At 35.3% G+C, this 61,810-nt stretch overlaps 3 protein-coding genes across 12 annotated transcripts in view; all 3 read right to left on the bottom strand.

Moving 5' to 3' along the window:
* Positions 1-19,554, bottom strand: part of LOC140764015 (kinesin-like protein KIN-6) — a 54,316-nt gene extending 34,762 nt beyond the window's left edge. For all 10 annotated transcript variants that reach the window (XR_012104941.1, XR_012104942.1, XR_012104939.1 and 7 more), the window contains exons 1-8: positions 19,079-19,554; positions 16,875-17,077; positions 12,172-12,295; positions 11,986-12,080; positions 11,504-11,636; positions 5,225-5,290; positions 5,024-5,086; positions 4,686-4,736 (exon numbers count right to left, since the gene is read on the bottom strand). Coding sequence is in view for 6 of the 10 variants with exons in the window: in XM_073102429.1 (XP_072958530.1) it covers positions 4,686-4,736; positions 5,024-5,086; positions 5,225-5,290; positions 11,504-11,636; positions 11,986-12,080; positions 12,172-12,295; positions 16,875-17,077; positions 19,079-19,510 (1,167 nt within the window). In the remaining 4 variants the exon portion in view is untranslated. The remainder of the gene's footprint in view (positions 1-4,685; positions 4,737-5,023; positions 5,087-5,224; positions 5,291-11,503; positions 11,637-11,985; positions 12,081-12,171; positions 12,296-16,874; positions 17,078-19,078) is intronic.
* A 14,421-nt stretch (positions 19,555-33,975) lies between these two features.
* LOC140763146 (amino acid permease 4-like) lies at positions 33,976-39,096 on the bottom strand. The gene is made up of 8 exons (XM_073101211.1): positions 38,963-39,096; positions 38,721-38,856; positions 38,010-38,243; positions 37,820-37,913; positions 37,333-37,547; positions 36,492-36,649; positions 35,193-35,420; positions 33,976-34,627 (listed from the first exon to the last, which is right to left on the bottom strand). Exons 1-8 carry the CDS (start codon positions 39,008-39,010, stop codon positions 34,202-34,204), a joined length of 1,539 nt encoding a protein of 512 aa, XP_072957312.1. The 5' UTR covers positions 39,011-39,096; the 3' UTR covers positions 33,976-34,201.
* Positions 39,097-60,357: 21,261 nt separating this feature from the next.
* LOC140762878 (MYB31 transcription factor31-like) lies at positions 60,358-61,328 on the bottom strand. The gene is made up of 2 exons (XM_073100855.1): positions 60,970-61,328; positions 60,358-60,856 (listed from the first exon to the last, which is right to left on the bottom strand). The coding sequence occupies exons 1-2, from the start codon at positions 61,230-61,232 to the stop codon at positions 60,391-60,393; spliced, it is 729 nt and encodes a 242-aa protein (XP_072956956.1). The 5' UTR covers positions 61,233-61,328; the 3' UTR covers positions 60,358-60,390.
* Between the last annotated feature and the right edge of the window lie 482 nt (positions 61,329-61,810).

Below are 61,810 nucleotides of genomic sequence, written 5' to 3'. Positions count from 1 at the left end.
CAGCGAAGTGTTATATATACTTGTATGATCAACAGACTAGATACCCAAGTTACCAAGCATGATACAGATGAGGAATACGAATACGACACGATATGGTATAGCAATATATCAAGTCTTCAAAAAGTACGGCAAGGATACTTAGTGTTAAATATATATACACATCCAATTGGCATGGCAAACGTGAAGCTTGCACTACTACATAGTTGTATTTGACTTGATGTCAATTCTACCAATGTCAAAATATATTTGTATGATTAAGTCATTAGATAAAGAATAGACTTAAGTAGAGTCCCCAATAACAAGAGTTATATGTAAGAAGGTCCTTTCCATTTGGGCCACTCTACTACTAGCAGACCATGTAATAAAAAAAATTACCACGTGCGATGCACGTGACTCGTCTCCCCCTTCTCTCTCCTATTAAGCGACGAGGAAAAGGTGGCCATGGAATTTCCAGTCTATTCCTAAATTCAATTCAAACTCTTCTTCTAAAATTGAAACTGTGGAAATCCCAAAATTTTAGGGATATTATTTCTAATGTCATGCAGGAATAAATAGGAATAAAATAAATCAGGGAATGATGTAAATTATTTGTTTCCTTTTTTTCATTCATTCAGACTTGTATATATTCATGTAATGTATTGTTTCACAATGAATAAGATTGATCTAAAACCTATCTCCTCCCTCTTTCTACATGGTATCAGAGCAAGGTTAATCTACCCTTATTCATCAATGACAGAAGACATGATCTCCAATCCGCTCTCTCAGCAATGAAACATAAAAGACAAGATGCACTCTCGATCCCTCCGGCAGCTCCAAACGATATGCAACCGAACCAATACGTTCTAACACCCAAAATAGACCGAAATACGATGAGCTAACTTCTGGTTTTACATCAGACACAAGGTCACTTGTCGATACTGTTGCACCCTCACAAACACCCAACTGCCAATGTCGAAATCCTGCTCCCTATGGTTGCGATCATAAACTTGCTTCATGTGATTTTGAGCAAGTTTAATATGGGCACGCAACCTTCTCAATGTGCTGTCTCTATCCATCAAAGCTAAGTCCACCTCTGTCCGATCTGCAGATGCCACTAAATCATAAGGGCATAATGTCGGAGCCGTGCGCCCATACACCGCCTCGAATGGAGTCATATCAATGCTGCTTTGGTAGGCGGTGTTATAAGACCATCCTGCCTACAGTAATAACTCGAACCATCGTCTTGGCATCTCTCCAACAAAGCACCTCAAGTACTACTTAATGCCTCGATTAACCAACTAGATTTGGCCGTCAAAGTCTATGGATGGTAGGCCGAACTGAAGTTTAATCGAATCCCCTGCAATCTAAAAAACTCCGTCCAAAAGTCGCTCACAAATACACGATCACGATCCGAGACAATCGTGCGTGGCATGCCATATAACCGATCAACATCCCTCACAAAAATTTCAGCCACTGACTTGGCTAAAAATAAATGTGAAAATGCTAAAAAGTGTGCATAATTACTCAATATGTAAACCACCACAAAGATAATGGAATAACCACGTACTAGCAGAAGACCCTCTATAAAATCTATAGAAATGCCTTCCCAAACACGATCCAATATAGGTAAAAACTGTAGGGTAATCTCCTATGAGGAGCAATCTGTGGAAATTCTAGAGATAGCAAAGAACTCTTCGCAATAGGGTAATCTCCTTCGTGAAGATTTTATGACAAAACCATAAGCCAGAAGAAGCAACTTGGGAACGTGAAGATGAGATGAAGGAAAAGTATCCGGAGCTATTTCCTCAATCTTCATAGCGACTATTACGGTATTACCTTATCCTTTTATTATACTAATCTTAATTTCGAGAACGAAATTTTTTTGTTGGGAATAGTTGTTAGAACCAAAAAACAAAAATAAATAAAATAAAATAAAATAAAAATAAAAATAGGTGTTGAGAGAGGAGGGTGCACGTGCTCTGCACGTGCAGCCCCTCCCTTCTCCCTCTCCGGTACGCGACTAGGCACAGAGAGAAATCGCGCCTAATTCGGATTGGATTAGGTTTTAATTTCTCTTCAAATCTATAAATTAAACCATAATTCTCTCTCTCTCCTTAACCCCCCCCCCCCCAGCCTCCTTCCCCTCCTTCGTTTTCTTATTTGCTCTCATCGTCGAAGTTGTCGCTGTGGAATCGGATCGCCGGAGCATCATCGGAGGATTTTAGGACCACCACACTCCTCCCCGATGAGCCCTCTCTCATCCCTCTAGTTTAATTTAAATTTAAAAAGGTAAATCGAAAATACCTAAATTGGGGATTTTGGCTTCGCCGGCAAATCTCGCTGACTGACGGCTTCGGGCTACTGCTGCTCGTGATCGAGAGCTACAAATCGTTAGCCTTGCGCCATGGATGCCTTCTGGAAGAGCCCTCGTGGCTCTAGTCGACGCCGACCGTCGGTGGTGAGTCCACCTCGTGAGGACAACAGAGAGAGAAAGAGAGAAAGAAACGGAGAGAGTCGGTCGTGAACCACCGCCGGCAAAGTCACCGGCGGCCACTCTCTCTCTCGATCCTTCCCTCTCTCGCGTCGGACGCGAGAAGGGAGAAAAGAAGAAAAAGGGGGATTGGTTGGCTTGGGTTTAACCCAAGCCACCCCTTTTTCTTTAGAATGTGGGTTCGGGTTTGGATTTCGGATCCACAAACCCGATCCAAACCAATTAACTTTGATGGGCTGCGGGCTAAACCGCAGCCCAATCCATTTCCTATCTGGCTGGGCTATGGCCCAGCCCGATTAGTTTCTTTTGGCTAGGCCTTTGGCCCAACCCGATTAGTTCTTTTTTTTATTTGGGTCGGGCCAGCGTTAGCCAGCCCAATCCAATGGGTAAATTTAAGCCCATTTTAGTTCTTTTTGGTTTTTAAATTTTAAAAATATTGTTATTATTCAAATTAAAATTTTGATTATTATTTATTATTTAAGGTAGTGATTTTTAGTACGTGAGCTAAAGATTTAAGATTTCGGTTGTCTTGCCTAGACTCAGGTGAGTGAGTTCACTCACATATTTATTTTATTATATTTCGTATCTTTGTCAGACCATGTAAATTTTCTGTGTGCAATTTATTTATTTCACCCTTACGTGTAAAAACTAAATTGTTACAATTTCTATGTTCAAATCTATTTATTTCATCCGTACGTGCGAAAATTTAATTGTTATATTTTATGTGTGCATTTAATTATTATACTCAATGCATCACCATACTTCGGGCAAATATTGAAATTTGTGAAAAGAAAAATGAGACTAGTATTGGTACGACTTAGAGAACAGTCCCGGTAAAAATTGTTTGCGATTTTCCGTGGTAACTCAAGTCTATCTGGAAATCCAGGGGAAAGTCTTAAATTAGATCACTGCGGTGACTTTCTTAGGTGACTCTGGCGAGATTACGGAACAGTCCCAGGATGAATGAGAAAATTTCCTAGGTGACTCTGTTGATGTGGATCCACAGGGTTTAGACCCATTGAGACATATGACAGTATAAATATCAAAAGATGTTAATATGTTGAAAACGTGCAAGGTTACAAGTTATGACATCTCTCTATTGTTATCATTGTTATTATTTAGAGAGCATGCCTATTGCATATTGTTATGGATATTGTTGCTTTTAGTTTAATTTATTCAGCATTAATATGGTTTAAAATTTATTTGGTTTTCGAGTGAATTCCACTCACTAAACTATAGTTGTTGGCTCATGGGTTCTTTTGTTTTTTGTATTTGTTTATTTATTTCAGGTAATAGTCAGCGGGACGACTGAGCGAGATATACTCAGACTCCACCTCCACTTAGGATTCACCTATTTACTTTTCCGCTCCTTTAGATTTATGCTTTACATTAGAAATTATATTTATTTAGTTTAGAGACTCAAAAACATTAACATTGTTTTATCTTTATTGCAATTAGTTTTAAAATTTAATAAAGCACATTTTCATTTTATTTATTTATTTTGCCATCGTACACGTAGAGAGTACTAATAAGGCTTCGTGTATCTCAAGCATATTGAGATGCATGGCCGGTCATGATTCCTATTTTGGGTCGTAACACCTCCTCTCTCAACCCCTAATTAATTTTTTTTTCTGGTTCTTACATAGAAGACAATACAGTAACATGTCTTAGTATATCTGTAACATTGATTTCAAACTTAGCAAAGAAATTAACCATATTTGTAGTCCTAAGCTCATTTATTTAGTACCTCTAAGAAAGCAACTTGTGACCTACCAAATGATCAAGCTCTACCTAAGCTTTTGTATGGATAACAATAGCTAAAGTTAGTATAGCTCACTCGAGCTCAACTTACTTGCACATCTAGAGCTGAAAAGTATACCATGATCATGAAAATGGCAAATTAACAAACAGAAACATATCTTATTCTTTTAAATTTTAAATTTTATCAAAAAAAAATAGAGTTCACATCCAAGTAGAAAATTAGGTGCAAGGGTTTACACCTAGAAATTAGTAGTTTATGACATAAGAAAATAGAATACTTCGGTAAGCAATTTATTGCATTAACATGATAGAAATGCAAATTCCAACACATGAGAGATTTAAACATGCCTCAACAAGTCATATTAAGACCTATAAAACTTCAAATAATCAACAAAACAAAAAGAACAAAATTGAGAAAATGTTGATAAGAATGCTTTGGTGCATAATATCATACCAGTGTCATTCGCTTCCTGCCTTCCAAGTAATCTCTCAAGTACCTAGTCAACTACCAGACAAGATATGAGGACTATAAAGAACTAGAAGAAAATTCAGAAAGTGTACTACTACTAAAACACTAAAAGAATACTAATAAGCCCCGACAATAGGACCTACGGAACCATTATCTACAGTAACCTTGAACTACAAAAGAAGGCAAACCACATGCTACAAGCATTTACTAAAAGAATCACTAGTGACATATGATATTGAGGAGAAAATTATGAAACATTATTAAGTATCGAAACATATAGTGCAGTGCAATAAATACAGATAATTCAGAAATGAGAAATATACCAGTGAGTTCTTGAAGTGCTTTTCTAAAGGTTTCTTTGGGTTTTTCTGATGCTCTAGCAAGGACTACAAGATATTAGAGAAATGAGTAGAATGGTTCTGAATATGTAACTTATTATTCCAAAGAAAAAGAATTACTAAATAATGTCAATTCTGCAAAACTATTAGTTTTACCAACAGAAGAAACAATCAATAGCCACTTACTCGCAAACACAGACCAAGAACCATGGATGTATTGTTGATAAAGTTGCTCTCCATAATCCTTGCTCCCTAAAATTATGTAAAATAATATGCATATAATCATTACTTAGAGACAACGAAAACAAGAATCCAACTAAATAATTTGTTCTGCAAGAATAAATAATTCTATCTAATTTTATGGAAAAAAGAAGACATATATTCTATCTAATTTTCCTTTTTTTTCAACAGATCATGAGTCTGTAGACTAATTATAAAGTAGACAAAGGAGCGACTGCTCTCCAACTTATAGGTTGAACAACTAAGCCAATACTACCGAAAAATAAACCACAATGAGTCTAAATCATACACATATATTGCTCCAACGAAAAATTCATCAATTATCAACTCCTACATCCATGGGGAGATTCAAATCTATGAGATATATCATGAGGTGGCAAAGACCCGGCCAATGGGCTATAGTGCATTTTATGCGATTTTGATCGTTAGTTGATTTAATACTTAAATTTGTATTAGGCTTTATTCATTTTACATGTTGGCTAAGTTTTTGGTCCAACATGAAAAGTAATAGGCAATGATAGACTAGTTAAGCATTATTTGAAATACTATAACTAACCAAGATAATAATGGACAAGTGGAGTCTATTGTTAGAGTACAAAAAAAACAAAATGCAATTCTACATCAGCTTAAGCTTCTAGAGAAACTAGTAAGTTAACACCTGTCAATAGCACTAATACACCAATACTCTTAACATCCTGAAATTAAAATAGGACAAGTTTATTGGTAGGCAATAGTTATCTAACTTAACATTTACTTGAGATGTTAATTATATCCTAAATATATGATATATGATGTATTTGGATATTCTATGTGGATTGGTATTTGTGCCTTGAAGTTTTGGATCCGAATTCTTCTTATTACCCTAATATGGTTTCTATTGCATATTTGGTTTTCAAATGGTTCAACTCATTAAGCTAGGGATGTGAGCTAATTATGGAGCGCCATCCATTTCAAATTCTCTTAAGATTTATGAGTATGCAGCGAGACTCTTGACAATGTCATTTTGAGTAACAAAGTATAGTTATCTATATTTATAGTTTCTTTTATTTTGTATCCCACCCTATCAAGAATAGCTATTAGACCCATATGACTTATATTTATATGTTAAAATCACTAGATACGGCTTTGAATAGAACTTTTGACTTTTTGGTTGCAAATGGCATATCAAAGTTTTATTTGATATATAAATGTTACTATTAGCTTTATGTTATTACCTATAAATATCATGGTAACTGTTTTGTAGGTCTTGCAATATTAGAGCATAGTTTCATTAAGGTTGTGACTGGTCACACCTATTTAATATCATTGTTTTGAAAAGCGGCCGTATAGGCTGTAGCGATGGTCAACTGCCCCGCATATGTATTTTGCGGTCTTCATATGTGATTTAACCCAAAGTTCCCAGTTTCGGCCGATCTCGATCCCAGCTCGTTTCGGCTGGGTTTTGGTCCAAACCCGCTCCCGACCAAAACGGGTGGGAACGGGTCGGATCCGACCCAAGGGACATCAATAATTGATGTCCCCTCACCCACCTGCCTCTCTTTTTTTCCTTTTCTCACTCTCTCTTTTCTTTCTTTCTCTCTTTCTCACGGGTCTCTTTCTCACTGCGACCGAGTAGATTTCCGGTGACCTCGACTTTCGACGATGTTTTCCGAAGAAGATCCGACGACCTCAACCTCCGGCAACCTCGGGTAAGTTTTTTTTTCAGTTTCAAATTCCTTTCTTTCTTTCTTTCTTTTTTTTTCATTGTGCACAGGTAGGTGCTACTGTGGTGAAGCAGCAGCTTCACCACAGCTGCAGCAGCTGCACCTATAGCAACTGCTGCTGCGCACCTACTATTGTTGCTTAGCTGCTGTTGAGAACTTAAGAGTTGAGAGACTGAGAGGGGTGAAAACTAAAAATTAGAAAGAAATAAAAAAATAGAAAAAAATTAAGAGGGTTTTATTTTCATAAATTTTATTTTGATTTTTGTTTATGTTTTTTAATAGCAGAGTTAAAATATCAATAGCTCCAAAAAAGAAGTCATATAATATCGACATTAAGTGGCAACATTGCAGCACTATTAGACAAGATAAACGACGTGTTAATTGCAACTAGTGTGGAAAAGAAAAGAGTGATAGTGTCAGCCATTTGAAAGAACATTTAGCTGGAATACAAGAAAATATAGCAGCTTACACTCAAGTGTCTTTGAAAGTTAGAAAGTAAATGTTAACTCATTTAATTGGCAACAAGAAGAATAAACAATCTACACAACAAAGAGAGTCAATGATTCGTGAAAAATTGATGCATAATCCTATACACATTGATGATGATAGCAGTGAGCAGAGTGAAAAAGATAAAGAGAAGAGACAGATGAGGAGGGCGCAAAAATATGTATAGAGAAGAGAAAGAGATGAGAAGAAGCACTGGTAGTAAATTTCAGAAATCTAAATCAGTTAATATATAAGGAGAGAGTGAATATTGGGACAGCAGTTCTACCCATAGGATTCCTGGTGTTACAGCAGAGTTTGGAAATATTGGACCAATGGATACATATCTTCAGAAAAAAAAGGAGTCATACAAAGCTCCCAGTATCGGGATCGAGATCGGTATCGACCGTCCAGAAAAATGATACGTATCGGACTATCGTATCGGATCGGACTATATTCAGAAAGGAGAAATATACCAATATAAATGAGGTCTTTTAATCATCAGTAAATTTCCAGCAGCTTTATAATTTGCCCCATTATCAGTAGCCACTTGGACTATTCTTTTTTCACCGATTTCTTGTACCACCTCATCCATCAACTGACAAATATAATCTGTATTTTTTAAATGAGTAGTAGCATCCACAGACTTCAAAAATATTATCCCCATGCCAGAGTACACTAAGAAATTAATTATATTTCTTCTGTTTTGTGTACTCCACCCATCACACATCAGTGTACAACCAAATTCATCCCAATACCGTTTAAATGTCTCAATATAAGTATGAAGTTCAACTACCTCTGAGTCAAGATATTTAGTAGCAATATCATTTGAACTAGGAGGGGGAACACTAGACTCTACTAATTATATAGCATGCACCATAGTGTGATAATAAGGGCTATCAACTACATCGAAAAGAATATGATTGTAGAAGAAAAATTTAGAAATAGCTCTACCAATGTGTTTCTTTGCATTTTTAATTCCTTTGAGAGCTGTCTTGATTGAAGTCTATGTACGACCCCTTTTTTCTGAATATATGTATCCATTGGTCCAATATTTTCACTCTGCTGTAACACCAGGAGTCCTATGGGTAGAACTGCTGCCCCCATATTCTCTCTCTCCTCGTATATTAACTGATCTAAATCTCTGAAAGTTACCACCAGTGCTTCTTCCCATCTCTTCCTTTTCTCTATGCATATTTCTGCTCTCTTTTATTGCGCTCCTCATCTTCCTCAATTTGCTCACTACTATCATCATCAATGTGTACAGAATTATATCAATTCTTCACGAATTATTGACTCTCTTTGTTGTACAGATTGTTTATCCTTCTGTTTGCCAATTAAATGAGCCAACATCTGCTTTCTAACTTCCAAAGACACTTGATTGCAAGCTGCTACATTTCCTTGTCTTCCAGCTAAATGTTCTTTCAAACGGCTGACACCACCACTCATTTCCTTTCCACACCAGTTGTATTTAACACGCCTTATATCTTGCCCAATAGTGCTACAATATTGCCACCCAATGTCGGTATCATATGATTTCTCTTTTGGAGCCATTGATATCTTAACTCTGCAACTAAAAAACATAAACAAAAATCAAAATAAAATATAAAATAATTTAAAATTTATGAGGCATTACTGCATAAGCAGCACCAGATGCTCCTGCAGCAGAGAAGCTGCTACTGCAACAAACTGTTGTTGCTCTGCTGGCAGAGAAGTCTTTGCTGTAGCAGCAGAAGAGCAACAGTGCTGCTCTACTGCTGTAGCAGCATTGCTGCAGCTCACAGCAGCACTGCTGCTGCAGCAGGTGCGCAGCAGCATAGTGTGCAGCAGCAGCTGCACAATGGAAAAAAAAAAGTGAAAAAAAACTTACCCAAGGTCGCCGGAGATCGAGATTGTCGGAGAACGTCGCCGGAGGTCGAGGTCACCGGAGAGACGGAGATCTACTCACTACTCAGTCGCTGGTGAGAAAGAGAGTAAGAGATCCGTGAGAAAGAGAGAAAGAAAGAAAGAAAGAAAAGAGAGAAAGAGAGAGAGAGAGAAGGGAGAGAGGCAAGTGGGGAGTGGGGACATCAATTGTTGATGTCCCCCGGTCGGATCCGACCCATTCCCATCCGTTTTGATCGGGATCGACCGATTGTTGATGTCCCCCAGGTCGGATCCGAGATCCGACCCATTCCCACCCATTTCGGGTTTCGGCCGAAACCCTGCCGATTGGTTTCGGATGGGATCGGGATCGACTAGGGCCGATCCCAATCCGTTTCGGCCGATCCCAATCGAGATCGGCCAAAACTGGGAACCCTGTATACATATCAGCAACGTCGTCGTGAGAATGTTGCTTCCTATGATTATCGTATATTGAGTATTTATTATTTAGAACCATCACAAGATCTATATGCTAATTATTATCCTCAGTATCCTCAGTATTCTCAAAGACAAGATCCAAATGCTGGTTATTATTCTCCTCAGACGCAAGTCACACAATACGATCCATACAATATAACTAGTATGATATAATTACTTTTCAGAGCATCACGTCTCAGACATTAATATTTAGAAACTTATGATGATTATGATGATGAAGACTATAGAAACTTACGAAAACCAGCTCGGTATTCATCAAAATTTTAAATTTTGAATAAGTTAATACATTTTTTAAGTTTTTAGACTTCATATGTCAGTGATTTTTGTTTTGTTATTTTTCTATCATTTTTTCTAAATGTTTCTGTATTTTTCTGTATTTTTAAATAATATTTAGAATTTTACATAATTAAAAAATAGTCCGATCCGATACGAACGATCGATACGGCCGATACATATCGTTTTCTGGACGGCCGATACCAATCACGATCCAGATACTGGGAACCTCGGTTTGACCGCATATAGGCCTCATATGTGGACAGCATATGCATATAGGCCACATAAGTAGACCGCATACACATATACACTGCATACTAACCACATATATGGATCAAATATACATATGTGGTCGCATATTGACCGTCAAGAACCTTAAATTTGCCGGATATACATATCCACTATCATGTGCATATGAAAATGATATGTTGTAATATTGAGATATCTATTTTTTATTGATTAATTTGTTGGTGCAATTTATCATACTTGAAAAAATTTATTGAGTAATCATATGATTAAGAAGTAGCATACTTAGTGTGTAGGATATTATGAAGATGATTCTCCATATATTAAATTGCAATTTTTGCCTATTTGTTGGCTTATTATGCTAAAATATTCAACACACAAGATAGAAAAATTACATACAAGTTATTTTTAACATTTTTCTTATTAGACTGCAAATGCTCCCGCATTCACAACATTGTTTAATATAGTGTAAGTACATGTGACAATCACCTAGTCCCGTTCAATAGATGAGGCATTTCAAAATCAGGACATCAATGAGAAGATTAAGAAAAAAGTCAAAAGTACTACTAGTCCTGACCAAACAATAAACAAAATCTTGTCAGAATTTAGAACCAACAATTTACAACAAATCTAGTGCCTCCAGAAAGGCAATTTATTGTTAAAACAGTTTCATATGAAAATCTGAATTGGAGACATTAAAGCAAGATAAAACATTAAATGGTCAGGTATATTTGGTAAACATTTCAGTACAAACTATTACAGCATTTCGGATTCCTTTTACAAATTCCTGATTTGAAATCATCTTGCTTCTTTAATATACTAGCTGCTGACTTTTTGTAAGCCACTAAGTATAGTTCATTTCCTTCCCTAAAATCTCCAGTTGGTTCTCCTGTTTCATGTGGAAGAAGCTAAAAGAAAATCACTGTGGAAAATATGTGAACAAACAAAAACATGCAGCAAAGAATAGAATATCTAAAATGTTTTTTTTTATTTATAAGACCTGAATGCATCATATTTCATGTAATATAGTTATCATCTATCAAGTATCAACCTAATAGGTATAATATGTAGCACAGCTTCTTGACAATAATAAAGATAATACACATATGTAACTCATGTGATGAGAATAAGACGTTCTTAGCAAAGAAAGAAAACAAACTTGAATTCCTGTTCTCTTTTCCCTCTCTGCTCCAGCAAGGTCTGCTATAGTAAGAACACTACCAGAACAAATATCATTTCCATCATCAATGTCTTTTTGAGCACTTCGTATATTTATGATGCATTGAGATCGACTGGGAAAACAGTAAAATAAAATTTATGTCAAACAATATATTATAATTTATGCATAGTTCTAAGAAACAGATAGCAAGAAATAAACAAGAAGACTTAGAACAGTTTCCAAAATGTTCTATTTTAACATGGGTGAAGGGCAAGAGAAAGATATGGCAAAAGAGAAGGTCAACATAAATTCAGTTCATGTTGAGGAAAGAAGCACAAAATAAATGTCAGAGTAGAAACCGTAACATAAAACAGCTAAATTATCAAAATAATCAAGCTAAAAATAATGAAAAGCCTAGCCCATTACAGTAGTTTCAACTGTATGTAATGACATTTCATTAAACATAGTACTTTAAGACATGCCTTGACTGACTATTTGCATTTGTTGCAGCAGTAGTACGTTTTAGCATTCCACACGCAACTAGACTCTCCGCTTCAGCAATATTGAGAATCATCGTCTATAGAACAAAATAATGTAACACTATCAGATAAGTGCTTTATATTATACAAAATAACAAATTCACATAACACAACATATCTGGAAACCACCTCTTGAAGACCTTTAATTGTCGTCTGTTGGAGAGACAGATCCGCTGCATCTGACAATAGATCAATGATTCGCTCTCCTTTTCCCCGTTCAGAGTATATCTCAAACATTGACATGTAATATAATCTGCATATCACCAAAAAAAGACGTATATTAGGAATTCTGCAATAAGAAATTTATGAAATATATACTGTCCAAAGGATAGAACATTTATTTATCTCCTAATTTCAAAATGTGTCCCCATAGTTCACAAAATTGTTCTTTAATTTTTCAAGTTGTAGACTATTACAACTCTCAAACACCATTAATTGCCAACCCAACTCCTAAAATTAGTTTATTTGAAGCATTGATTTGACAAGAGATCCCACATGTTTTAATTTCAGTACATATCCTTTTCCTTGCTATGTTTTCTTTGAATCTTCACTGCTGAAACCAGGAGAAATTTTTTAATTTCAGTACTGTAGAAATCCATATTGCTGGGTATTGTATCAATTGTATCATCAAGTACTGTATCAACCATTTGTCGGGTGGGGTGCACTAGCAATGTGGTGTAGTTTCTTCCATGTTCTTAAATTTACTTCTATTACAAATGTATAATCTTAATTCAGACTAGTTTTAGCTTCAAAATTATCAAAATCATTTCCTTGCAATAATTTAATTTGCTTCAGATTTCAGTAACCATTTGGAAGAAAACGAAAACAACATAAATAAATTAGAGAGAGCTTCTTTGAGCTTCAGAGTGAATTCAGCAGCTAGCCCAGATCCTAATAACTTGGTCTTGTACGAAGTCATTAAAATTACAGGGTCAGAAATTCTAACTGAATGCCCTAGTCTAAAATAGGCTTATCCTAAATAACCACTCACTCAATAGCTCCAGAATAGCATCCTCCTACATTAACTAATAAGCTAATCGACGAAACAAATGTTAAAAGATGCATAATAGGAACATAAGGGATTAAAATGACCATGGAATATGAATGTGTGATTTATAAGAATTGATGTTCTAAAAAGCATGTGACGGAAACATAGAGGCCAAGAGAATGCATGGCAGGCGCTATGTTGAGTGCTACAAACCGAAGGTGCGGCTCAAAACTTTTAGATTTTCTTGATAGCTTATTATAGTATAAAAAAATAACATAATCACAATTCACAATTCACAACTAACAATGATAGTCAAAGAAATTGACGTTTAAATTACTAATTACAGTAATTAGTTTCTAATTACTAATTAAAATTTAGAAAACTAATCTCTGTAGATAATATTTATTATTTAATAATTACAGTGAAGCAGTTAATTGGTGAAACTGTGAAAAAAATTAAAAACTAAAGAAAACTAAAGCAGTTAAGCAGTAATTAAGTGCTAATTAATCAAACCCTGCTCTTTTAGTTAATTAATCAAACCCTTTCCCTGCTTCTATAGTTAATTAATCAAACCCTTTCGCTGCTACAGTAAATTAGTAATTAAGCATTTAAGTGTTAATTACTGATTTACTGTAATAGTGAAGAAAATAGAAAGCAAAGCCAACGGTGAAAGGGAGAAAGAGAAGGAGAAAGAGGAGAAGAAAAAAAAAATCTTGGCAAGAAAGGATCATCTAAAGGGATACCTCAGTTGCCGCCTTGTCGGTTGCCACTCTAAGCTGTGAAGGGTAAGGTTGTTCTTGCCGTTCAGTGAAGGGGATGGATGTGCTCGGCTGCTCGCTTGCCAGCGCCGCTCGAAGCCTTGACGAGACCGAGAGAGGGAGACCAAGAATGAGGAGAGAACGATGGGACTTTTAGAGCTCAAAGAGGTCGAGAGAAAGGAAGCTCGAGGAAATCGAGAGTGAGGAGAGAATGATGGGTTAGTTATTTAAACTGTTAACGGGTTAGCCTTAAGATCCGACCCAATATCAATTTAAACCTAATACCATTGGGCTGTCCCACAAATCGATTTAGCGGGCCGCCCGGCCCGCTACGTGCCTTGGCGGACTGCCACACAATTTGGCGGCCCGCCAAAAAGGCCTAGGTGGCCTGGCCACCAAGTCAAGGCTGCCTGGGCTATTTGTGGGGCGACCGACATGCCGCCCCGCCATGGCAACCATCTTGACAGCTATTTAAAACACTGCTCTATACCCCTGCTCAGAATAGAGTTGCCGAACGAAAGCATCATCATCTTCTTGAGACAACACATGCTTTTTTGTTTGAGGCTTATGTTCCTCACTCTTATTGAGTTGAGGCCCTTCTTACTGCTCTCTTTCTCATTAATCAAACTTCATCATCAGACTTTGATGGTGTGAACCCATACAAGCATCTCTTTGGTACCTCACAATTTTATGGTCATCTTTGTGTTTCTGAGTGCACTTGCTTCGTTCTTCTTCCTTCTAGTGAACATAACAAATTGTCCCCTCGAGTTGTTAAGTGTGTCTTTCTAGAATATAATCCTAAACATAAAAACTATCGTTGTTATGACATGTCTGCTCGTTGTCTTAGAATATCACGCATTTTCACTTTTTTAGAAGAGATATCTTTCTTCACTTTTGATGCTTGCTCCCTCGAACTTATCCTTTCCGGATCTCCTTACACCTATTCTATTTTCAGTCCCCTCAGATGTCCCTGCCTCAGCCCCACCATCTACCCCTTCCCCTCACTGGCATGATACTCCTCTATCCATGGACAATGTTTTATTATCAGCTCCCTCTACCCCTCCGACCGCTCTCTCGTTGAGTTTTCATCTCTTTTATAGTAATACCCCCCTCTCATAACGACCTTGTCCTACTTCTACACTCATAGGTCATGGCCCCCTTCCTATAGCTAAGTCTTTCTAAATTGGTAGCATCCCTTCAACCGTCTCATCCTCTACTGTGACAACTCTACCCACTCGTTGTTATTCAGAGTGTGAACATCGCCCTCCCAACTAGTATGATTTTCTTATGTCTTTCGCTACATGCTCTTCCCAATTTCACATCTTCCTTATAGGCATCCACTCCAACCCCTCACCCCAGGTCATATCATGAGACTGTCCAAATTCCAAAGTGGCAACAGGCTATGGAAAATAAGCTTCAAGCCCTTCAGCAAATGCATAATTGAGATATTGTCTCTCACACCGCCCCCCCCCTGATATCGTACTTGTCAACTGCAAATGGATCTTCAAGGCCAAGTACCAGCCTGATGAACCCATTGTTAGTTACAAAGCTCGTCTGATTGCTCGAGACTTTACTCAAAATTACAGGATAAACTACGAGGAGACCTTTGCTCCCGTTGCCCAGATGACCTCTTTCCGTACTATTTTTGCTGTTGCTTCTAATCGCTAGTGGCCCCTTCAATATCTTCGCGGCACCATCACCTGCTCTCTCTTCATGCCATTGACTTCAATCTTAGCTATACAAGCTTATTCCAAGACAAACTATGCTAGTAATAAGTCCGATCGAAAGTCTACTACTGACTTCTACATTTTTCTAAGAAATTTTCTAATTTCTTGGCATAGCAAAAAGCAAAATATGGTCTCTCTCCAGTATTGAGTCAAAATATCATGCTATGTATGCAGTGACTAAGGAGATTATTTGGCTTCGTTGCCTCCTTAATAATATAAGTATTTTATTGCCTTTCCCAACTCTTCATATTAACAATGATAGTGCTAAAAAGCTCACTGAAAATCCTATTTTTCATATAAAACGAAGCGCACTGAGATCGATATACACTACATTCGCTATGAGTACCAAGCTAGCATCATTTATCTCCATTGCCTTAGCACTGAGAAGCAAATTGTCAACTTTTTCAAGAAGTCTCTTCCTCTACTATATTTTAAGTATCTAGTTAGCAAACTGAGATGATCCACCTTGAGTTTGAAAGGGAAAGGAGGGGGGGCTATTAGAGTTATTATGTTTTATTTTATTTATTTATTTAGATATATGATAACTTGTATAATTAGGGTCAAGCCCTCTCCATCATTTTACTGAAAAATCATTTCCCCAAATCTCTCCTCTCTTCCCCCAAAACCCACTCTAGGGTTAGGATTTGCCCTATTACAACGAGGAAGGAAAAGGAAGAAAGTAGAGCAGAGAATTAGTAAAGAAAAAGTAGAAGAACAAAGAATTAGTAATGAAAAAGTAGAAGAAAAGAAATAAGAATGTACAAGTAAATTAATTGATAATGGACTTCCTATTGCTATACTTTGTATTTTGCTAAGCATGGGTGAATACCAATTCATACAAATGATTATCAATTTATTAGTAACTACTTTACTACTGCCCCGGCCCACACCACATCGGCTATTGCAACCACCATGTACTCCAAAAGCCAAGGTAGTCAAATTATGGAAGCCTTTGAAACGATGATCAGATTCATATTTTCCAACTCCATGTATAAGAAATTACTTTACAATCTTCATTGTAGGACGAGTGTGAGAAAATGGATCTTAACATCCTCAATCCAAATTCCCAATGAAAAGTTGTAACTTGGTACAAAGACAATTGAGTGAATCTATCCAATAAGAATCTCTATAACATCAACCAAGTGACCAACTAATTTGAAAAAAAAAAATTAGCAACCAAAATTTGCTTAGCAATACTCCAGATTTTATATGTTGATTTCCTTTTGATGCAAACAATCATCAGAGAGACAATGTATCCCTACAAAATCATAAGGGAAAAATTTCCACATGACTCAACAAGCTATAAGTGAAATATAACAACCAGTTTACATTGCAGTTTATAAAATTGCTCGCAAGTACCTTTGCAAATCAGAATCGCTGCTTAAACTTGCATTCCCAAAAATCATTTGTAATGCAAGAGGAACCAAACCTGGCTCCCTTGGGCACCCAAACATTGTGTGTGTCTTTCCAGAGCCTGTTGGACCCATTGCTACCAAGAGAGCACTCTTTCCTCCCATAAAATCAATCAATAAAGGATTCATCACCCTTTCAAAAATTTCTTGCTGCAAAAATGGAGAAGGTAAAATGTGCATTTGTAAGGATATACAAATGGGAGAAATGCATGTGCCCAGATAAAGGGATGCATGAACTTCTCTTCTCAAATATCCAAAGGTAACTAAAACATGCCTAAAAGGCTTAAACTATAATAGGGAGACCACAGAATTCATCCATCTTGTCAAGAGACAGGATACCTGAAACGGATAATTTATAGAGAGAAAGGATAAGGAAACAAGTTGATATTTAATACTAATTGGTTTCACATCATTCAAGGAGGAAATTTGTGGCTATGTTCTCCCTTTGCATTCAAGACATCACTAGTTCAAATTTTGAAATGGAGATGCTCTTCCTTTTTATGATTTCTTTATCCATGTTCTTAAAAATTGAAACACTCTCTACAATAAAAATAAATTTGAGAAGTATTTTCAAGAAACAGTTCATGGATGAGTAGTTCTCCAAAAAAAATTTGTAGATTTCTCAAGTTGTGCGCACCATAAGTTGTTGTTAAGCATGAAACATTCTTTTCATCCTTCAACGCATATTAGGATGATTTATATCCTTTGGCCTTGCTTTCTTTTGCTCTTTTGCTTATTTATGCCTCAAAGATAATGAGAAAATCCCTTATAAATGGTTATCATCTTTCTCTGACTAGACTTGTTCAATTAGTGGAGGATCTTTCAGAGAATCATTACTTGATACATGACCCAAAACTGCAACCACAAAATTAGATTCATCTACACGCCAACAAGCATGATAGATATCATGATAAGACCCTTTCTCATTAGTCTCATTTGAACAAAACTTTGATGCTCTTCTACACAGTTGACAGTAGGCCAGCAACTTGTGATGGAAGTTTCTTCATTCTTTTCCAGCATTACTCAAATTTAAAGTTGTATCATAGTTCCAAAACGTTGATTAAAGGCTTGGATGATGGTCGATAGTGATGATCCTGAAATTATTTAATTTACATCCAGATTTTCGTTGGATTATTTGAAATCCTGAAACTTGGAATCAGTCAATCTTAATATCTGCCAATAAACACTTGAAAATCGCAACTATGCTATCTTATGCTCAACAACAAAGAATCAAGTCATTAACTACACAACCTTAAAACTATCACCTACCACTTAAGCAATGTGTAGGATTTTGAGTCATGCACTCATCCAAGAATCTTTCACACTCTGTGCCCCTAGACTACATGCCCTAATGGTAAAATGGCAATTGACAAGCTAAAGTGTCCTACCATTGTTAACCTTGTTTGTTGATAATCTGCTTACATTTGAACAAAAAAGACAAGGTCTTGAAACACAATAGTTAACAAGTTTACAGACGGGGCCAACAGTGCCTAGTTGAAAACCTAGAGGACAATGTGGCTCAAAAATAAAAAAATAATGGAAAGAGTATGTACAATCAAAGTTTACCATGTTTTAAAGTTTATGATTTCACTAAGATGAAATATTTCAGGCAGAAGGGCACAATTTCGGCCAAGAGAGATCTAAAGCCAAGGTCAAAACAAGCAGTCTTGCAAATTTCAGACTCGAATAGTCAGTTTTAGCCTTGGTTTAGGAGCAGTCTCGGCAAAATGGATTGGTTTTGATTTTTTGGCCAAAATTTGACCCCATGACCTAAAAAGAATGTATAAATCCAAGAAAGAAAAAAAGAACTTAGCAAGCCATTAGACTCTAGTGATTTTAAGTTTGAAACTGAACTTATATGCATATTTTGAAGTCTTAAACATTAGAAAGAAGGCGAATGCGTAGACAATCCTAGACAAGCTTTTTTCTTAAATTGGTACTTTCTACATAATAAATTGAAAATATGTAAGAACAGAAAATATTGGTCAGAGTAGAATTTTGAGTACCACATCAGGAGAATTTACAAAGTTCACAGTTTAGTTAACCGGAAAACATAGTCCATCTCTCTCACAACAGAAATAAGCTAATTTTAACCTTTCTGAATACTTAAAATGCATATATACCACTTTAAACGAAAGAAAAGAAGCACACCTGAGGAGACTCCGGCGAGAAGACGTAAGAGAAGCCATCGTAAGTTTCACTCTTGCTGCGCTTCCCGTCTAACGAAGATGATGGTGGAGCCGAAAGCGTGACCGAGCTTGAGTCGTTCACAACCAAGCAAACATCATTTGTCTTCTTCACTTTCTTGGGAGACGCACCTTTCCCTTTTCGTTGTGGAAGCCGAGATTTGGGTCCAGGAGGATTCCGGGTCGGCCGAGGCGCGACGTCGAGGGGCCGAATCCGGAGGAAAACGTTGAGGTTTTGCGAAGTATCTGAGTTTGATGACGAGGGAAGAGGGATTTGGGGTGGGTCGGGATGGATGAGATCGTCGAGGGGAAAAGGAGTGGCGGAAGGGATCTGCTTTGCTCTCCGGTGAGGGTTTCGGCGGACGGTGGTTGGGAGAGGAGGGGTGGTCGAATCCATGAGTATTTTTGCCTTCTCTCTCTTTCTCGAAAGGAGGGAGGGACGGTTGCGCATTTCACATTGTGCGGTGTCGTCATTTTAGAGTGTATTTATGGGCGGGAGTGTTGGAGTTGTGTTTTCAATTTTGAAGCAGTGACGATGGCAATCGGCAATGTTGTTATAATTTTTAAGAAAATTTGCATATAACAATTTGTTTTTTAAGGCTCATTCAGATCTGGAATAGGAGGAATAAAAATAGCAAAAATTAATTTGTTGTTTCATGATTGTATTTTAGGAATAGCTATTCGTATATTTATCTGTATTATGAAATAAGAGTGTAATAATTATTATTGATGTTATATAAAGTGAATAAAATGATGAAAAAATTATTATAATACTCTTCAATTTAATGTAAAATAGATTGATGGGATAGAAAGAGAAGATTATAATATTATACATATACAATGCATACATAAAATATTGCATTATCATATATTATCATGCTTTACGCACTTAACAACGCGCATTACTATGGTGGAAGCGTACATATGTAATGGGCACAGATACATTGGTAATACATCACCTTTTGATAAACAATATAAAGTATTACCATTCTTTCTTAATCTACCCGCGCATATTACTATGGGGGGAACATACATATGTAATAAATACATTTATCTTCTAACAAGCAATATCAAGCATTAAGCGCCCATTACTATGGTGGGAGCGTACATATATAATGAGTGCTAGTATGTATATAATGCATTACCTTTGGCGAACAATACTAAGCATTATCATGCTTTACATATTTAGCAACGCTCATTACTATGGTAGGAGCGTACATATACATTGTCCGCTGGTGGATATGTAATATATTACCGTTGCTAAACAATATCAAGTATTATCATGCTTTACCTCTATTAGTCCTCATTACTATAGTAAGAGCATACATGCGCATTTTGATCTGGTAGGTATATAAAATATGTTTATAGTAAAAAAAAATTATACCAAAATTCTTGAAAAATTAGTGGCTAACAATAAAGTCATCAAACTCTACAAAATATTGCAATTTTTTTATATAATAAAATATTTTATAAGACATTGAAGCTATATTTTACTTATTAAAACTCCTCACCATTATAAAGTGGTTTTTAGGTCACATAAATCAACTTTATAACATTCAAAAACAACTAATTGCATATGATTGTAAAGCAACATATCATCTCCACTCCTCCATAATGTATTAACATTCAAAAGCAAGATAAAAAAGTGATAAACAAGATCAAAAATTATCCCTGTGTCTAATTTATCCTTAGGTATAATTTATCAAACATCAATACAATTTATCTAACAAAAGAAATATATGAGGCATCTGCATAATAATTAAATATAACATACTCCACAATAATTAACATACATAAAATATAGAACACAAGGTCCAGATTCTACAACTGAAAATGTGTTATAAAATAGCATGTTAAATATCATGAGAAATTTTCATTCAAAGCAAAAGCATATAGCTAGCTACCAACATCATCTCTAGCCTAGATGATACCAATTTTGTTTGCAACATCAAGAGCATCATAATCTTGAGTCAATCCCATAGATGCATTCTTTTACCATCAGACCTGCACCAGATCAAATGATAGCTAAAAATTATAATGACTCCTATCATACATACACAAGAAGCAACCAAGAAATAGATGCATAAATATCATCTTATTAAGGTATTGACTTTCTTTGGTTTACTAACTACATTTTCTTCTATACCGCCTAATTCAGATATTGCCTCGAGTTATGTACAAAAGCATATAAAAGTAGGATGATAAAGAACTAAGAACTCTAATTGATAAAGCCTTCACCCTGTAAAAAATGTATTACATTATCAAGAATCTATTATACGTAGTCTAGATGAGTCAATATTGTGTAAGGACATATAAGTAAATATATTTACCATTCTTTAGAAAACCATCAGTTGCTAGCTCTATGGCATATTTAACCCGAATCATTTTCATATCCTTTTGTCCAAAACCAGCGACTTTGGCATTCCTTTAAATTCGATCTTCATATTCCAAGATAAACACACTACAATCCACACTTTGATATTGCGTTGGAATATATTTAACTTCTATAACTTTCCAATCGTTGCTAGCTTGGACTCCATGTTGATATATATCGGAAAACCAATCTTTCAAGATATCTTATGCCCATTTCCACTATTGTAAATATAGATTTATATAAGTTATGTTATTGCAAATAGTACTAGATGAATATGAATAATATTCACAATATATGTCATACCATTATTGTCACCTCCTCCAAATAGTCTTCTGCTTGTATTAAAGAATAATGTTTTTTAATACTATTTTCTAAATCAACAACAAGAAGGTGCCAATGTAATGATGTATTCAATGGAATCATCCAATAAGCGCACTTTCGTAATCTTTCATTTTCAAGAGCACCTAATAAACAATGTTTAATCATTGAATCCGATTTCATGCTCAAAAACCTCTTCAATGTTTTAAAAAATATTGTTAAGTTCAAATATATTGTAAGAAGTAAAAAATGCTAAAAAAAAATTAATTTACATGTAAGTCTGTATTCATGAAACAACATTGAGTAAATTCTTCAAACACTTAGGTACGGTTGTGATATATCCTTTGTCGTGCATAAATAATATCATCGAAAACCATGTAACCCTTTAGTAGATCCATCACATGTTTTTTTGTGCAATGCATGGCTCCATCATTCCAAATGTAATCCGAACTGTGAAATAATAAATATAACATCAAAAACATCATTGAAAATACAAAGATAGCTCTTTGCATAATTTGATTCAATCGTAATCATTAAAATATAAAATTGATGGGATAAAGTATTCTTACTCATTAGGGACATCATTAATTGAAACACCCAAACCTCCAAATACACATGTAAACCGCGTGGGTAAATCTCCCCACGCGGTGCATCACATGACCTATCAGTACAAAGATTTCATAAGGCACACGACAGTACAATTTCACCATAAATGAACTTAACTATAAGAGTCCGAAAATAAGTTCTACAGGCCATAACAAGCCTTCCAAATATACATCCAAAATACAATGCTAAATTCTAAAATACAACATCATCATAACGCCCTCGTAGGGGCTTAATACAACTAACATACAGAAAAGAAAAGCAGCTACTCACTACCCGCACCTACGTCCCCTAGCTATGAGATAATGCCACCACGAGGTGGTAAGTTTATAGCCCAGCGAGTAGGATCCATACAATCTAAAATAATGAAATCACATGTATATATCCAATGTATACCTATATTTGCTAACAATAACGATATGCTTGCTGAAATGACTTACCACAAATTACTAAATCAATGCAATTGATAAAGATTATCAGTCACTATCCTAGAACATGCTAGTTCCTAAACGCATCATGATAAGTTCACATAGATATAAAGCTTGATACAATCTCTTATTCATATACATCTCAATCATAGGTTTTACATGTTATGCATAGCAATAAAATAGCAGTTTAGTCATCTCATGCCTACCAAGGCATTAATCATACTTATCATCGCTCACCGAGCTATTCACCACACAAGGTAAATACTCTCAAGAAACAATCATCCATCATCTCATACATCGAGGGGGGATATATACACATCTAGCGGTAATGTCACCTACATGTGTATGGCGACACTATATGTGACCGATTGTCTGTGGCCATCAGACTAAGGACCCCGGTCGTAAGCCCATATCTCACTCTCTCTAAATCATCACCGCCCTCGGCGAGAGAATCGGGAGCCCTCGGCTCATCAATAGACGCCCTAACCCTACGTCGTCGAGTACTGCTAGAGTTATATCCCCGCCTCATAATCATGTTCTTCTATCATCATAATCTAGTCCTAACTATGCAGTATAACTACCTGAATGCCACACAGGCTTCCCGACCTCAAGTGTAGGCCGCTAATAGTATAGTCATATAAGATACACTCCACCCTTAACCCTAGACTGAGTGAGTAAAGATACTGCCTAGTCAAAATTCAACTATTAATGATAGGTGAAAGTGGTGCAGTGTCTATGAATGTATAAAGCATGTCATAGTCATCATGATCGTTACCTTCTATATTCACAACAATTATACATCTATGCAATGGTATATCATATAGGATACATGTAAAACATTATCACACTAATGTTTATGCTACATTAACATTCTCATAATATTATGATGAGCAAGTTATCAATAACTGAATATGAAAAGATATAACATGGTATACTAAATGCATGCATTAATACTGATATTTTCTACAGTGTCATGACAAGTATAATGACTGTAATTACATTATTCTAGATTTGTATAACTCTATTTGCCTGGGGGGTCTCCATAGTATGGTAAATCTCCCGGCTCCTTCGGAATCCCAAAATTTCCCTCACGCGGTGTCAATCCTATTAATTCACACAAGTAACATCATACGTAAGATTAGCGAACTAATAGAATTAATTATCTTGTTAGCGCATTTATGCTTGACAAATACATGAGTCGGGGTCTCCTAGGGCGAGTCTTATGTTATCCTAAAATTCATATGATACTAAATTGTCATTACGACGGATCAGACTAATTAAATCAGGTGAAAAAGATAAACAGGGTTATAGGATCCAAATGGCCCCAAATGGGCTAAGCTAGAGGCAATGGGTGGGCTCAACCCCAACCCAAAAAGCAAGAGGGCCTTGGTGGGCTGGGGGTTCAACCACAGCCCACCAAGGTTGGATTAGTGGGCTGCAGGCTGCAACCCACCCAACATTTGAGTTAGTAGGCTGCAGCCTGCAGCCCACCCGAGTCCAAGACTAGGTGGGCTGCGGCCTGTAGCCCACCCGAGTCCAAGACTAGGTGGGTTGCGGCCTGCAGCCCACCCGAAACCAGTCCAGGTGGGCTGCGGCCTACAGCCCACCAGAGACTAGGTCGGTGGGCTACGACCTGCAGCCCACCCACACCCATCTCCCACCCCCATCTCTTTAGAGGGAGGGAGACAGCAGGGCGAGAGGAAAGCCCAAGGGCTACGATGTTGGCGGCGCGGCACGAGGCCGACGGTGCCTACGGCACAGCACGGGGCCGGCGGCACACCCACAAGACCGACGGGTAAGAAGGGGGAAAGAAAAGGGAAAGAGGGGAAAGAAGGGAAAGAGGGGAGGAGGAGGGCCGACGGCAACAAGCCGCGCTCCATGGCCGCCACGCGCTCCATGGCCGGCGGCCATGGAGGCGCCTCCTCTCCTCAACGAGGGCTCGAAGCCTAGAGATGGCTTCTCTCCCTCCACCGGGGCTTCTCGGATCGGCGGCTAGACGCGAGGTCGTTGCCCGCCGTGGGCTCCAACGACGGCGAGGGAGGGGGGTTACATTATCAAAATTAATGGCACGGGGGAGGCTTACCGCGGGGGGTTGGCCGGCAGGCTCGGCAACTCTCGGTCCGGCTTCGTCGGCAACCCGCGAGAGAGGGAGAGAGGTAAAGCGGTGGAGAAGGAAATGGGGGGAGGATTGAGATGGCTGCGGTGATGGGAAGGAAATAAGAAGATGGGAAAGGTGGCGTGCACGGCAAGGAAAAGGGAAGGAGAAGAAGAAGAGAGGACGCGGGCAGAGTGGCAGGGCTGGCGCATGTGCTCGGCGCGTGTGTCAGTCAGAGGGATATTTTTTTTAATTTGGGGTGTTACATTAATCTTGTCTATAATATTTTTGTTCCTACTAGATAATCCTTTCATTCTTATAGGATAGAATCGTTCAACTTTCTTTTGGGTCAGTGATGGTTGAGATGAGCGAATGTCTGTTACTTCAAAAGCTTCTGAAATATTTGGTTCCTCATATATTATCTCTAGGGCAATATTTTCAGAAGAAAGTTAGTTTTTAATAACTTGACCCAATAGGAAGGCATCATATATAGGCTCCTAGGGTAACATGGTAAGAGGAATTATACTTTTTCTTAGGCCTCTTTTTTTGTAAAAAAAAATTTTCCTTTCTTTTTAGCTCTTTTAGCAACAATCTCTCCAAGAGTGATTTTTTTTTATAATATCTGTACTTGAGTTTCCTTAATATCTTCAATATCAAATTTCATCTGTTGCAAAAGATTTGTCAATTATATATGTATAATAAAGCAACATGTAATGATTATATATGAAATCATATTTAAGCAATAATTATGTTTATATGTAATAATATAGTTACTTGCAATACCTTAAATATTTCTCGAAAATAATCGTCCTTTATTAGTTCCCCTTTGTCAAATCGAAGCCCTTCTGACCATGCATGTTGTTTATTTTCAAGTATAGTGTTTATTGGACTAGGGTAAGATTTGGTTGCTTAAGGTATTTTCTCCATTTTCAATAAATTTATACCACCTAACAATGCCCTTTCTTCAAGGGACAAATCAAGGCATCTCAAAACCTACAAAATATAATAAAGAGAATGTTAACACGCACACACACACACACACACACACACACACATATATATAAGAATGTTTACCTTGTTGTGTGTTAAAGTACAAATAGTATTCCTGTAGGTGCTACTCCTTTGAATTACTATAGCAGTCCAACGAAATAGCTTAGGGAACAAATTCGAAACTGAGTTGTCATTTGCTATAGAAGTGTACTCATATAGAAACATGGGCAACAATATTACTGCTCCATTCACATATATGGCATTGCTTTGCTGTCGTCTCTACAAATCTTAGAGACAACCTTAAGCTTCCCTAATTTAAAGCATAAGAAAGTCATACATTTCTGTAGACCATGAGTAGCTGATTATCTTATTTATGTTTTCTAAATACTGAAACGATTGAGGTGGGCAGCAGTAGTTGCTGCGTTGAAAGAACACAACACTGAACATAAGTAGTAGAAAAAAAAATCATACAAAATCTTTGATGTCTTTAATCCCAATACTAGAGCATAATTTTCAAAGTGCTCTATCAATTGAAGCCCTATCTAACTTCCCCACGATATGTCGAACTTAGAGAGCTACATCCTCATTGCTACTAGGAGATATTGGCTTCCCTTGTAATAGGAGCCCCAAAAACATAGCCACATTACTAGAGGTTAGTTTCATATTGACTTCACCTAGTATGAAACATTCATCCTCCTCTGACCATTGACGAATAACTTGTTCAAACAATGGCTTATTTGTGTCGATAAAAGGGAAGTCCACAAGATGTCCAAAGGAGGTATCATTCAAAATTTCCCGATGTTGATCACGGACATACTTTTTAACTACATCTCTAATACTTTTTGGGAAGCAATGGTTTGTAACCTTTACATCAAATTTTTGGTCATCAACTCTTCGATTTTGTATAGGACTATGAGGTACTACAAACAATAAATCAAGGAATATTATTGCTGCTCTTATATTAAAAAAAATGTTGACATTGATAAATCTTAATTACCTAAAATAAGGGTCCTTTTGCGCGGCAAAATATCCATGCATTCAAGAGAACAAGTAGCCTGTGAAGAACAAGATACTTGCAGTTAGAAGACAAGAAAATCTGCTATAATTGAAGCCCTATATTGCAATATAACCAAATACATATCCTACTATGTTTATTAAAAAAAAAATTAGTATAGAATGAAACACCCAAACCTTCAAATACACATGTAAACTGCGTGGGTAAATCCCCCCAAGCGATGCATCATATGACCTGTCAGTAATAGGTATTCACAAGGCACATAGCAATATAGCTTCATACCATAAATAAATTCAATAATAAGAGTCCGAATATAAGTTTCACAGGCCACAATAAGCCTTCAAGATATACATCCAAAATACAACTCTAAAGTCCAAAATACAACGTCAATCATAACGCCCTTGTAGGGACTCAATACAACTAATAGACATAGTCATAACTAAAATAAAAAGGCAACTACTGCTCGCCACCCGCACCTGCGTCCCCTAGCTTTGAAATGATGCCACCAAGAAGTGGTGAGCACACAGCCCAACGAGTAAAATCCATACGATCTATAATAATAAAATCACAGGTGCATATCCAATGCATGCCTATAATTGCTAACAATAACAATACACTTGTTTAAATGACTTACAATGAGTTACTAAATCAATACAATAAATAAAAACTATCCGTCACTATCCTGGAACATGCCAACTCCTAATCATATCAGGATAAGTCCACATAGATATAAAGCTTGATACAATCTTTTATTCACTACAAATCTCAATTATAGTGTTCACATGTTATGCATAGCAATAAATGCATAGTTTAGTCATCTCATACTCACCAAGGTATTAATCATATTTTATCATGGCTCACCAAGACATTCACTACACATGATAGAATTCTCAAGAAAATTATTTAATCACATAATCATCCATCATCTCATACATCGAGGGGGGATATATACACATTTAGCTATAATACCACCCACATATGCATGGCGACACTACATGTGACCAGTTGTCTGTGGCCATCATACTGAGGACCCCGGTGGTGAGCCCATATCTCACTCTCTCTAAATCATCACCATCCTCAACAGGAGAATCGAGAGCCCTCGGCTCATAAATGAATGCCCTAATCTTGCGTCGTTAGGTACTGCTAGAGATATATCACCGTCTCATAATCATAGTCTTCTATCATCATAATCTAGTTCTGACTATGTAGTATAATTACCTGAATGCCACACAAACTCCCGACCTCAAGTGTAGGCCACTAATAGTATAGTCATATATGATACACTCTATCCTTAACTCCGAGTTGAGTAAGTAGGGGTATTGTTTAATCAGAACCCGACTATTAATGATAGGTGAAAGTGGTGCAATGTCTGTGGTGTATAAGGCATGTCATAGTCATCATGATCGTTACATTTTATATTCACAACAGATATGTATACAAGAGTTTATCATACATGGTACATGTAGAATGTCGTTACACTAATGCATATGCTAACATTCTCATAATATCATGATGAGTAAACTATCAATAATTATACATGTCAAGCATATATCGTAGTAGACTAGATACATATACTAATACTAACATTCCTACAGTGTCATAGAAGGTATAATAACTATAACTATATTATTCTAGACTTGTCTAAACTCTACTCGCCTGGGGGTTCTTTATAGTATTCTAGTTTTTCTTCAGCTAGCCGACTCCTCCGGAATCCCAAATTCACGTAAGTAAAGCCATACGTAATATTAGTAAATTGATAGAATTAATTACCTTATTAGAGAATTTAGGTTTAAGCATATACATGAGTCAAGGGTCCCCTAGGGTGAGTTCCATGTCATCCTAAAATTCATATTAATTAGGTGATAATAATTTATCTTTAAGGGAGTCTAATAAATTAGGTGGAATAAAAAATGGGGCGCTATAGGGTCCAAATATGGCTATAGGCCCAAATGGCCCCAAATGGGCTAGGTTGGTGATGTTGGGTTAGACTCAAACCTAACCTAATAGGCAAGGGTGGCCTTGGTGGGCTACAGTCCATCTGCAGCCCACAAGGTTGGTTGAAGTGGGCTGGGGTCCAATTACAGCCCACCAAAGGCTTGGTGGGTGGGCTGCAGTCAGCAGCCCACCCAACCTAGGCCTAGTGGGTTGCGGTTTGGACTGTAGCCCACCAAGGGAGGGCCTGTGGGCTACGATCTGACCATAGCCCACAAGGGGCTTGGTGGGTTGCGGTTCAGACCGCAGCCCACTAAGGGAATAGGTGGGGGTTAAACTCCCTCACTATCTCCTTCGGAGGGAGGAGATAGAGGGGGAGAGGGAAGGGCCCATGAGGTCGGTGGCGCAACCACGAGGTCGACGGTGTCGGCGGCGTAGCATGAGGCCGACAAGGGTAAGTAAAAGGGGAAGAAAACGGAAAGAGGAGAGGAGGGCTCGACGGCGGTGTGGCGCACTCCATGGCCGGCGGCCATGGAGGTCCCTCCTCCTTTCACCAAGGGCCCAAAGCCCGACTAAGAGCCCCTTCCACCGGGGCTCTCGGATTGACGGCTAGACGCGGAGTTGTCAGTTGCTGGGGACTCCAACGACGGTGAGGGGGTTAAATTACTAAATTACAGGGATTATGGGCTTACCACGGTTCGTGCACTTGGCTTCGTCGGTCGTCGGCTCCGACGTTGGCAACCCGAGAGAAAGGAGAGGGAAAGAGAGAGGTAGCGGGGTGGAGGAGAGATAGGGGCTGGGATGGTTGCGATGAGGGGAAGAAATAAAGGAGGGCGTCGGTGGTGTGCACGGCAAGGGAAGAAGAAGACGAAGAAAAGGATAAGAGTAGGACGGGCCGGACGGGGGGAATGGCAAGGGGTCTGTGACACACACTCGGCGCGTGCGTCGGGTTTTTTTTATTTAATGTTTTGGGTGTTACAGAAAATCTATTATAGACAAGCTTAAAACATCTACTACATAAATTGAAGCCTTACATCGCAAAGATAAACCAATATGAAATAGTCTAGACTCCTACTCCTACAAGTTTATTAATAAAAAATTTAGTATAGAAAATCTGCTATAAATCTACAAATTGCTAGAAAAGGGCTTTGCACAGAGAAGATTGCTTAATCTCAGAAAATAAATTTTGCTACATAGTCAACCCTTCTATAATCTCAGACAAAAAATTTGGAAAAATTTTTGATCAAAGGAACCCTAACTTTTTTTTTTTTTTGACAAGATCCATTTGCATAGCTTCAACAGCCGAATTCTTCTCATCGACTTGGCCCGCTCCTGACATATTATAAGTAAAAAAATCCAAAATCCTCATGAATACAAGGGTCAATGTCCCCATCTTGGAGGCTAAAGAGTGCAAAATATGCTGTCTATATTTTTGAATAAGTCTACAAAAAAATAGGGAAGAAAGAAGTGGTTTAGATTCCGACGGTTCATCTTTCAAATTTACACAAATGGTTAAATAAAGCATATCTATATGTGTACAATGCTCCTCGCCGGTGATAGTTGTGCATTGAGTAGTCATGGCGAAGAGCACGATCTAATAAGTATGCAATGCTTGGGTATGTATAATGGTCACGCACTGGCGTTACATATATGAGGCTCTAAGAAAAGTCTTCAAAAAAGTAGATAAAATCTTATTAACATGCAATTGTTGAACTTCTAATCAAATAATTGGTTATATGTGTTTGACAGCATATTATATTGATCTTGATTGGCAGTTATAAGCACACATTATTAGCTTCATTGATTTAGAGCTATATCACAATGGCATAGTTATTTCTGATGGTATTTCTAAATATGCCTTGAATTGAAAATTTTAAGATAAAATTACTTCTATTACATTAATAATGCTACAAGTAATGATGTAGCAGCTAGATGCTTGAGGGCTAACTTTGATTTAAGAGGAAAACTATATTTCAAAGAAACATTCTTTCATGAGTAGTGTTGTGCCCATGTTCTTAATTTGATGGCACAAGATGGATTGAAAGAAATTGAAAAAGTGATACAATAACATTAGAGAGACAGTGAAATACTTGAAAAAGTTTCCTAATCATTTATTTAAATTTGGTGAAATTGCTAGACAACTTGGTTTAACTACAACAAGAGAGTTTATGTACTGATGTTTTTACCAGATGGAACTTTATATATGATATGCTAGATTCTGCCTTCACATATGAAATAGTGTTTAGTCTTTATGCAGCTAGAGATGCTAATTACAAGTGGCTTCCTACTGAGCAAGACTAGTGGAAGTTTGAAAAAATTTAGAATATATTGACAGTGATAAATGATGCAACTAATGTGTTTTCTAGATCTACATTTTCTACTACAATCAATTCCTTTCATAAATTTATAATATTAAGAGAATATTACTATAAGAGGTAAATTCTTCTGATGAATACATTACGGCAATGGTAACAGTAATAAGAAGTAAGTCTGATAATTATTGGGGGTGAGTGCAACACATTAATGGCAATTACATTTATTCTAAAATGAAGCTTGTTGAGTTCTTTTTTTCTAAAATTTATTCAACAAATGAGGTTTTTGATGTTATTGCTTCAATTCAAGTTACATTAGAGGATATTACTCTACATATGTAGATGATTGCTCAGCTACCCAAGAATATAGTTCTAATGTAGCAAATATAACATCAGACATATCAAAGCTTCAATTTTCAGATAATAAGAGACCTATTACAAGGATCACTTCAGAATTTGATGATTTTCTAAAGTCTACTAGTACCTGTTAAATCAGAGTTGGAGATATTTTTGTGGGAGCCAAATGAAACATGTGATCTAACGCATTTGATATGTTAAATTAGTGAAAAATGAATACACTAAAATTTCATGTTATGTCTAAAATAGCTAGTGATATTCTTTCTATACTGATTATTACAGTAGCATCAGAGTCTACCTTTAGTGCTGGAGGGAGGGTATTAGATGATTATTGAAGTTTTTTTATTCCAAAAATAGTGAAAGCTTTGATTTGCACTGAGAATTTGATTAGAGCTACTTAAAAGACAATGAAATGTCCATATATAAGTATACTACAAATTAGTACTTTAATTTTCTTTATTTTTGTCGTTATAATTTATAACAGAAAGTTAAATCTTTTTTTGTCAGGAAGAATAGATTGAAGAAAGGATCTCCATATTGACTTGCCAGATTGTTTGATCACATATCTAGTATTAGTGTGATAATCCTGGTATTTATTGAATTTTACTAATGCTAATAATTTTGTATTCACATTAATTGTTTTCTTCTACTAACTTTTTTCTTAATTACTTGTAGAGAAAGATGACACTACTAATCAAGGTTTATTAGTGGCAATCATAGAGATAAATGTGTAATAGAGCCTTGCTTGTTTTGTAACCCTTGTAGGAAATTTTTAAATAATCATTTCCTTCTAATACTTGTGAGGATAATATTTAAGTGATCAATTGCTTGTACTTATAATCTTTGTGGGATAATTTCTAAGTGTTTATTTGCTTGTAAGTTGCAACCCTTGTGGAGATATTATTACCATAACTTTTTGTTGGTTTTGATTTATTGATTTTGTAACATTTGTAGGAGTAATTTTTTTTTACTTGTTACTTGTAGGTAAGTGATCAGTGATTTTGATTTATTTTTTACTTATCATTATAAGTTTGTTGCAAGCTTCAATTTAAATTTTTAAAGTTTATTTTTTTTCATGATATTTAATTGTAAAGTCCATGATGAATATACCCTAGCCCATTCAGCCCATAAGCTAGCTAGCCAAGCTCAAGGCTCGTTGAGTTGGGCTTGAGTCGAGCTGAGCTGAGCTTCTCCAGCTCAAATCGAGCTCGAGGCAGAATAAAAATGCTATGGAGCCGAGTCGAGCTAGGTCCAGCTCACTCAAGCTCGACTCGTTTACACTCCTACATGGGACTTCGGATTGGACACACAGATGTCAGATATAGTCAAAAACAAATAAGACGATGTGGAGGTTTCCTTCAATTTTTTTTAATAAAAAGCTCGTAGATAAATATTTTTATTAATTCAAACATCGAAACCTTGATTACAATCTTATACACGAAATGAGAGAGGAAATGAGGCAATGATCTTTGACACAATTTCCACACTTGTCCATATTAGATAGCAATTCGAGGTAAAGCGCTAGTATTTGGTCCAAAGCACAGAAATAATACAACAAAGAGAATATAGCCCTGTCTAATTTACAAGCGCAAAGGGCCTTAGTCTTCCTACGGTTCCGCTGCATTCCGACGGTTAAAACTCAAAATTTAGACCCCAAGGGAGGGAGAAACGGGAATCAACATGTAGAGCCAATAAAAGACTCCCCCACTAACCTACAAAGTTACAAGTATAACTAGAAAAAATAATAATCATAAGATAGCATTTAGATTAGATCTTTTCCAATGTAGCAAACTTTTTGGATAAAGTCTCAAAATATTTAGTAATGAAACCAAAATGTAAAGTTCCATGATGGCTCCCGTGAAGTCACGCTTGAAGGCGAATCGTAAGATTGGCCAAGTCTCTATCCGATCGCCAGCGCAGCTGACCTCTACCCTCATACGACAGGCGATGATAGCGACAACAACTATGGCCATGGTTGTAGCGGTGCAGGGACATTCAGGAAGAAGGGAGTAGACGGAAAAAAGAGGGAGAAGGGAGTTTGACTAATTAAAACCAAAAATGGGAAGAAGAATGATGGATGGAAAGGAGGCGGAGAAGAAGAACAAGGGAGAGAAGAAAAGAGGGAGGGGAAACCTCACATTGGAGGAGAGAACAAAAAAAAACACTCTCCCTAGTTCGAGCCAAAGTGGCTAGGGGAGTGGGAGGAGGCCGGAGATGGTGGTGTCTCAAGGGAGAGGAGGAAATTTTGTTTGCAAAAACTCTAGCAGAGCTCCACTTGGGCAGACATTTCTTATGACTTAAATCGAACCGTGGAGACTTTCCTCATGGACTTCTAATTAGAGTACCTAAGATTCATTCATATTATAGGCTTCTTAATTTGAGTCGCAATAGTTAATTTGCACTATATAAATTTAGTTTGCCATACCCCATCAACCTTGAATTTTGACAACCCACAGGCCGGGAGACACATTATGAAGAATATATTCTTTTACAAGTTACAACGTCAAAGCATATATAAGGCCCACTGCACATACCTTTTCTTGAAGGCCTTAATTATTCCATACATCTCAAAGTCCTAAAATTGACCATATATCTATCAACTAACAAGCTGAAAATAGCACTCCTCTTATAAAATTAACCTTACTTCTCACACCACCACCACCATCAGTAGGTAGACTTGAACGGCCGGTAGGACTTAAGGTCCAATATCACTCCGACGACGGACCCACACGCGGCGGCCAATGACACGATAAGACACGTCAGACTAAGCATCTGAAGGGCGAGCCACCTGCTCGTCCATTTCTTGATCTTCTTCTGGGCGATGTACATCTCGACGGGGAAGTAGACGGTGAGCGGCCAGAAGCCGAAGGCGCCGAGGATGCCGACGATGTCGTTGAAGAATGGCATGAGCATGGAAACGACGGTGGTGAGAACGACGAAGGCTGTGCGCCAGATTAGTCGGAAGAGGTTGAGCTTGTAGGTGCCGAGGAGGGGAATGGCAACCTCGTAGTCGTGGGTGATGAAGTCGCTCTTGGGCCACTTGTGGGTGCTCCATTTCTCTACGAACGCGAACAGAGGCTGGCAGTAGACCTGCATGCGATTTTGTTTACGGTGGTGTGTTTCCAACTTGCATGGTAAAAGAATGTTATTAAATCAAACTAAACTTCTATAACGAAAAAGACTACCTTACTCTTAAACTTAAATACCGGTTGATAGATATTTCACACTCTAAACTTAAATATATTTTTTAACATTAACAATCACCTGTTAGGAATAGTTTTTAAAAAATTAACCACAATGGTAATTCTCAAAGGCCGACGATTTCGATAGCAATTATAATATTTTAAAAAATATAATGACAATTAATTATGATATTATAAAGGTTTTCAGTTCCGATCATTGTAAAAGAATCCCAAAAGTTAAACTTATACTTTTTCTTCACCTCCTAAAGAAAGACCTTAAAGATTTCTACATTCATTTCGTGTAACTAAACAAATTGATGGTTTTCTCAACAACAACAACAACCAAAAAAAAAAAGAAGAAAAGCAAATGGGGAGCCTGACAATTTTGTCTTAAATGTACCGGACTACCATCGCTGTGGATACATGGAATTAATCTATATTCCAGCATATACATGCATGGTCCTTAGGAGTACCTGATAGGCTCCAACAAGGTGAACAACAATGGCGAGATTGGCTATGTCAAGAAGCCAGTAAGGGTTGAAGAATCCAAAGCCAGTGAGCAGGTTGCCCGGCGCGTCGTCGCCGAAGGCGGCATAGCCCATGCACCCGCAGAGGAGGTAGAAGGTTGTGGTGACTGCAATGCTCAGTATGGTGGCCTTCTTCATGGTCTTGTTCTCCGCTGGTGGGGATTTTATTGTATCCTAAAAAGTGTGAATGGATTAGTCTAGCTAAGTATTTTGATAGGAATGCAAATTTAAGTTCAAGAGACACTATATTTTGCTCTCATGAGTATCAACACTCTACCATATATTTATTGTTATGTTTAGTTTTTATTGCGTTAAAAGCCTTAATGGAAGTTACAATTATAGATAAATTAAAAGGAAATTGATCAAAGACATCGTGCCTTTGGGAAGAAGATAATGTATGGAAGGGAAGATTTTAGTGTAAATGAAGAGTAATTAAGGTATTTATATTTTTTATTGTTGAAAATAACAAAATATTCCATTCCCTGCTGCCAGGTTAATTTTAACTCGGAGTGGTTTTTTAAGGAGTAAATTCATAATCCAGGAATTGATTAATAAATATTAATAAAATAAGGTGTGAATGATAATAAAAACAAAATATAGAGTGTTTTTGATTAACTTTTCTAAATTAAATTAGCTATCTATCAATGATGACAATAATATCCATATGTAAGTTAAACTAGTCCTCATGACAAGTTTGTTGAGCGGTAGTTTAATCTTTTAGTTTTTAAAGTAATAGAATTTTCTCTACTTCTTAAGCAACTATTGTGTTAAATTTAAAATATTTTTACATAATTATCATCCAGAGCTTTCAAAATATTATTAACCATTATATTTTTTAAAAATATTCACCAAAATTAGGAACACTTTAAAAAATGCCACCGTTTGGTTAAATCTAACTAACCATAGTTAAAACTGAACCTAGATTAACAAAAGACCATTTTGTACAAATTGCTTAATATATTTCTAAACCTCTATAATGAAACAATATCATAGTACGAGAAAAGAACATTTTATTTTGCTTTTGGTAAGAAAAATGTTTAGTGATAAGTATATTTCGCTTTAAACTTCAAACAAATAAAGGTATTTTTAGTTATTATTAATAAGTATTTGTCACCTTAGTAACTATTAATTTGTTAAGATTATTTAATAAAAGTAAAACACGAAGATCGAATAATAATACAATAATTACAATCTAATCTATTGATTAGCTGGAAAAATGGCTATGATTTTCTTCTAGGGGAGTACCTGGATCTCAATAAGGATGATGGAGTAGGAGTAGGCAAAGGCAATATCCCCAAGAGCTTGGAGGCTCCTCCACAGCTTCTGCATGGGAGTCACTGTCCCTTGCTTGGTTACTATACCAATGCTGATACCCATGAGGCTGCCCTTGAAACTTCCATTGTCTGCAACCTCAAGAATGAGATTGTATTGATAGGTTGAAGTCGTATCATCAAAGAAGTGTGGCTTAGTATTTTATTTTTATTTTTATAGCAAAGTAGGGCTTTAATTTGTAAATAATAAAAAGAGAGTTTTATTTTAATATTGCTAAATTTTAGGTGGTATTTATAATTTTTCTGTAAACAATACTTTTCTTTACATATATTAGTGCATTCATATAAGTGAACTTTAATATGCCGTAAAGAAAGAAGCATAAGATAGCCAATGAAATAATGCTCAAATAGTTAAAATGCTTACATTGTTATGAAATATCTTGGTTCGAATTATAACAATACTATTCACAATACTATTTGATTGAGACATTCACATCTCTCTCTTAAAAGGGGAACTTTTATTGTTATGCTCTAGTTGGGCGGGGAATGGTAGTGCTAAATCTAACTAACATTCCTTCTGTTGGGCCCATATATATATATATTATGTCTACTACTACTTTGCTGCAACATGAACTTTGGGCTTTCAAGCACTGAGCATGTCCTACCACTTCCATAAAGTGAAGGTACTCCTTGCTATTGATGAATAAATGCATTATTATATTTCCATCTCTTAACTTTAGAACACCACCCAATATTTCTATTTTGAGCCCATGCTTTCAAATTCGTTATAAGAAAAAAAGAAGAAGGAAGAATACCTGCTACTTTGGCGATGCCCAAGCTAAGGCCAACGGTAGAGTAGGTGAAGGACATTACGGCGGCGACGATGGAAAGCCACCAGACTTGATCAAAGTCTGGGATCTGGGAGAATAATATTTCCGTAATCCCAAAGATGATCATATACATGTTGCTTGACATGTGACATGGATCTTTGCCTCCGCTTGCATGGAAACAATTTGACCTCTTTATTGCCCTGCATTCAAGCAATTAATACCATTATTTATGGTGGTCATAATCTTTCATTAGAGTTTAGGAACACTTCTTTTTGCATATCAGACCGCTGTATTAATATTTTTCTTTTTACTTTATTATAGATTATGAATCCGTAGACGTTCGATTAGATAATGAATTTTGAGTGTAGCTCTTCTCGATGCATATATAGATTAGACATCTGAGTTTTAGTCCTTCTCGATGCCTTCTTATTGTTATCAATATGCTATTATACAAATTTTAAGTAAAACTCACATCATGCTGATTGAAGCAGCAATTGTGTAGCCAATAGCTACACCAAATAAGTTCACATACTGAATGGCTCCACAGACTTTAACTTTTGGTCCACCTACACAATCATTACTAATTAATCCATCTCACCATCACAAAAGTATCACTTACCTACCACTTAATTGAAGAGAGCAAATTAATAACTATCCCTTACCTAAGTTGGTCCTCACAGCATCCATGTACGTATAATTTCTTCTGCCGGTAGCCGGATCGCCGGACCGGTAACAGTCAGCTAGGAGGCTGGAGGTGTAGTAGATGACGAAGGCGAACAGGATCATGACGGCCGGCCCTGCGATCCAGCCCAGTTGTCCAATGGCCCATGCAAGTGAGAGGACTCCTGAACCTATAACTGCTGTGATTATGTGTGAACTGGCAGTCCAAACAGTACCTGTCAAAGTTATATGTTAGATTAAGTGGCAATTAAGGCGGAAATAAAGAGAATTAATTATTTGCATGTAATTCTTTTATTGACTGAGAGCATGCAGGTTAATTATAAGCTAAATATAAGAGTTAGTTGTTCTTGATATATAAGTTAGACAAAAAATTAGCTACAAATGGACTAAAGCAAGCACACATAGGAGAACTCAAATTTGCGCTCACAAGTGAGTATGCTCTTACCACTGCAGTGGTGGTCCTATTTATGCATTTGGTAATAAAGAGGAAGGCAGTTGGTTGCCAAGTTAGGCCCCTCTTTCAGTATATAAATTAATTTTGAGTGAAGAAATAACTAGTTGATGTATGTTTAGTTTCTTCATCTTGAATGCAAACTAATCTTATAGACTAAGTGAGTTGCCTTTAGGAAGAGAGAGAGAAAGAGAGAGAGGGAGAGAGATGATAATCCCCTGTGTGCAAGAAAGCCAATCACCTGTTCTTTTAAGGCGTCCATCGTCGTCAAAGCATTTAGAGTATACCGGAGGATTGACAGCTTCAGCATCCGCAAGTACCGGCTTCGGTTGGCTCTCTACTTGCAGATACGATCTCATATCACGATTCTCATCCATCTACGTCATCAGAAAAGATGAATAAAATTAATCTCCAAAAAAACTTACCAAAAAATACTAATTAATTATGTATATATATATATCTATCTGTAAGTAAATTAATTACGACGCTGTCATGAATCCTGGATGGAAGTGTTCGGCTCCTGGGCAACATTGTCTAGTATATCGAAGCAGCTTAATTTAGGGAGGTATAATACTACTATAAACTAAGAGGGAGAAGAATATCGAGGTATGTTACTAAAAGAGAAACGGGACTTAATTTTATAAGGAGAGTGACCGAGGGTTGAGTGCGTGGGGACTATTATATCGGATGTTTCCTTAGCCTTTTCTCCAGTGGGAAAAAAAAAGGTGGACGTGCCTCATGCCGTCAATTTTTTGTTGCTTAAAATGCCCTTCCGTTCTTTGAGATTTGATCTCCAATAAAAGATGGAATGACAAAAATTTGTTATATAAGTTCAATAGATCAGCATGACCTTAGGGCATGATATATAAAATCAAATTAATACATATATTTAGCATTTGACTTGAAAAGAATAATTATCGATATATAATGCTAGACTTGCAAAATAATTTTTAGTTACTTGATTATTTTCTTGAATTTCTAGGACGTGCAGACATATTAGTAATGCTAATAAAAATTAGAGAAAGTAAATACTTCAGGAAATGGTCTTTTCAATTAATGAACTTTTAAATGCAATAAGGAAATAATAGACTTGGTATTAACATAAGAGGGCAGAAATATTATAATGAATCCATATATAAAAGAAAAACAATAAGGTTTAAGAGGAATGTTATTAGATATATATAAAACCATGAGCATTCACTATGCAGTTGTCATAATCTTAATCTTTTACATTGTGTTAGTGCTATTTTATAGTTGCAAGATCACGTTCACAAAACACACTCTAGATCATATGTATATTTTTAGTTAATATATTTATGGTTACGGAAATCTTCAACTAGATCACTAGAGTGAAGTTTGAGAAATCATAATTCAAAATCCAAAATTCAAAATCCAAAGTTCTTCATTATAACAGTTGTTTTGTAGAGGATAGTCCAATGACAATCTCCAATGGTCGAATGGTAGATCTAGTGTTTGACCTGTTTACCGACCGATAGTGAGGAACCCTGTGCCCATCACCACAGTTCAAAGCTGATTTGAAGACTAATTGAGTAGTGGAATTGAAGACCCTAATACTCCCTCATCGACATGTTGAACGGTGTAGCCACTTTTGACCGGTAGTATCGAGCAAATGTAGAGTGGAAGCTTTTAATAAAGAATCAAAATCACACCGATCATGTAGGATCTCTCATTCTACATAAAAGCTCCTTAGGGCATTGGTGTTTCTCTCACCACAAAGAAAATATTGAAAGCTTCCAAGAGGAGATGTGGAGAGAGATCAATCCCTATATGCAAAGGTTCATCATATTGGCGCTTTTAAGATGATGACCTTTGGGGAGTAATATGTTGCTCTTATCACCACCACAAGCTAAGTTGGAGAGAAAGTCTATAGATAGGTCCACACACTAAGGTAAGGGCACTATTGAAATTAGGGCTGTCAAAATAATCGAGCTAGGCATAATCGATAACTCGATAAGGCTCCATATATATATAAATAAATAAATAAATAAATAAATAAATAAATAAATATATAAATATATATATATATATATATATATATATATATATATATATATATAACATGAATTATTAGATCTTTTGATCTAATTGCTCAATTGCTATTTCTTTATAGTTGAATTAGGCTTTATTTCAAATTTGATTCAAGTCTAAATTAATTCAAATTTTCTTAGGTTAAAAAAAAAACTTAAATTGATAGAATTTGAAATTACTAATTGTGCAGCTCGTTTAAGCTCATGCTCAGATTCGAGCTTGATCACAAATCTAGGCTTAAAATTTCACAAGCTCGATCAAGCTCAGCTCGTTTACATCCTTAGTTAGGATTTGACTAATTCATTAGGAAGAATCTGGGCAAGTGTCTCTATTATGTACTATTGGCTAAACTACTTACAACATTTAGCTCTCCAGGTGGAAAATACTACAAAATCTATCAAGAGAACTAGCACTTTAGATGCAATGTTTAGAAACAATAGTCATAACTTGAAGCTCCCAAAACATGCAAACACACAATAAATAAAAATAACAAGATTTACGTCGTCTATCACAAACTAATTACTAATAGGATATAGTCAAATCAAACGACTTATAATCCTCACGTTGATCATACACAATACTTTGATGATACATGGTCAGTTATAAGCCTCCATCTTTGAGACGCTTACTCAGATTTTCTCACAGATGAATAATTCAATCCCAGTAGTTCCTTCTCCTTGTTACGTAAATCTAGCTACATATCTTTTCTTTCAACTCAGGTTGTAGAGGGAGTGAGAACAATAATATTGGAATTTAAAGATAAATAATTCTAATTGACGATTACGATATTATAAAAGTTTTCAGTGGCAACTATGTAATAATTTTTTTATTGGTCGAGAAGATCCTAAAAGATAAACCAAAGCTACAGTTGTACCAAACTGAAGAACCACCGGAGCCAAGGTGGAAATATCTGAGGAGGCGTGGCGTAGTGGGGAGAGACAAAGATAACGACGTTTACGTTAGTGTGCCAAATAAACCCCCCCACCTCCTGTTGCTTATGCTCGTACGCGTCACCCAGCACAAAAGTATATCTCTCTCTCTCTCTCTCTTTTTCTGGAGGTAGAGTCGGCTCTAGAAGTCGCCGTCTTCCAGGGATATATCGACCCAACGCCCTATTACGATTAAGAGAATCTTTTCCCCCCTGTTAATGGCCAACATCTCCTCCTAACTTTTGGTACATCAACTCTATCCAGAATTCTGAACCAACTATGCCTGTCTAGGCTTCTTAGTGAGCCACTTCATGGCGGTGCCTGAGCATTCAGAGACAGATGGATCACTTCCACTTTCTGACCCAATTAGTGGCTCAAATCAATTAATGCCCAAATCCAGAGGCAGTGTACATAAGCCACTAGAAAAAATTTGTGTACTAGGAGTGAGATAGCTGGATATCATGGAAGCTCATGTTGGAAATTACCTCACAAATAGACCACAAAATAGACAAGAAAATAGAGTTTAACAAGCTAGATGAAGCTTTTCTCTGATTGCTTGAACTCTTTACACCATAAGACTTGAGACTTGAGACACTCTACACATGCATACACACATATAGCGTCCAAACGACTCTATACTATATTTTAGCCAATGGGATAATAATGCTTAGTTGGTTAATGGGGCACATGTGTAACAGTTTTTCTTAAACTCAATTTATTATGGTTCATGTCTTTATTTGTTATATCAAAAGGTCGTAATGATTAAAATATTTTCTTAATGATTGAGATAAACATTTTTGATTGAGATAAATATGGTAACATATTGGTTCATAGTAATGAAGCTTGATGGGAGCTAGACTATATATAGTGGATTTGATCTCTAAACTTAATCATTTAATTTAGAAAATCTACACCATCAATTTAGGGTGTTTAAGAGCTTAGAAGAGCTAAAGCTAATGTGAGAAAAATCAAAGAGTGTGAGATGTGAGTTTGAACAAAATGGCCGGAGTATCATGATCTTTAGGATTTTTAATTTTTAATTCCTTTATAGAGTTCTTTTTTTTTTTCTATTTTTTGAATTGTATTTGTACTTACATTTGGTATCAAAGCTCAATTAGTCTTTGCCTTAGTGCGAACCCGACTTCGAGGATAGATCTAGGCTAGTTGTAGAATCGCTTTTCCATACAGTTGGGAGAGAATATTTGTCAAATATTTTTAAGTTGTTGAAAAATTATGATACTAGATGAATTCGCTTTGTAACTCCTCGATCATTGGTATTCAAGCCCTTTTTAGATTCATATTAGATCTTAGTCTGATCTGGATGGAAGACCGACAATGGTGTTCGTGGAGGGTGTGGTGGTGACTGCAGTTTAGAGGGTAGCAATGGTGGATCGACTTGTAGATGGTGATGGAGATGGAGGGTGGATGGTTGTGGTGATGAATATGTAGATCAATGCATTTGAATGGAAGAGAAGGGAGGAGTGGGTTGGTCTTATGAACTAGGAGGATTAGCGAACGAGGAGAGAGGAGAAGCTTCAGCCTTTAAGAGAGAAGGGCATTGACCTGGCTTGAGAGAACATGAGGAAGGCTAGGGAGGACAAAATTGAGAGATAGAGGCAATGTGATAATCCTTCACTTCTTTATTTATCCTAAACTCAATTTGGATTGCACTCTACATATATATAGAGGCTAATTCAAAACTAACTCGAACTAGGATTTGCCTTAAATGCTTAAATAACTTAATTAAGACTTATATGACTTAATTAAGACTTGCTTTAAGGGCTTACATGACTTAACTAAGACTTGTCTTAACTAAGAGATAAACATGAATAAACTAAAAGATAAATAGACTCAACTTATCAAGTCCAATATCCCCATGATGTGATCTAACTTGAATTTAGGCTAAACATTGAATTTGTGGACAGCCTAAATTCAACTTAGAAAAAATGAGAGTTTTTATATACATATTTAAATTATATTGTGGACAGTTTTGCAGAATAATTCTTAAGCATTATTTTAATTTGCTTACATATGTTATTTATTTATGTTTAGAATAATATGTGTAATTTTAGGGTGAACTAAATTGTGCAAATTGATTGATTATGATCATTAAGTATTGCATAAATTGATTATTTATGTTCAAAATTAATACATGCAATTTTGGGATGAGTTTATATGTTTGAAAACTTGAAATTAGGTAATATCTGCATGCTATATAGCTTTCAAAATATGCAATATAGAAGAATTCTCATAAAAGTTTGAAATTTTCAGCATAAAAAAACAATGATGTCTAAGTGATTTATCTGAGTTTATTTAATTAGAGAATAAGCACAACATCACTAATTAAATGAAATTACACACATAAAGTAATTTTAGACATTAATTGTTATTAATTATTTAAATATAATAAAATTTATCCCACATGGATTGTTATTATATTTTAATAATTAATTTGGATCGAATATCAAATTATTCATAACTTATCCACATGAATTATGAATTAAGTGATAATTTGATAGTTTTATCATAAAGTTTAATCGAAGATAGAAAATATCAAACTATACTCATTATATACCCTTTGAATTATGAATTAAGATAGTTTGATAAATTCCATCATAAAGAATAATGAATCTTATTGAAATAAAAATTGTAATGGCGTGAGTCCAAGTCAGCATCCAACCCCACCGACACACTAGAATGATAAGTTCATAGGGGCTTTAGGCCTAGTTATCTTCCTTTATTGCATTTTTATTTTTGCACATGGATTCTTAGTTTATTGGTTGGGACCAATTGAGTCGGTCCAGTTAGATTAGCTGAATCAATTAGGATAGCTACCTATAAAAGGCTGTTGCGAGCATCCTTAATTATCAACCAAGATCAATATTCATTTTTCTTCATTAAGAGTAGCTAATTAATTATCATCTTGATTTGCTTGCCCCACCAGCAAAATGGGATTTAATGTGTTTGAATAGCCTTATAGGCATTTGAACTCTAATTCCCAAGAGAAGAAATGGGTTAAAGCTATTCGAATAGCCTTCCGCGTTTGAATGGTCTTCTTGGTGTTCGAACGCTCGACAGCAAGGATCCCAGGTCTATGTGTTTTCTTTAATTATTTTTGTTTATGTTGGGTAGTCGGACTCGAGCCTAATGCCAAATCTAGGTAAGCTATGGAGCCACTTATAAAATTATGTTGTGCACTTGGTTAGCCAAACTGGAATTATTGAATCGTCTTCTATCTTCCAATCTTTTTCTTTTTCATTCTTTTCTCCCACCTTGTTCAACCACCCTAGGCAAACCTAGGTCCTTTCCCGTTCGACTAGCCAATGCCACCTGCCCCTAGGTGACGATCCACCTTCTCCCTCCTCGCTCCTTCACACTACTACCGACCTACCAGGCTACCATTATCACCATTGCCACCCTGATAACTTCATCTTAAGCCAATCACCACCACCCCACTCAGCTCTCCCGTTTCCACCATATGTTCTAATAGATTTGTCCTTCATCTCGAATCTATCATATCTCCAAATCCATTTGTCGGTCGTATCATTGAACCTCAAGCCTTAAAGATTCACGGTAGACCTAGCTTTCGCCTCAAAGATCATTGGACTCATATAGATCGTTGGAGTAGGAAGACACCTTTGAATCACCAAACAAAGGGGTGTCTATCATAGAGCTTGTCCTTGGCTTCGTAAGAGAGAGTGACCCACATGGAAGCCCTAGCAAGGGGGTCCACTAGCCGAGGCTTAGGAATGGACCCATTGCTAAGCCATCATCTTTGCAATGTCGTCCATGTTGGGCACCCCTAATCAAGGGGGAGGGTTTGCAATGCAGTAACCGGAGGAGACTCACCATCGAAGAGGTGGCCGACTGGAGGACCAAGAGCCTTTGTTTCTTGATAGATTACAGAACGATTTCTTCAAGATCTGAATTTATTGCAAGAAGCAGTCTGTGCAATTGAGGAAAAATATTCACCAAATATTCTCCTGTAGTCAGAAAATTATGAAACCAAGTGGGATCGATCCGTAACTTTCTGATCTACGTTTTTCGTATTTAGCCCTTCATAGATTCAAACTGCAACTAGGACAAAAACACGATATAGTGCGGATGATGGTGATGGTGACGGGTGGAGTGCATATTAGGGTTATGGATGATAATGGAGATGAGGGTGGATGGTTGATGTTGTTTAAGAGATAAAGACAAAGGGAAAGAAGTGGTTGAGATCCCAAGGAAGAGGGAGAACTCGACAAATGAAGGAGATTAAAAGTTAGGAGAGACCTTGCTAAGGTTGGTGAAGAGGGAGGAGGAAGATTAGAATAGAGAGACTAGAGAGAAGATAGAGAGGCATAATGATTTTGGCTATCATCCATACCTTTATAGAGGCTAGCCAATAAGCCAAAATATAATTATTAACTCTAATTCTAGTAGACTCATGCCGATCGTGTTCGAACGCGCTTGAACACACAAAAAGCGTTATTTGTCGATGCGAATTTGATGCAAACGTTCGAACGCGGTGTTCGAATGCACTGGACCGTGTTCGAATGCGCATTTCACGTTCTCTATTTTTGCGAATCTAATGCAGGCATTCGCAAAGGCGTTCAAACGTGCCCCCAACTGCGTTCGAACGCAACCTACAGAAAATTTATTTTAATGAAAATAAATAACTAATGTAATAAGAAAAGACTCTAACTAAGTGTATCATTTCTACTATAAAAAGAGATTTATGCTTGGCCACAAGTGCAAAAGGCAGCTCTTAGCCATTGTGATCCTAGATGTGGACGAGGAGGCACGGAATGGAGGAGGAGGTGATGTGGAGCGAGTTACGGACCTAGAGGTGGACGAGGTTCACAAAAGTCGAGTTAAGCTTGCATGCTTACTTGGGCTCACGGGCCCCTCGCACCATATGGGTTAAGGGCATGGTGAAGAACGCGCGAGTCATGATCCTACTAGATTCGGGCAGCACACACAATTACATAGAGTTAAAATTAGTGAGACTGCTTAGGTTAACCATGAGCTTGACTATTGGGTTTGATGTGGTGATAGGAGATGGAACAGTCCTTTGGTTGGACGGGAAGTGTGAGGTTAAGGTCCAAACCCAAGGTCATGAGTTTGGGCTTGACTTGTACCTACTTGCACTCAAGGGGGCGAACCTTGTTATAACCTAGCTTAAATAGACGTGTTAGTTGATCCAGCAAAGTCTCAGATTGACTTCGCCAAGCGTAGTGGTCTAGGGAGCGCAATTGCTAGAGCACGGGAGAATGAAGAGTAATGATTTAAGCAAGAGCCCCTTCATTCATTGAGTTGGAGGAATCCACAAGAGGCCCGCCCGGTACACATATGCCTTCTAAAAATCAGTAGTAGTGCTTCGCTCTTCTGTCTGCTCGTCTGGCAAGCGTGCGTTGGCGACACGGAAGGAGGCATTGGAAAGACTAGACACCATTCTTTCTCCTTGAGTCGATTTCGCATTGGATGTCATTGAAATTGTGTGCATGGCACAACGTGGCTGGCCACATGCCATGTAGAGGGCGTGCGTTGAGGATGCCACGCGTCCCCAGTTGTCGGCCCGCCTAGCAAGGCCGGGCCAGCTGGTTGCAGGAGGCCCCTTCACTACCACAACCCTCACTAGCTCTCCCACCACCTCTCTCTACTTATTCTCCCTCTCTTCTGGTCTCCCTCTCTCACACACTTTCTCTCTTTCTCTCCCCCTTGCCGACACTGGCCTATCGTCGTCATCACCACCAGTGAGCTTCCTTCTCTCTCTTCTCTCTCTTAGTATGTCTATCTGTCTGTCTGTCTCTGGTTTGCTGGAACCAAGCCGCCGATGAGAGGTCAACTGCCAGCAATGATCAAGTCCCCTCCCTACTGGCCCGGTTACCCAACTCCTTCCCCCCTCCTCCTCCTCCTCCTCCTCCTCCTTTCCTTCTTTTTTTCTTTCTTCTTCTTCCTCACTTTCTGACTTCCTCTACTGCAATAGTGCTGGGCCAAGCCTAGCACTATAGCAGAGCTCATTTTCTCTTCTTCTAGTTATGTAGTTATTTTCTAAAGATAAGATAAATTAGTTTATATACCCTGTAACTATTTTGATAATTTATACTCTCTAATATGATTATTAGTTAGTATAATAATTAATTATTATAACTATAAATATATCTTTAACTTATACATAGTTATAAACTCAATATATATAGTTATATTGATAATAATCTTATATTCATGTTTATATTATATATAACTATTTTAACATTGCATTATTATATACTATCTTTGTATAAAATAAGATACTAAGCTATGATAATTATTTTATATGATCATATAATAATTATTATGTATAATTAGTGATTAATTAAGTGTAGTAATCATAAAATAATTGAATTATACTTAGATATTGTATGTACTATATTTTTAATTATATTATTATATATTTGGTCTTTTATGTTTTAAGTTAAAAGAGATTAATTATTATATGCCTAATATACGAGTAGGAAACTAGAGTCCTTAAAAAAAATATAATCTATATTAACAACATATTAATGTTTTCATAATTATATATATATATATATATTAGTTATGTAATAAAATTGTATAAATTATCATATATTACACAAATGGATTCTAATTGAATAAACAACTAACGTCATACTACTTAAATATTTTTAGATCCCGAATCCTCTTATTTGGGATCCTGTTAACCCCACTAGTGATGAGTTGACACTCAGTTAATGAACATGAGGTTACTTGATTTGTGTCTTTTAATCATGCAGTGAGTAGTCTTACCTCCTAGAGAACTATTAACTTACTAAAGTTTAAAAATTACTTTTAGTATTTTCAATCACATTAGTATTTTACACTAGATTATTCTAAAGGTTTTTATTTTATTTTAAATTTATTTCCCTTAATATTTTATTATTTTAGTTGTTCAGGGGCCTATAAATTAGTGTCTTTTGGTTAAGGGGTTCGGACAAATTTTGTATTAGAGTAACGTGCCAAACATAGATAGAAAAATTGACTCGAAATTTTTTAGTATTAGCATGTAATTTAATTTAATTTTTTAGGTCCAAAAAGGTTGCGACTTATGGTGCGATTGCATTCATTATACAAGGAAGTCCTGAGGCGTAAGAGGATTGGACATTGGAGCAGCACTTGCAACTTCGTGAATACACTTCATTAAAGTGAATCCTTTTCTATATTCTAAAAATAATGTTTGTACTGTGATGGCATTATTACCTTGTGATATTGTAATGTAACTACATTAGGGGTGAAAACGGGTCCGATTAATTCCGACCCGACCCGCTATCCGACCCGACTCGGATCGGATTCGGATACAAAATTTCTATCTGACTCGGATTCGGATTTGGATACGGATAGAATTTTTGAAAAAAATTCGGATACGGATTCGGATACGGGTCGGATAAATTTTTCGGATTCGGATACGGATATCGGATATCCGTTTATCCGCATATTTTTTTAAATGATTTACAATTTTTAGTTTGCTTATTTAAATAGTAAGTATTAATATTATTACTAATAATACATTATATATTATTTATAGAGATTAATTTCTCTAATTTTATATATTTGACATACAAAAAAATTTTTGTTGTAAAACTCTTAATAATTTTGTGTTAATTATATTTAAATAAAATATTATAATTATTTTAATTTTAATTAATATCCGTAAGATTCGATTCTTTATCCGAAAATTATCTGTATCCGTTTAGTTAGGATATGGTTTAAATTTTGCTATCCGTCTAATATCCGTATCTGAATCTATATCTGAACTAAAAATACGAATCTAGATATGGGTTGAGCACTATCCGATTCGTATCCGATCCGTTTTCACCCCTAACGTTTATTGTTAGCTTATTTATAACTTTAAATATTTCCTCCGGTGTGTATGGTATATAGCCACGATCGATATGATGTATTAAACGTGATATTTGATACTGCACCACATGCATGTATCTTTAAGTAGTATCATCTAAATAGTCAAGACCCCAAAGACCACTCAGAGTAGCTAACTTTAAGGTGATAGCCTACTGACGAATCCAAACAACTAGGTACATGATCATTATTAGTTCATCAAATAAAAGTGTTAGACGTAAAAAGTTCTATCAAATACAATAATAATAATAATAATAATAATAATAATAATAATAATAATAATAATAATAATAATAATAATAATAATAATAATAATAATAATAATAATAATAATAATAATAATAATAATAATAATAATAATAATAATAATAATAATAATAATAATAATAATAATAATAATAATAATAATAATAATAATAATAATAATAATAATAATAATAATAATAATAATAATAATAATAATAATAATAATAATAATAATAATAATAATAATAATAATAATAATAATAATAATAATAATAATAATAATAATAATAATAATAATAATAATAATAATAATAATAATAATAATAATAATAATAATAATAATAATAATAATAATAATAATAATAATAATAATAATAATAATAATAATAATAATAATAATAATAATAATAATAATAATAATAATAATAATAATAATAATAATAATAATAATAATAATAATAATAATAATAATAATAATAATAATAATAATAATAATAATAATAATAATAATAATAATAATAATAATAATAATAATAATAATAATAATAATAATAATAATAATAATAATAATAATAATAATAATAATAATAATAATAATAATAATAATAATAATAATAATAATAATAATAATAATAATAATAATAATAATAATAATAATAATAATAATAATAATAATAATAATAATAATAATAATAATAATAATAATAATAATAATAATAATAATAATAATAATAATAATAATAATAATAATAATAATAATAATAATAATAATAATAATAATAATAATAATAATAATAATAATAATAATAATAATAATAATAATAATAATAATAATAATAATAATAATGAAATCCTCAGATTGAGGTTGCCATAGTGGGAAGAATGGGACCAGATTGAATGATTTATGCTGTATTGATTGGAATCTTCCTGTTAAGCAGTGAAAAGATAGTAGGTATAAAGAGAACGCTTGGCAAAAACTTTTTGTACTTTGAAAGGGAGAGAAAGCATGGAGCGCCCACCACTATATATACATGAGTGAGATTTGATAGCCATCCTTAACTTTTATCCATGGCGTGCTCACAATAGGTTTAGTTGACAGTGAAATAATATCTTTAGGATATATTATATTTTAACCCCCCATATTATTAGGTCTAAATTTACTTATCTCCTATAATATTATTTGTATCAATTTACCTCCTTGTGGTACATATTAAAGTATAATCATTATTTTTTTTAATAAATATAACTAAACTAAAGGTCGAATTTAAAAATTATTGTTAGAGAAAAGATTATTGATAATTAACTAAAGTTCCTAACACATCTAAAATAACACTGATAAGATTTCAAATAACAAAAATATGACAAATATATTGAATAAATAACATATATATTGAAATAGTATCTAAATGTTCCACTTATATATTCAACATTTATTTAACATTAAATTGGATAACTTAAAAATCATGCTAGTTGTGAAACTTTGGAATTTTTTTTTTCATTCTTTTTAATGGAAGAAGTGAAAAAGTTGTATAAAAAGTCAACAAAAAGCTTTAGTAAATATAACTGTGAAATTTATAAAACTACCATACTCACAAATTAACTATAAAATTTATAAATTAACTATAAAATTCATAAATTAACTATGTAAAATTCATAAATTAACTATGTACCTAATATGAAATCATATAATAAATAAATATTTGTTCATTTCTTTAAGCTACTCATAGTACTAATTAACTCTATTTTTCATAAAATGATTATAACAATTGATTCTTTAAGCTCTTTTAATTAAGGAAAAAAATCTCATGTATAGTGAAGATATTGTGTTAGATAAATGAAAATGCTCATGTACATTAGAAAGTATTAGTGATTATGAAATATCTTCAAAAGTTTAAATATGGTAGTATCTCTCTTACTTCTCCTTATCTTACTTATTTTTATTATTGTAATGTGTAGTTTATTTACAAAATTCGTAGTTAATTTATAAATTTTTTACTAATCTACTCTTATGCTTATTCTTCTATATCTCAATTCTCCACCACCTTATTTTTCTTGTATAAGATGTTTGTATAAATAATTCTCAGTGAATAAAGACAGAAGTTTATTAAATATAACCGTGAAATTTATAAATTATATGCAAAATTTATAAATTAACTACGAAATTTATAAGTTAACTACAAACTTTATAAATTAACTATGTACGTAATACAAAATCATGCCGGTAAATAAATGTTTATTCCTTATTTTAGCTACTCATAGCACAAAAGCTTTCTATTTTCGAAAGATTGATTATAGCATTTCATTCTTTTAGCTCTTTCAATTGATAAAGAATCTCATGTACACTTAAGAAATTATGTTAAATAAATGAAAGTGTTCTATCACAACTTATTTGCAACACATATTAAATTCTATTTAGGGTAAATCAAGCAATTCAAATTAAGTACACTAACTATAACATAGATGTATGAACATCCATAAATAAATGGAAGCTTCCCAAGCAAAACATCAATTCCTACTTCATCCACCGTTTCAATTCCTATGTTATCCACCATTGGAATTACCAGATGAAAGAAGAAAGATTAAGAGATCAAAGGAGTGAGAGATGAAAGAAGAAGAAGAAGAAGAGTACGAGTCATTTCTCTGTTTTATAGTGTCCCATTAATATTTAATGAGATGCTAAATAACAGAAGGGCAAATTTGAAAGGAAAAAGAAATAGGAAAAAAGCCTGACTTGCAAGGAAAAAAATAAAAATGGGCTTAAGTAACAAAAAAGAAACTATGTTTTTGGTATAAATTTTTCTATATAATTAAAAAGTAACTGTTATATGTTATAGTAATTAGTAAATTTAGAGATATGATAATACCCTCCACTCGGACATGTGCAACCCAAGTGCCCATACGATGCGCATGATGCACGTGACAGTTAGGGATGATATTAACTCTTTAATAAACCTATACTCATCCAAATAAATATTCCCACTATAGATACATATTCATGAATACATTAGAGCAATACTAAATAATTATTAGATTTGATATGATCCACATAGGCCACAACATACTATCAAATTTATAACTTACACAAATATATGAATGAATAATCTATATATAGTCACTTGTTATAACCAACTACTCTCCCATCAGTTGCAAACGTACTCTGTAATACACTAAGAGTATGTTCAACATAAGTTTAGACTAACTACCTCACCAATGTGATTTTATGATTTTCTTCTAAATAATAGATCATATATATTTATTTAGTACTATAACAGATCATATAACTTAGGAATTTAAATAATAGAGAAGTTAAAAGAAAATATGATGTCATTCATTTTTCAACTATATGTCCATCATATACATACTAATGCTAGAGATTAACTTGACAAATGAAATATGAATAACATATCCATTTTCAATTATTTTTATATCATTTGCATACTCATACTTGAGATTAACTTAACAAATAAATGATAAATCATGCTCATCTTTAATCATCTCTACATAGGATCATATAATTATATTGAAGCCAAAAAGGAAGGGCGAGCTCGAGTTAGATTAGAAAGTCGGTGAGAAGAAGAGCGAAGACGTTTAGAAATGATGAAAAAGAAAAAAAATGGATAGAGATGGGTGGATAAGAGAAAATTGAGGGGAGAGAGCGAGAGAGGGAGAGAATGAGAGACAAAATTAATTCAAGAGCAAAAAAATGGGGGATTAGTTGATGTGAAGAAAGAAGAGAGAGAATAGTATAGTAATGGAAATAAAAATAGAGGATTCGAGAAAATAAAAAATAATCATACACAAAAGAATAGTACTCTTTATCATTGGGGAAGAAATCTCTTTCGGGTGATACATTTGAATGATAAATTCTTACATTATTTTGTCTATGAAAGTTTTTTTTGCAAAATCCTTCTCTCTAGCTATGTTTTTTTTTTTCACATTTCTCATACTCTACTTTTTGACACTATTATTAATTTTCATTGATACACTTAACTGCATCCGATTTCATTGATTTATTTGTGAATTTTTTGTTGGATTCTATCATCATATATTTTTGGCCTTATTGGACTTCATGGATTTCATTGGATTTGGACTGATTTTTATTGTTGTTTTTGATGGAATTTATTGCCATATGAAGATGTAGATTTTTTTTCGGATAATTTCCTTTTGGTAGGTTTCCTTCCTTGATTTAGTATTTTCAAAATATATAAAATATTCTGAAAAATTAAAAATAACAAAAAGATTTTGATAGAAACTTACTTTTTGAGTCATATTACCTATTTGATAATTGTACTTGTCTTAAATAAGTTTTATATTATTCTCATGAGGAGAGATTGTTATGTTTGATATTATATGTCGGATAGAAAACATATAGCCTAGAGTGGATATATGTTTAGTTTAAAATTCACCCAAGTTATTATTGATGCTTAAGGTTGCCTAATGTCCATATTTGATCATACTAGATTGACCATTAGTCTTATTCTAATTATAGGTAAGAGATTTTTTAAAACTACATTGGAAATAGTTATCTTTAACAATAATAGTGGAAACTACCTTGATACGAGCATTCAAGAAAATCTCGAGCCATTATTGCTTCACAAAACTTACTAAAAAAATAAAGATTAAAACTGTTGTGAAAATTATTTGCATGAAGCATGTTTTGAAAAGATTCAAGCACCTTATAAATGTGAAAGCCACCATTGTATGTCTAACTTATCTTCAATGCATAAGTTGTAGGTTGGTTTGACTTCTAACTTAATTATATATTGTCTTATGTTTACACATTAGCACATGATATTATCTTTTTTGGATTTAGTACTTAATGTCATGCATAATAGGAAAGCATTTGATCTCCAAATATTTTGACATCTCTGGTTGGAGTTGAATATATTTTTATTTGACATTAAAGTATTTTTTTATTAAGTTGGAAAGTATGGAATTGACAAAATTAGAAAGTTTGAAAATCAGACTTGACATATTTGAATTTCATGATTCTTTTGACTTATTGTCTTTAGGGTTTGATGGGAAACTATGAGAAAAAACATCATTTTCATAGATATAGATTTTTGATTCACGAATTTTCCTTTGATTGCCTTGTACATTTGATTTTTGGAACTTTATGGTGATTCATTTTCCTATGATTCAAAGTTTGACACTAAATGAGTATTATTTTGCATGTTTTTCACCCTTTTAAATTGACATTTCATATTTATTTTATATCCTTGTCAATATGTGACAACAAGAGAAAAGAAATTGAATTACCACTAAGTCTTTCTTGTAGTATTTCATTGTAAATCTTGTAAATCGCACTTCAAAGTTAGTGGTGGCCGATGATAGAAGTCATAGTAGATAACTCAGTTTAGCTCCTCTGGTACTTAATGATTGGTATCCGATATAGACTAGCACTCGGAATGTGTATATAGCTCTCCTCATTACTTATTGGAGAACTACTAACTTTTAATTAGAAGCTTAAACTGAGTTCCTAGGTCAAACCTAATCACTGTAGGGACTTTTTATTTGAGTACTAGTAGCCTCAGGCTTAGGCATTCGAATACTCAAAAAAACCATTTGAATGCCTAGACTTTTCTTGTGAAATAAGTGCTGTTGGGCTGGTGCGTTTAAACACTATGAACATTCATTTGAATGCGCCTACTTGAACACAATGCATAAATCTAAGAATGCAGAATTGGAGTTCTGACAAAGCATTCAAACACCTCTTAGGGTCATTCGAATACCCAATGCTGAGGCTATCTCATGCTAGTGTTAATTTGAATGTTTTAAAATTTTTTGTTAGCCTCTAAATTTGTAGAAGGTAGGCACTTTGAGATTATTAAAAATTATTGCTCTTTCCACCTTCTTCTACCTCTATTCTCCTTCTCTACTCTCTTGATCTTCTCTCTCATGTTCTCTCGATGTAGGTCGACATCCTCTCTGAGGTCCTTGTCATCCCTCCCTCCTCGACTGTTATACCTCCCTAGACCCGTAGGGTCGGCTTCTCCTCCCTCATATTCTCCTCTCATTCTCAATTCCACCATCATCACCACTATCCCTCCATCCATTGCCATAAATATCTTCAGCATCCATCAACCAACCTAGCCCATCCTAACCAAGGACATACAAATATGCACCTCTTTTTAGCCTCTAAAATTATTTTGTAAGCGTGGAGGATCATTTGTACTTTTGACTAGGTGAATTACAAAAGTAATTTCTAGGTTTAAATCAAATTTTGTCACTTAATTTTAAGAAGGCTTTCATTCTAGCTTTCTAATAAGAATAATTTAACTACGGCAACCACGACTCCTCCGACCATGATGACGGCTCCTCCACCATCGCAGCGCCCACTGCCGTTGCTGTTGTGTCGGAGATGTCACTAGTGCAAGGGTCGCGATCACCTTCCTCTCATGCAGTGGAAGCTAGGGCCGAAAACTCTAGCTGCCCACCAGTAGAGATCCAGCCCCCACCAGCCCCAACTGCCACATCCACTCGTTAACCAACCACACCCGGGATGTGGCTTCTGTTCACACCAATAACCGTTGGAAGACCGTCGATGACAATGGTTATCGCTACAGCAAACCTATGACTGGTGGCCGTGGGTTTGATGCTCCTACGACCACTAGTGGCCATGGTTGGCTTCCTTGGGCTAACTATCGGCCAATGGTGGCCGCCGCAGTTGTCGTGAAAGACGGCCCAAGCCCATGGCCCACTAAAGACTTAGATGATCTGATGCCGATTTGTACCCAAAGACTTAGAGCGCCGAAGAAAAGGCTTGTATTTTTACTATGATGATCAATTTACCTCCGATTATAAATATAAGTGTCAACCAGCCCACGTCATGTTCCTAGACAGACTCGAGGAAGACGAACCTGAATCAATTGATTGGCACGACAAGTTGTATGAGTACAAGGACATGAAAGTCTAGTCACCTTGAGGACAAGGTGTCGAAAGCGGGTACATTGTTACGATCTAACTATATGGGTTAAGTCAAGTTAAGTTAATTACTTAGCTTTATCTTATTATTTTGAATTTAAAATAAATCGGATAATTCGCATGTGGATTCGATCCGCTAGAGATTTTTACTCCTATAAATAAGAGTGGACATGTGTTTGATAAGAGGATAGAATGAATCTGAGTTTAGTCAAATATTTTTTATCATTTTTATTTTTTTATCTTAGTTATTAGATTATCTTTATCTTTCTATGAGTAAATCATAGCTGTAGAAGCATTCCGATATTCCAAACTCTAGCCTCCTCCTTTTACTAGCAGCCACCCTATCTTATAGCCATCCACTACCACCCTTGGCCCTCCACCACCCTCCAACGACTGCCACAACATCGGTTAATTACTATTTTGCCCTACTTTAATCTTGCTGTATTATTTTAACTATAACTTTTCATTCAAATCTCTGATTGACTTGATTCTAAAGTTATTAGATCCAGAATTTCCAAGATTACTATCTTTCAAAATCTCAGGATCATCCTACGGACGGATCGTTCCAGATCAGAATCATTACAAAATTTTAGTATATTTTTCTAAGTTCGGATGAAAAAGACATTAGTTTGACATTATTCGAATGAAAATTTAAGAAATAGTTTGATTTTAGGAATAAACATAGGGAGCAATTTATTATTTACCCTAAATATTTACTTCCTTTCTAATTGTGTAATAGAAAGATATCCTACCATCTTTACATAAATCTAAAAGAGAAAAATAAATTACTAAGGTTGTGTTTGATTCATACATAAAGAATACTTATTTATTAATTAGGTCTACTTTAAATATATTTTATAATTAAACACTCACTTTCTATTTATTAATTAGTGTGGGTAAAGCACAAATTTTTTTTAAAATGCTGTAACCTAAAACTTTCTTGATCAACAGCAGTAGCAACCTAACAAAGAGAATAATCACACTTTTCGAACATCAATTCTGAAAATCGAGTATTCTCTTATTATAAGAAAAAAAATAAAAAATTCTCAAGTATAGGGCAAGTTCAGGATTGATTCATGATAATGGATTAGATTGCACCAATATAAATCCTTTTTTTACAAGGTGAAGATTCAATCACATAGCCAACATCAAGGAATTGTTGATTCGATGTTGAATCGTACTAAGAACTATAAGGAACATCAATCTTTGCTAATTTTGTCATTGTCTGATTGTTCTCGAATTTGTTCATTCGATAGTTTCGAAATATAACATTCCATATTAATCAGTTTATCAACATAAAAATAAAGCAGTTTGTCCAATCGACAATCTAAACCAATGTGCTACCAAAACCATAAATTAGTCCCCCAGTTTTTTTCCAACCTTTATCACTGGTTTAGGAGATGGCGGATAAGAAAGTGACAACAATTGACATTTAATTTGAGAGAAGGAAACCATACTTAAATCTATATAATGGTTGATGAAAAGAAAGTGTCCAATTGGGGAGAGGCTTAGGTTACATGCATGTCTTGCTGATTAGGGATTGAAATATTCATCACACTTAGCTAGATGAAGCTGGAACTACCAATTCTTGTTATTATTATTATTTTTTTATATTCCAATGTGCGCACTTAATTAGAATTCAACATCCATGGAGTACCTTATACTTGAAGTTTACTGAAAGTGGCCAGAGATGAGATGAACGACAGAAAGGGCATGAGGTTGGTTGAGAGGGACTACACACTTGCCTTGATCTTTCCTTTCTTGACATCAAAAGCTTCACCTACTTAATTCACACACACACACAATCAATATATATATATATATATATTAGATGTGAGAGAAACTATGTCTATTCAAGGAACCAATAAAAAAAGAAGAAGAGAATTTTACATAATTGCCATTAAAAAGTTTCAAAATATCTAATTACTATTGAAATTATTGTGCACTTTCAAAAATATCATTTCATTAGTTAAATCTAATTAATCAGGATTAAAACACAACTTAGATTCAGAAAAGATGATTTTATTCTTAAACAAATTATTATAAATAGTTTAAAAGCTATACACCATTATAGTTAATACCATAATACAATAAAATATATTTTGTTTTATGTGAGATAAAAATTGTTGATAAATATTTGCACCGTAAACTTTAAAAAGTGGGTATTATAGTAATTTACATGTGTTTATTTATTTTAATAATAATTTGTTAGAAATATTCTGATATTCTAAAGAACGCAATAGCAATTATGATATTTAAAATTTTACGACGCTAACTATTTATGAATCCTAAAAACGAATACAGGGTCAATTACATTTAAGCACCTAAATTAATTTCATTGTAAGCCTATTTATTTATTTCTAAATTAAAATTTAAACGCCTAAAATTAATTATGTTATATTTTTAATAAAATAAATCAAATGAATAACTAAAGGAAAATATATTTAGGAAATTTTATTAAAATGAGGGGATAGATGTGAATGAAAATCAAATTAGAGATCTTTATGATAATGCACAACTCGAGAATCCGGGATGTAATTATCATATATATATATATCCTATCATGATTTTGATAGTTAACAGGACAAATTGTCATAATTTAAGAGCTAAGGCCAGTGCACATTTATAGAATAAAAAAGGATTCCTATAGATAGATAAGAGCCATGCTTCAATAATGCATCTGATAATCTAAGCAATTTGTCTTTCCATTAGTTTAGTGATTAGAAAAAGAAATTGGAATACTATTCTTATCAACAACCCCAGATGAAACAGCTTGGTACCAGATCTCTTGTTAGAAAATCAAATCATTAGACAAATCAAAACAATCTCTATCTTTCTACTAATTGAATCAGATGTTTCCCAATTAATAATTAGAATCCATGTGCCCAATGAGTTTATACATCCTTTGACAACATTAATATTACCTAATAAAGTACCAAAAAGAGGTTGGTGGACTTCCACGACTGCAAAGCATGACATCTATCTGTCTGTTTGATATCACTCGATATATATATAATATATATATATATATATAATAGTTATTAGAAAGTCTAGTTTGAGAAAGCTTCTTAATTTTCTATGCTTCTTTTGCATAGATGGGAATCAAAATGGGACTATCTGCAAAATAAAATGAAAAAGAGCATATGCAAACCATCCATATAGATTAAATACGACCATCCGTACCCGGTCTGTTTCACTCACATATATTTTTTAATATTTTATAAATATTTTATAAAAAGTGATGATGTGTTATATATTGATTATGATGGTCAGTATGCCCAGAGAGATAAATCAATAGCTAATAAAATGCCATATAATCACTTATTTTTTTTAAATAGAGATTTAAAAAATATAAAATTCACGATATATATATATATATGTGTGTGTGTTGTTCTCTTTCTCAATTACACAATACTGGGTGCGTGGAGTAGATTGACAAATATCATCTTCTTCTCTATATTTAATTTATAATTGATTTAAAATTCTTCCCTTTCGTAACGAAGAAAGATACTTATCCAACTTACCAAATCTACGTCTTATCTCGCAAGCAAGCTACTTATTCTCGCAGATAAAAATAAAAGAAACACAAATAATAATTCCAGTAGCTTTTATTGGTCTCATCATCTCCCCTGATTTATACAAAGATTACAATATAACCTCTAATTTATGCACAAATGAATCAACTAATACCTTCCTAAAGTAATCCATCCTACTTATAGCGAGCGAATTTTTCTTTCCCTTGAATCATTAGTATCTTGAGAACCAATATATATCCCAATGGTTCTAGAAAGAAGCAATAGACACAGAACCAATAAGGAGTAGTTAGCATGAATCAATGTATAGTCCTCAATCTCCAAAGACTAATACACTAAGAATTAATATATCTCACTTCATCTCAAGGGCTCTATAGTCCAGAAATCCAGTACTAAGCCCAAGAAAGCCATTGCATTTGCACTCTTTGCTCTTCTGCAACCCCAAGCTGCAACTGAAACAAAGCCTCCTCTCCCTCTTCGTAGTAGCTTCCACAGGTTGCTTCTCAAACGGAGGGCTCATGCATAATTCTAGGTTTAGGTCCGGGCACCTATACTTCTTCTTCCATGGCGACATCATCGTCATCATCGTCTCTTGTTCATCACTAGTGCTCTCCTCTACGTGTCGAATAACCCCGCCGCCGCCCTTCGCCTGCTCCGTCGTGAAAGTGATGGTAAAATCCGAGACCGGCGCGTAGAGCGGGCGGTGCGTTGCTGGGTCGATTCCGCGATTCAAGAGCTTCCTTCTGATGTGCGTGTTCCAGTAGTTCTTTATCTCGTTATCCGTCCTCCCAGGCAGCCTCCCCGCTATCAAAGACCATCTAGTTTTCATAGTAACGATTTTAGTCATTGATAATATTAGAACGAGCTGTATTTTTTTCTTCGTTTGTTTTAAAAAGAAGAAGAAGAAGAAGAAGAAGGGGGTACGTATTACTTGTTGCCTAGAAGGCTATGGAGCTTGATGATAAGCTCGTCCTCCTCATCGGTGAAGTTACCGCGCTTGACGTCGGGCCGTAGATAGTTGATCCAACGGAGGCGGCAGCTCTTGCCGCAGCGGAGGAGGCCCGCCGCCTTGGGGAGCGATCGCCAGCAACCCTCGCCGTGCGTCTTGATGTACGCAACCAGGCGGTCGTCTTCTTCCTTCGTCCAGGCTCCCTTGTTCGTGTGAGCTTTCTCGCAGCATGGAGACCTCCCCATGGCTTCTTCTCTGGGACTTGGGTTACTTTTTTCTCAACGGTACTGCTTTCGTGGGGCGGCTCAATGTGCAAATATATATAAGAGTATTAACTTAGAGAGAGAGAGAGAGAGAGAGAGAGAGAGAGAGAGAGAGAGAGAGGCTGGTGGAGGTTCATTTGGGTCTTCTAGATGAGGAAGTTGGTAAGAAGCAAAGGTAATGAGTAAGTGGACTGTGGGCATTTTTTTTTCTCTTCTTTTCTTTTTGCCTCCCAAATGCCGTCTCTATCACAGCACATGATATTGCTGAACCAAATCAAAAGCCATAAGCTAGTAGTATCTGACATCAGGAGGTACAAAACAAAAGGTGAGCCTTGAAAACTATGGGATGACAATGGCCTTGGCCTGATCCTATCCAGTTTATGGTTATTAATGCTTCTTTAATCTCCTTAATTAATTTAATACCACTTTGTTGTTGTCTGTGTGTGTATATGTTTATCTTTTATATATTAAGATGCTGCGTGATGTGTTTAATTAATGCTATCATTTTAGTTATCATATATAGGTGAGTTAGAAATTTCTTAAGCATAATATTGAAATTT

This window comes from Typha angustifolia, chromosome 7 (genome assembly GCF_048772165.1).
Source record: "Typha angustifolia cultivar Huaian chromosome 7, ASM4877216v1, whole genome shotgun sequence".
In the NCBI taxonomy this organism is placed as follows: domain Eukaryota; kingdom Viridiplantae; phylum Streptophyta; class Magnoliopsida; order Poales; family Typhaceae; genus Typha; species Typha angustifolia.
Note: the sequence above shows the minus strand (reverse complement) of the source record. Positions and strands in the feature narration are given on the sequence as shown.

Bases quoted from the DNA above. Each gene is read 5' to 3' on its own strand.
- LOC140763146 (XM_073101211.1), bottom strand. From the start codon at position 39,010: ATGTTGCCCAGGAGCCGAACACTTCCATCCAGGATTCATGACAGCGTC. The intron at 37,548-37,819 runs GTGAGTTTTACT...GCTTGAATGCAG, and splicing joins GCTGCTTCAATCAGCATGAT to GGCAATAAAGAGGTCAAATT. The intron at 36,650-37,332 runs GTATTCTTCCTT...TTGAGGTTGCAG, and splicing joins GGGCATCGCCAAAGTAGCAG to ACAATGGAAGTTTCAAGGGC.
- LOC140762878 (XM_073100855.1), bottom strand. From the start codon at position 61,232: ATGGGGAGGTCTCCATGCTGCGAGAAAGCTCACACGAACAAGGGAGCC. The intron at 60,857-60,969 runs GTAATACGTACC...TATGAAAACTAG, and splicing joins CATAGCCTTCTAGGCAACAA to ATGGTCTTTGATAGCGGGGA.